Source organism: Falco biarmicus, chromosome 4, assembly GCF_023638135.1.
Source record: "Falco biarmicus isolate bFalBia1 chromosome 4, bFalBia1.pri, whole genome shotgun sequence".
NCBI lineage: Eukaryota > Metazoa > Chordata > Aves > Falconiformes > Falconidae > Falco > Falco biarmicus.
Genome location: NC_079291.1, coordinates 70,871,339 through 70,942,952, shown reverse-complemented (window position 1 = coordinate 70,942,952; position 71,614 = coordinate 70,871,339). Strand labels below are relative to the sequence as shown.

At 46.1% G+C, this 71,614-nt stretch overlaps 1 long non-coding RNA gene across 1 annotated transcript; it reads left to right on the top strand.

Moving 5' to 3' along the window:
• Positions 1-32,152: 32,152 nt before the first annotated feature.
• LOC130148774 (uncharacterized) lies at positions 32,153-57,622 on the top strand. Its single transcript, XR_008821664.1, has 3 exons — positions 32,153-33,357; positions 41,520-41,585; positions 41,930-57,622. It is a non-coding gene; the product is annotated as an uncharacterized LOC130148774 (long non-coding RNA).
• The last annotated feature ends 13,992 nt before the right edge of the window (positions 57,623-71,614 follow it).

The following is a 71,614-nucleotide window of genomic DNA, read 5'->3' as shown; positions in this document are numbered from 1 at the left end:
GCCGGGTGAGGCTCAGGCTGGTGCCTTGGTCCCTGCAGGGGATGGAGTGATGCCCTGTGCTTTCCTGCTTCTGCAACATTTATCTCATTCTCAGTTTTGCATTTGTAGACATATTGTTTCCTTGATCTGCCAGAGTGACACTTAAACCTGGATTTTACCGCATGGATTAGCACTTTACATAATGAAACTGATAATACATGGCAAATTAAATGGCATTATCTGCTCTCTCTTCTGTTCTCTGAAGTTTGTTTCCCTACAGGATGTGATCAAGAAACGCAAGATAGAAAAAAGTCAATATTAATTGGTGATAAAATATTAATGCTCCTTCAGAATGAGGGGTGGAATAGAGTGCTTGCTGTTCTTCGGTGTGGCCACAGTCCAGGGAAATGTGCTCCCAGGAATTTGTGGAAGCCGTGATGGTGATAGCTGGGTGGTGGGGGGTCTGCAGGTGAAGCTGGGGAGCAGAGGGCAGTGCGAGCAGGGCGAGGAGAAATGTCTGTGGGTTTGCAGGCATGGTCTTCCTCCCTGTTCGAGGAAAGGGTTGAGACGAGCGGAGCTTGGAGTGCTGCTCCCTGTGACCTGCCTGGTTTTGTGGGAGATCCTTGTCCTGTATGGGAAGAGCCTCCTTGTCTGGGAGGTAGGAGAAGCTGGCACAGTGCGGGGTGTCGCTGTATACCAGCTCGCGCTGTGCATGTCCACAGGACACTGGGGTGCCCCTGGCAGCCTTACCCCTGCCTGTGCCTCTTCGGGTGGGTAGGCTGGGCCTGTCCAGCCCTGCATTCATTCTTGGGACCCTCACCATGCCCACAGCGTTGGCTGGTGTTGCTGCCTGGCAGGAGCCTGACCCTGGCAGCAAATGCACGGAACCACTTCGGTGCTGGTGTCCCCACCCTGTGCTGGGGTTTGCTGACTTCCCCGGCTGGTTGAAGCTCTGACAAAGCTTGTGGAGCGAAGCAGGTGCCCGTGTGGTGCTGGTCCAGCATGCCAGCCTTGGAACAGTGCCCAGCATCGCCTGCTGCCCTCCGGGTCCTGGAGAAATCCTGGCAGGGTGTGCGCTGCTGGTGGGTGGCTTAACAGGAATGTCTCCACAGCTTCTGCTGGCCAGCCCCGTCCCCCCACCGCCATCTCCCCATGCACACCCCGTGCCGGTGCCTGTTCCACGCTCCTTGGCTGTGGCTTTTGGAGAAGGAATCAGCGGAGCTGGACAAGGGGTGTGCCAGGACTGAAACACATCAATTATTTTAAGGTATGGCAATGACTTAGAAATGATTACACAGGGAAATGGCCCAAGAGTTCCCCCAGGCTGACGCTGTCAGCTTTACTGGTGGTTCAGCCCTCCCAGTTATGGGAAGGTGGTACCTTAACGGTGCTAAATGTGCTGTAATTGTGCCAGAAGAGCGTGTTGGTGACAGAAGGATGCAGGCTGTCCCTGTGCTCTTCGCAAGCTGCCCTGGCACAGCTAGCTCCCACCGATATGAGGGCAGCAGCATCCCTGCGCTGACAGCATGCCCCTCGTTTCCCAAGTGTCGAGAGATGCCTTGATGCTCACAGCATGCACCTTCTATTCATGCTTCTAGAATATATACATATATTTTTTTTTTTCTTTGATGGAGGCCTTCAGATAGGGTTGGGGTGAGGGTAAGGAGCGGTTTCCCCGGGCAGGCGGTGGCAGGGAGGTTTCCCAGCCCATTCTCTGGACGGTGCTGCCATCTAGGGTGCGAGCAGGCGCGGCCCTGGCTGCGGGCCGGGCACCCACCTCCCGCACGTGCTGTCACGGTGTCCCCGCGATATTCACTCTCCGAGTGTCACCGGGGAAGGGCACAGACAGCCAGGCCAGGGGGAGCAGCGCCTGGGGGTTAAGCCACAGCTAGCATGCTGCTATGAGACAGTATTCCAAGGACAAAGCTGCATAAAATATTGCAGAGGAGCGCTGGTTTGTGCGTGGGGAGATGGGGAACAGGCCTGCAGCGCTGCTGGGAGCTCCCCCCGTGCTGGGAGCTCCGTGGCCGGAGATGGGGAATGGGTCTGCAGCGCTGCTGGGAGCTGCGTGGCCGGCTCCGCTGCGGGCACCGGTGCCCACCGAGCGCGGCGTGCCGAGGCTGACCCCAGACCAACCCGTCACGTTTCTTTTCTTTCTTTGTTGACAAGTACCTGTGCAGCTTCTCAGGGTTTGTGGAAGAGGCTGGACATCGCTGGCAGTGACTCGATTCGGCCACGGACCGAGGGCTCTCTGTGAGCAAACCTTCCTCATGGCACATCTGCCGCCTTACCGTGTTCTTTGCTTTTGTGCTAAACAGCCCTTTTCCGTAGACCCAAGGAGTTTTTGCACATGCTTAGAGAAAGCATGAGCCAAAGCTGGGCTTGGGCCGGTTTCTGCCTGGGCTGCGGGGCATGGTGAGGGAGCAGATGTTTGATTTGGACCAAAATCAGTCCTGACCCCGCATCATGGACTTCAAAGAAAAGGGATTTTTTAAAATATTTTTTTTTGTAGTTCCAGCTCAGGTGTAATTGAAATTCCGTTTTACAGAGTACTTTCCACAGGCTTCATATGTGTAAAGCCCAGCAAATGGGTCTCCCAGTTTTGGCTGCATTATGCTTAAGCCTGGCTGCACGTACTGAAGCCGTGTGAGTTTGCTTTTGGCTTGCTGTGGTGTATGAGTTAGACCTCAGCAAATCCAGCTGGTCTTCTACCCTGAGCTCAAATTCCTGGTTAAATAAATTTACATACAGCCTTAAATCCCTCCTGGCTGTCTGTCTCAGTTGGACAAGGTGAAGAGGGGCAGCTGGGGCTGTTCCGCTGCCTGTTGGTGTAGGTGAGCTGAGCACTAACTAGTCCAGGTTGATCCCTGCTACAGTTCTTGCACAGCTGCGCTGCTGTGACCTTCCTGGTTGAAGGAATGGCTCTGCAAAAGCACGTGGACTTTGCAACAGGAGATATGGCAGCCATAAAGAAGGAAGTATGTTTTTTTTTACTGGCCTTTTATTTTTAGCCATTTATGGCAGTAAAACTAATGCAGTACAGTTCATGGATCTGCATGTTATTCCTGCAAATGCCTGCCTCATGCCTTCCCGGCGGTACCTCCAGCTCTGCCCCTGCTCAGCCATACCTCACATTTCTGTCATGCTTCCCTTTCCTCACATCTTCTAATGTTTGCGTTGTTTTAAAGTCTGTTGAAGTGCTCTGTGTAGTCTATAGCACATACAGCACTGAGACTAAGTCCACCCAAGGGCCGGCAGGAATTAGGTGTTTCCATCTGGAAGGGAGTTTTACTTGGTTCCCGATTCTCTGTTGTTTCTGATGAATTTCAGCAATTTAGAGCATGGATTCTGACATATTTATAATGTGCTCTGGCTGTAGAACAAACTGTGGATCAGACTTTAAAAGTTATACCACGTTTGAAATGGTTTTACATACTCTTGTGGGAAGCCCTATAAAGTTATTAAGCCATGTGGGTAACTCTCCTCCATTTCCTACAGATCAGTTCTGTATGTAGAGATGACATCCGTCGACGCTCTTAGTATAAGCGCTGTGTTGACCAGTCCTTAAGGCGTGCTTGGTAGCGGAGGCATGGCTTAAATCCTGCGAGATGCTGGAGTGAACGCGACTGCCACTTGTGATGCTGTGGGCAGTGGGTTGGGTTGAGAGCTACGTGGCTTTACACCAAGACTTTGTCTCACTCTTTACTTAAAATAAAAAAAAAATCAGAGAAAAGATGAGTATTTACTGATATGACTTGCTACACCAATGTGTTCTTTCAGATTTTTAGAATTATGTGAAGTTGAGAGGAAATATTCTCCCTTCTGAAAGAAAGCCGAAGAGCCTGCACAGTGTGCAGCCCCTCAGGCGGTAGCTCCCCACATCTCCTCAGGTACCCCCCCTTTCCCCTTGCCCGTACCCAGCGGGACTTTCTGCAGCGTTGCTGCCCTGAGGGCCACTTCCATTTCTGAAGGCTTCTTGTTGGACATCTTCCCTCTCTCTGCAACACTTTCTGGAGTCCTGTTGTGCTGATAGGTAGGTGATTGCGTTCCTAGAATAATGTCTAGTTGGCACTTCTTAATGTGGGTTTTTCAGATTCATCTCAAATGAGTACACTTAAAGCTGTATTGATTTCAGCGTGCTTTGACCTTGACCTTTTTTCCTTATCGTTAACGTGGATGTAGCTACTGCAGGTAGCTATTAAGTTTAAGTATTACAGATCGACTGAAATCCATCCAAATTTAATTGCTCATTGCAATTAAACACTTCCTACTTTTAGTTACTTTAGAGACATCAGAGACTGTGAGGCAGTAGTGCTGGTACGGATGCATTTTTAGTTATCATGACTAAGTATTATACATTGTATCCTTTTACAATTTACAGAGTTATGTTGTACCTTGAAGTGACGCTTTTTCGTTGTGAACAAGAGAAAAAAGTGCTTTGCTGAGGAGGCTGGCTGAAAGAGGGACACGAAGGATGGTGGTGCCCCTGTGGTGGTGGTGCTGTACCGCAGCAGGTCCTTCTACTGAGCTAAGTGTGGGTGCCATTTCTCAGGGCTAATTAGTGCCTAAAGTTGCCTTGAGCACGTGGCCCTCAAAAGTGGCTGGAAATCATGTTCCTTACAGAGGAGGTGGAGGGAAAATGCTGAGTGTCAGCAGTGACATCGTGGAGAAAAGGAGCTTGTTTGGCCCAGGCATCAGCTGTAACTAGAAATGTCATTAAATAATGTTTGTGCTCTACAGAGAACGAAAGCCCTGGCAGCCTCGCTTGGCACCTGTGCTGACTTGGAGGAGAGCAGTGGGGTGGGTTGCAGGAGACCTTGGCAGCAGCGCTCTGAATGTGCTTTTCGCTGGTAGATGTGGAGCTGCAGCGGGAGCCTCCACTGCGGAGGACATGCCCAACTTCAGTGTCTGTTTTCAGGGTCCATGTTGCCTCCTGGATGGGTGGCTCCATCCTTGCCTGGGTTACAGCCTGGCTGGCACCCTGTGGGGGATGCTCACACTTACAGCGCATGAACCAGCTCAAGGAAACTCCCAGTTCACCTGCTACTGTTTCAGGCCAGAAGACCCCAAACCTGGTGGTTTTAATATGAAGCAGCTGCTTTCTCTGACTGATCTGACAAAGATGCTCTTCCACACAGGTAGGCTCCTGGATGTATGCCTTTCCCTTCGCATTTTACTTTGGGACTGGTTTTTCTCAGAAAGATAGAGCATTTCCTGCTTGCACATCTGTCTGGCACCCACAGGCGATGAAGATGGAAGTGCATTGGTGGGCTTTTCCAAAAAGTGTTCTTGTAGGGCTGCTGGGAGTTTGGAGTTACAGCCACAAGTTATTGCATGTGACCACTTTGACTTATGGTATAGAAACACCTTTTGTACCTTCTAAACTTGTTTATTTTGGTGCAACATTCTCCTTGTTTCCCAAGAGCTCCAAAACTTGTTCTTGGATGAACCTCCCTATTTCCCAACTGGCTTTCAGCGAGTTCCAGACCTGGTCATAATTAGCGCTGTGTTAACATGTAGTATTATGTGAAGAACTGATGGAAAGCAAAATTTGTCATTGGAAAATGCCTGATGTACTGATGTTTTTTATGTGAGCATCCAAACTGGGACAAAGTAGTTTTCTTTCATGGATAAAAATTAGAGATGCCAAAATCTACATGTGAGGAGCTGTGGGTCACTCTGGGATGGTACCACCCGAGGCCATTGCATCCTTGCTCTGTGCCATGAACTTTTGCTTTTTAGCTGGACCAGGGCTCCTCGGTGTTACCCCTGTGACAGTGGCTCTGGTGTGGCCTTGCTTCTCCATGATCTGTAGTAACATCCCTGCTGGAGTGTGTGACCCCTGTGAGCCCCGTGCCAGGTCTCTGCTCCCAGAAGGAGCTGCCAGCACAGAAGTTTATAGAATGATAGCGGCAGGAAACTTGGCAGCTGATAACAGAGCAGCTGTATTTGTTGTTTCTAACTGGTGGAACACAAAGCAGAATTAATTTAAGCTACTATGCAGGTTACTACAACTTTTAGAGCGAGGGAGACTATATAAATATATTGCTACCAACATACTAGGTAATATTTTAGTATGCAGTTTTGGCTGACCCGGCTAATTTTATTTGGAGAACAATACAGGAAAAATATAAGGAATAACACGTCATGTCAGGCAGCCCATCAGTAATCACAGAGGCTCCGTGCTTGTCACCCATTCCTTGTTGCTGCTGCTGATGGTGAGAATAACTCTGAAACGGTGAGCGTAGCACAAGAGCCATTTCGCAGGGTGAACTGCATCTGCCAGCTGGTCTGAGCCCTGGGTTTCAGCTGGACAAACTGGTACTGCTCCAGTTGGAGCAACTGAAGTTTCAGAAGGCACAGCATCCCCAGGAGCAAAGCCTGGCTCTGCCAGGAGGCACTGCCCACCCGGGTCCCCGTGGGATGGTTTTCCTTGGTGCTGCTAGCAGCGGTGTCACCGCAGCCCTGCTCTGCCCAGCAGTGTCTCACGGAGCTCCCCGTTCGGGCACAAGTCTGCTTGCAGCCTTTCTGAAGCTGGAATGTGCTAAACATGTCCATATGCTGCTTAACACTTGTGTTTTTTGCTCTACATGTCTTCAGCTTATTAGGGCTACCTTCATTAGCCTGGCTAAACGAGTTGCCTGTAGAGATGCAACAGTCTCTGCGTTTCTGCCTTCAGCTGAACAGCTGATGGTTGGGCAGCAGTTTGATATGTCACCTCGCTCCTTCCTGAGCTGTGGGGTGGCCCCAGCCACTGGACATGGGCAGTGTGGCGCTGAGGTGATGCGGGAGAAGCGGTAACTACTGGGGATGCAAGCACAGGTCGGGAACTAGAAAACCCTCTTTGATGAAGTGGTCTTCACTGCCCAGTGTGCCGTGAGCTCGCCAGAGCACCTGCTCAGCTGAGTCCAGTTTGGGGAGCTACAGGTTCTCTTTATCTTAGTTTGAGCGTCGCGGTTTCAAGCAGTTCTCTCCAAACCCGGGAGCCAGGACCTTCGTTGCACTAGCGTGGTGGCTCGAATTGCCTTGTTGCAGCATGACTCCAGGTGATTCAGAAGTAGGAAGCAAATAGTTTTTGCCCATCTATTTTTGCCCTCTACTTTGCCCAGCCTGAGGCATCTGAAGGACCTTGTTCTTGGGAATATTCCCATCCTGTGACAGGGGAAAGTTTCACTGCTTATTCTTTTGATTCCTTCAGCTGCTCTAGGACGGGTGATAATATTAGACCAGAAAGCAACCTCATCAGAGCTCCCCTGCAGAAATCCTTGAAATAACTGAAAAAAGAGTTGCTAGAAAATACTTTGTAGCGTGGCCACTGCTTTTGGTACTGTGGCAACACCAGGATGAGTCTGTGCTGTGGTAATTTAAGGGATGGTGTCAAAGTCTGGAAAACGGTACAGGTGTAATGGGAGCATAAACTTCCCCCCCTTCAGACCTGCTTTTGACTCCCCTTTGGCTTCAGCGTCCTCCTCTGTGACTTGGTGAATACATTTGGCAGCGGCTGGAGTTCGAGTTACAGGCACAGAAGGCAGAACGAAATGTCACTGAAGCACAGGTGTGCTCTGGGAGGAACATCCAAGCCTGCTGTACTTAATGCAATGAGGTAGTTTGAGGATTACTTCTTCCTAAATAGCCCAATGCAAGCGATAACTTTTCTGGAGCGCAGTGAGGAGGATGCGGTGTCCAAGTCAGTTCTGCAGTGTTTTCACGTCTCCCTTAACCTTACACGTACCGTTTGTTATTAGTTGGTAGCAGGGTGTCAGGCTGTGTCTGGGAACACGTCCAGCAGCATCTGAAGGCGTGCAGGCTGTGGAGCGAGCAGGGGAGCCGAGTGTGCCGAACAGGAGAGGGCACTGGCACTCCAGCAGCTGCGCTGGGTGCCGGCGGGCTGGGTACCGCACCCCAGCGCGCACCGCTCAGCTGCTTCTGACGGGAGACAGGAGCCTATGAGGAGCGAGCGAGCTGTGTTAATTGTCTGCCTCTCGCTGGAGGTAGGGACGCTAAAGGGTTGGGGCTACATTGCTGTGCACACACTTGTGCCGGCTGGGAACCTGCCCCTTTCCATTTCATACGGGCAAGTTCGTCTGCTGGTGTCCGGTACAGCTCGTGTGTGTGGTGCTGGCTTTGAACACTAATTTTGTGTACTTTTTTTGCACCCGCTTTAGGTATTCAATACAAAAACTGAGGTGACATTCATGTTGCCCGAGGGAAGCTCAGGCTGTCGCAGTCTCTCCTGCAGCTGTAGAAGTGTGGACCCTCCACCCTGAGAGCCAGCGTGCGCCGCCTCTCCTCCTGCCTCTGCCTCTCAGCCGTCAAACTATGAAATGCCAAATTTCTCTCCTGCTTCGCATCACTAACGGTGTGCTGCAGTGCAATTAGCAAGTGGCCCCTAACCAGTGAGGGAGGAGCTGGGTCAGCCTCCATCCCTCCAGCCACCATCTCACCGTCTCCGAAGGTGATGCTGGTGAAGGGCTCCCTGTTCCAAGTCAGAATGCTGGGTACAAAACTCTTTTTCTGAATTTCCATCCTTTTGTTTTAATCTTTTTGCTTTGCAAATGTAAAAGCTCTATTGTGTCAGAAAGAACCAAGTTCTGTTTGTTTTCAACTCTACTTTGGGTCTAATTAAGACTTATTAAAGCTCTTGTGAAGCTGTTGGCATAATTACAGGCTGGGAGTGCCTGCCTGCCGGATCTGAATCCAGCCCCCGGCTTCCTGGTCCTGTCGGAGTGTGGCGGAGTGAAGGGGGACGAGGCAGGTGTGGCAGCAGCCCCCCGCTTCCCTGCCTGGTCCCCTGGCAATCTGTGCTCCACAGGGAGGTTTGTGAAAGGCAAAGCAGAAGGGGCCTGACTGCAACGGAAAGGAACGTATTTAAAACATGAAAAGTAGGAAGGCAAAACGTTTTATTTGCATTGTTCACCAGGTTCTGTTATTTATTACATTGCCGCGCTAGTGTGTCGGTTTATAACTCACAAAGAAAGCATTGTGCTTCTGGAGGGTGGCTCTGTGCTGCTGCAAGCCTGACTTTTAAATACGGGCTCTTGACGTGAGACATTGTTTGGCTTTTTCAGTGCTGCTTAGGTTAAACGATGAATTTGTCAGGTTGGGTTTTGACATGGGTCCAGGAGAAAGGTGATTCACATCTGTGCTTCTTGCTGTCTCCCTGCTCTGCCTTCTGCTGAATTTTTCCTTACACCAGAGCTGTCTTCCCACTCTGAGCAGGTCAGTGGGAATTTCATCCTCCCCAATGACCTTTGCAGCATCACCTCATCCTCCCTAGGCTCATCTAAATGAGAAGGAACCTCCCAGGCAGCGAAGGCACGTTTGGGTCTTCTCCATCTGGGTCTCACACGAGTGTGTTTAGGTGGTTGCTGCATTTCAGTGTGGCTCTTGAAGGGCTCTGGGGCTGCTGGTATTTCTACAGGGTGGTCGGTATCTTCAGCAATCTGCACTCACACACAACTTGGTGTAAGGCAAGTGTAACAGGTTAGGAAAGACTTTCCTGCATTTTTTTTCAACTACTTTTTACAGAAATGAAGGTGCTTAGTCTGTAAGTACGTGGTGGCTTCCTCTGTTCAGGAGAACAGAAGATGGGTGTGTAAGTTGTTTGGTTCCTTGTTGCTGCTTGGCAGGTTTGTGGGAACGTTGTCTCCAGGAGCAGTCATCTTCTGCTGCAGCAGCTGCTGCCCACCGTGTCTCTCTAGTTATCTTGCATGAATCTTTTTCCACTCATGATAAAGGCAAGTTTTTTAGCCTGTCATAAACAGGTCATAGAGCCTATACCTTCCAATACTTCCCACAGGCAAATATTTGCACATATGTAAATATTTTATTCATTTGTGTGCAGGACCTTGTTCAGGTCCAGTTGTACCTGTCCGCATAGGCTTTTTAATGAGGGTCTGCCTGGAAACCCACCTCAAAGCGGTCCAGATTGTGTTCCTCTGAACCAGGTGAACCCTTAAAAAGCCTGGAAAAAATAAGGACATAAGATGTTTCTCTACGAGGATGCATAAATATTCAAATGTTAAACTGAAAGGGCTCTCATCTCATCCCACAAGCCGTTTAAGAGCATTGCTCACTCAGCCACAGGAGGATTTTAGCAGTTTAAAAAAACTGCCACAAAACATCTGCAGTCTGCAAAGCATCTTGCAGGCATTCTGTGGTGTGTCCCTGAAGGATTTATTCCTCCAGCTGGCTGATGCGCAGCACGGCCTCCTTCCTTTGCCTGGGCGGCACTCCGCAGTCTGGGAAAGCCTTGTGCAAACTAAGTGGGGAGCGAAGTTTTGGAATCGCAGCGGGAGACTGGGTCTCTAGTAATTTTGTCAGGCTCTGGTTACGTGAATGGACAGCAAAAGGAAGAGAGGGGGAAAAAGAAACAACACCGATGGAATTGCTTAGGGTTTATGAGTGCTGAGACCTTTAGAAAAAATAGTTCCTTCTCCTGGAGTAGGTGCTGGTGCTTGATTAATGCCTCGCTTCCTTGATAAATACCTGCTGTGTGTTTTGGGAAGCTGCAGCAGCTGGACCTCCTGATCTTGGCCTTACCCAGCTCCACTGCTCGCCCACCTGTGCCTGGTCTGTGTGGCCATGCTGCTCTGAGCCTTCCCAGCGCTGGGCCCCCCCAGGCTCGTCCGCTCCTTCTGCCCCCCAGGTCACTACGTGTTGTACAGCCCAGCTTTCAAAGGCTTGCAAGTAAGGAAAGGGGTTAGAAAAATAAGGAAAGATGCTTATTATTTAGATACTGACACATTGCAGAAGATAGAGCTGTCCCAGGGCAGTACTTTCTTACTTTTAAAGGCAAATTTATTGCCTTCCGTGAGCTTATTTTCCTGGCTGTTCTCAGGCAGGAAGGGAAGTGTCTGGGGGCACCAGATACGAAGCAGGACCCCAATAAAGGCAGTTTGGGGAGGCTGAGAAAGGGGTATATGGGGAGGTACTAAAATGACCAGAGGGAAATGCAGTGAGGTGGAAGAGTGAGGGAGGAGCTGGGAACAGCAATGTGTTATTTTAAACTGCCTTAAAATGCCAGCATCCCCACTGGAAGCAAAACACCACTGGTGCTGTCTTTCTGAGGATCTGAGCTCATGGCATGGACTTCAGGCTGTGAGGAAAATCAGGGACCTTCATCTTTGGCCAAGCAGATGTCCAGGGATGCCCAGGGTGCAGATGTAACACATGTATGTGATTCCCTATATAGCTTACTGTAAAATTGTGGATTTTTTTGGCCCAAATGGGATGAAAGGTGATGAATGCATTGTATGACTTCCTGGTGGTCTCCTTGCCTCAGCATGTGTTGGTGAAGGGACATTTTTGTCTATCCATGTGGCCATTGCCTGCAAGGGGGGCCATGGCTGGGTATCGAAATAGTAATTTGCTAAATCTGGAGCAGCTCTGTTGGTGGCCTTTGCTTGGAGTGAGACTCCTTTTCAGGGAAGGCATCAGTGCTGGCAATGGTGTCTGGGAAGATACTTGAGATATGTCTGTCTTGTGGGCTGCTCTAGTTGAGCCCTCTCTGCCGGTGACTCGTTTAGCTTCCACGTGGCAGCCAGAGCACACCCCAAGCTGCTGTGGGGACCCACCTTGCCCTGTGCTGGGGCACTTGGCCGTGGCCTTGGCCCAGTACAAATCCCCAGGACGCAGTGCTTGGGTGTTTTCAGCCAGCAGCTTCGTGCTGGGCGGCAATCGTCAGAGAAACAGTGGGCTTGTCAATGCAGCGTGCATTTTCACCGGTGTGTGACTCTGCCCTGGCCGCCCGCGTGCGCTGCCCGGGGCGGTGGTGTGAGCATGGCTCACCCGCTCCTCCTCCAGCTCCCACTGGTTCCCTTCCTTTGCTATTACTCATCTCTGGCGTGATTGCCTGCCTGTCTGGATGCATTTCCTGAAGCCCTCCTTCCCTTTAATTTCTGCGCCTCTAGCGTAGGCGGCATCATGTGTATGGCTATTTCTTGCCAATTTGCACTGGTTCAGCTTGCAAAACCAGTGTGCTGTGTTTGTTGTCTTGCGTTCACCTGGCAGTTGTTGCCTGTGCGGGGCTAATGAGAGCTCTGGGAAATGGTTTTGTAAAGCTGCTGCCCTGTCCTTCAGATCCCTGCCCTCAAGGTCTGCTGCTTCTAAGACAAGGTAGAGAAGGATGAAGTGTGTGCAAGTGGGAAGATTTAGTTTAAAAACTCTTCCTACTTCTGGCATCCATCAGCCAAGGATGTGTCAAAAGAAGACCTACTAATCTACGTACCTGTACCCACCCCCTCTCTCCATCCCTGTCCTGCCACTCCTTGCCCGTTGGTCCCTTCCACAGTGCGTTGCCTTGCAGGTAACACTTTGACTTGCGGCTCAAACCCTCAGCTGCATTGCTCGATGCTCCTAATATTAATACTCTGAAAAACACAGTTCATGGTGGGTTCATGTAAACCCACTCTTTCTTCAGAGCTGCTTGAACCCAGTTTGGACACTTTTAGAATCTGTTGCCTCTGGCCTCTAACCCCATCTCCTCCAGGGCTGCTTGCCCCACAGAGATGGAGGCAGAAGTGATGGAGATGGTCCCAGTGGGTTGTCACTCATCATGCCGGCTGGGAGGTGTGACTGGATGGACCAAGGGTTGCTCACGCAGGATGTAAGTAACCCAAAAGGGCTGTTGTGGCCTCACATGGAGCAAGCAGGGAGTAGTGAGTGAGACGTGGCTTGGGCATGCCGTGGTGGAGCACCAGAAACAGCTTCAGGCTCCCTAGAGGAGCTGCTGACATGGGGAGAAGAGGAATTTCAGGATTCTGGCAATATGTAAGGAGGTGGCAGAGCTCCAGATGGGATTCTCCATATTATGAGCTGGTGCAGGCTTTGAACCTGTGTGGCTTTTACAGCAGAAGTAGGTTTTCACGTCTGTCTGCTGTCCCAGCAACACCCTTGCTGCGCCATGGGAGCATCTGACTGCAATCTGCCGCACCAAAAGCCTGCCCGAGCCCTGCAGCAAGATTAATGCTTGTGGGATTTTCCTGGTGGGACTTTGTGGTATTTACCAGAAGTCCCTTGAAGGCAGAAATTATTGCATTAGAAGATTAAGGCATCACTAATCATGTTTTTTGTCTCCCAACCCCTACACCTTTTCTTCTCGCAGGCTGGCTTGGTATTACTGACGAGATCTTTTTAATTTTTCTGCATTCAGAAGAATAAGTTTATTGTAGTCTTTTCTATGACTGTACCATCCTCAGGTGAGAGGGAACCTCGAGGAAAATTTTAGGCAGCCAAGTGGGATTGCTTATTACTTTGAACACAGACACATTTTGACCTCTTGTCTTCTAGGTTCCTTCGGAGCAGTGTATTTAATTTATGGTTCTTCACAAATTAATGGAAATAATTGTAAAAAATAATTATATGTATGATGTTGTCATCATCCAAAGATCCTGCCTTGGTATGAGGGAGGCAATGCGGGACAGAGGGGAGTTGCAGATGTACTAGTTTCTCCTGATGTGGTGGCACTTGCTGTTGGGATTGAGGGGTTCACCTGAGCGTAGTGCTCCATGTTGATTCCCAGCTATGGTCTGGCCCCAGAAGTAGTGTGGTTGAAAATTAGGTTAAGTGCCCATTTGGGAAATTTTCAGAAAATACATCCCAACTTTTGAAGTAGAAAAAAATTAATCAAGGAAGCAAGAGATGCTAAGATAGAAACGGTAAATTTTCTAATTTGCTTTGGTTGTTGAGGCTGGCTGTACTGTGGGCCACGGGTATGGCAGAGTTGTGCCCTCGCTCCTTGGTCCTTTATTCATTTTCCATCCCTTTCTTCTGGGCTGTGTCAAGGAAGGACAGGCAGTTGTGCCTTGTACTACAGAGTGCAAAACATTTCTTAATTTATGTGCTAATTAATCTGCCAGAACGGCTTGATTGTTAGGAGTTTGGTCTCCTGGCAAGCCTGTCTCTGCAGACAGTGATCCTTCCCTTTCATTTTAACTAGAGCAAGGAGTGCCAGGCTGGAGCCAGGGGGTTCAGGATGCAGTATGGGCGAGTACTATGGAGGCTGCAGTAGCTTCGGAAATACCTGCCTCCCCTTTTAATGGATGTTGTATTTTAGAAAGTTTTAGTTAATGTCATTCTGAAGTTTATTTCAGTTTTGTTTTTTATACGAAGAAGCTATAAAGCTCCTGGCTGGGTTCTTTATTTTGCTGGCTAGGAAAAAAGGTGAATGGGCTGCTCGTCTCCTGCGGGGATGCTTTTGGGGCTGCTCAGCATGCAGTGCCTGGCAGCCTGACCTACCTACAGCTGTGACTCATCTGCCGTAGGGGCAGGTGAGGATATCAGATGTGCTTCTGCAGCCTCCTGAGCTGTATCCACACCCTGCGATGCTGCATACATTGCATGCAAGACATGCTTTTGCCAGCGTGTCCTGGGGCCACTTGGGTGTCCTTTGTTTCCTTGCTGCTTGCTGCTGCTGCCCCGACCTGAGCACTATGCCTTGCCAGAACCGCTGTTAATAAGGGAGAGGTGAAGCTCTGTGGCCCTTGCGGGGCCGGGGCAGCTGTGGCAGCCTTGGGTTGGGTGTAGAAGTCTTTGCCCTGGCCTCTGGCACAGGGACGGGGGGCCTGGCTGGCAGCTCATGCAGGGGGCTGGGGGCTGCCCCATGCTTCACCCAGCCAGAGGAGCCCACCCGGCTGTGTTGCCGGCTGGCAGCTCGCGCACCCATCACCCAGGTTATTGCAAAACTAGTTATAACTGCGTGAAAATGAATGGCTAGTCTTCCTGTGCTTTTCCTTAACTCCTTTTTTCCTACATGGCTGTAAAGCACAAGCTAATTGTAAGTAAATTCATATAAAATTAAAGTCTTGTAGTGAAGCTTTTCCTGAAGAAGCCACTTTTGTCATGAGTGGGAGAATAGCAATGGCCAGTTCCAAAGCTGGACTTGGGCTGCTCAGGGTTAACTCGCTGCACTGCCACAGGCTCCTCTCCTGCCCCCAGGGGTGACTGAACTGTGGGCTTTTGGTGGAAATCCCAGAGACCGGAGTGCCCAAATCCCTCAGATAAAGGAATTACCTGTATTCCCATATCTGCTTCAGTTGCGTGTCTGTAAAATGGGTGAAAACGCAGCATTTGGCGCTCAGGTGTGAAGAACACAGGAACGATAGGAGGTGTCTGTGTCTGGTGTTTACAGGGTCTTTCCTCTCCCTTACATCTGGCCCCTCTTGGCTGGACCAGTCACCCCTGGGAAGGTGTCAGCGTACAGCTAACGTCTGAGCACGCTTTGTTATTGAGGAGCTGTGCTGGTGGTGCCAAGCTTGTGGCGTTTGAGTTGCGGGTGGGGAGTGTCACCCCGGCCGGTGGAAGAGCAGGCTCCCGCTGCCGGGAAAGTCACGGTTTGCCTGTCCCTGCCCTTGGCACCTGCTTGGCTCCAGCATCCTCACGCACTCCTGCTGCATCGGCACTGCTGGCTGTGCTGTGAGCTGATTCAACCTAAAAAAGGTTGAATGCGGAAGGTGGTGATTTCTTGGTGGACAGCTCTGTTCAGGCGTGGTGCTGAGCAAGGGGAGCAGCAGTGGGTGGGAAGAGCTACTGCGAAGCCACATCTGTGATGCTAAGCTGAGTTTGTGGGGCTGGAAGGTGGGGAGAGGGAGTTTTTCCCCTTTTCAGGCTGATAACAAACAGAAAGCATTAAAGTGCCACTTTTTTATTTCTTGAATGTTTCAACAGAGGCATGCCTGATTGCATCAGCCCACATCGCCTGCTGCATCACTAAAGATACACCAAGGAGGCACAGTGCTCCTTGAAATTTGCAGTTTTAGAAACGTCTTTCCCTCTACAGTTCCTCTTTTGATGAGTAATATTTCTTTAGTTTACAATATTTTCATATTTCTTAGTAATTTTGAAAAAGCAAGGCTTGTTGAGGGAGGTCATGTGTGCAGAGGTGTGGGCTGCATGTGAGAAAGCTGATTCTGCAATCATGCTGGGTCGGTGTGTAACTGTCCAAAAGCTCAGAAGGAAACCAAAATGGCATCGCAGTCTCATGTATTTCAAATTGTCCCCATAAAATTGCTGGTTAATGTGCTTAATCAATTCAGGAACCAGACTTCTGCTGTGTTCCTTACTTTCCAGCTGGGAAGGTGGCAGAAATTTGGGAAGACTGTTTCTAATTCCGTGTGTTCTGTGTATGGGTTTCTTTTTTATGTGAAGAGGGTGGAAAATTTGCCTAGTCTAACAAACCCAAATAATCAAAAATAAAATTTGTAGGGCAGCGTGAGCACAGGACAGGTCTTGATTTATGAGCTTTTGTGTAAACGGTGAATGAGGGTCCTTAGGCTAAGGCTAGCACCGATGTTAGGATGTCTGGATTAATCCGTTGTGTGGGCTGGAGTCAGGCTTGCTGGCTTTGGTTTCCTCATCTGGAATAAGGGAAATGTTTAGAGTTTGGAGCATATGCATAAAGCTAAATCAAAATGATAAAGCATTGCATTCCAGACTGAGGGAATCTGCACAAGAATAACTGTTCCAGAATAACTTACCACATAGACAAACTAAGGAAAAAAAAAAAAAAAAAAAAGCCTCCCAAAAATCTCCCCCAACCTATTTTAACCAGGCAAATGAAGGAGGTATAGAGCTCTGGGTGACAAGCAGAGCTCCTGCAAACACATGAATCACAGATCACAATAGGCTGCTAAAAGAGCTACAGAAATCATAGCGCTGTTTTGGTAATGGCACATCATGATCCCATCTATATGTGCATATACTATATTTATACTACATACATGTATATATTCCAATTATCTGTCTCTCTAAAAATCCTACTTACTGTTGTACGCTTTCATTAAGAAGAACTCTGACTTGTAATTTTTAGTAAAATAATACGATAGGAATGTAATTTGTCAAAGAAGCACTGCTGAATTTATGACGAGAACAGGGAGATAATGGGATTTCTGAGGCTGTGCGAATGCTTTTCGCAGTGATTTGAGAGGGCAGAATATGGGGGAACTTAACTGAAAATGGGTTCTCTTTTTTTCTGAGGTTGTTTTTAACCTAGTCTATTTGCAACTTTTATGGATGCACACAGATTTTTGTACGAATACTGAATTTTTTTATATCATTTATTGTGACGAGTAGTTTTTGCCTGAAAAAGATCTGATGCTGAAGACCTCCATTATTAACAGTCTGTTCTTTCGCAGTGCCAGCCTTTATTTCTTTTTAGTCAGAGCTTTCTATCAAATTCCAAACTTGAATTGGAACTGCTGTTCTGACACGTGAAACATTGCCTCATCACTCTGGAGGTTTGTCACATTTATTTTCTTTCTTTTAATTAGACCATGTGTAGAGTCCCCCCAGCTAACGCCTGCGCGGGTTTTGATGTCAGCACTCATGGTAGCTTGGAAAGCGCGACAGACACGTGACTGGAGAGAGTGGCTCGTTTGTGTGTAATTAGGCATAAAGGCTTGATGAGTCCCCGCCGTGCTCGTGCACGATAACCTGACCTCAGCAGACTTGCTAATGAGCAGAAATGAGTATTTCTGCTTTCAGCCCAGGGCGGCGTTAGGATCTGCACCTTTTGCAGCTGCAGGGTGAGGTGGGGGAGTCCCGGGTGATACGGCAGTGGGGAGGGGGTCTGTCCTGCTGCTGGGTTTGCTGAGGCTTGCGGGGGCGTCAACTCTTGGGCAAACTGCGTGGTCCCTGGGAGAAGCTGCGAAGCTGCTGGGTGCTGTGTGACTGGAGCCGGGTGGCACCAACGCCCCGCCAGCGAGCAAGGCTGAATTCGGCTGCATTTCATAGGAGCCTGAGCTGAGGTTGCGTGCACCTATGTGCTCACGTGCGTGACTGATGCGCATTGTCTGGGGCTGCGTTACTGTCTGTGCTGATGGAGTTTGCAGCGTGCCAGCTCTGTAACTGTGTCCCCTATGCAGGGAGTCTCAGGCTTGCTGTCACCTCGCTACCTTGGCTAAAGCCATCTACAGTGACCCAGTAGTGTTTTCTACTGCTACAGGAAGATTCTGTATTTTTTTTTTTTTTTTTGGCCCTTTTCCAGCTGCAGAGCTCAGTTACTTTGCCTGATGTTTTTCAGTTGGAGGCAGTGTCCTGTATATAAGCTGTCATTTTTTTTAATCCTTTGCATGCCTCAATGGTCTCAGTGGGAAGGTACAGCAACAGCCTTAAAATGTCATCACGTTGTTCATGCGTCCCCTTAGAGGAATAAACCCCAAAAGACCTCAGCCATCCTTGGTGCATGTGCCTGCAGCAGGCAGTCAGAGCAGTCAGCTCCGCAGGTACTTGCCATGAAGCATCCTTTTCTTTTATTCATTTGGAAGTTTTCCCAATGCCATTAACCTCATTTTCAGTACTGTTAAGGGACACCATTGGCCATGGGTCAGAGATGGGGCAGCTGGGGAGAGCATTTAAGCAGGGCTGGGAGGGGTTTCTCACCTACATGACCTCCAGTGCTTGCCTCGCTCAGGTGTCCAAGCCAGAAGTTGCCACTTTGCACACCCAGACACCACCTGCACCTTCTGCTTTGGGCTCCTAACTTCAGCCTGAGCCCATTTTCTTAGCACATCAGCCATGCTTCTTGCTGAGCCAAGCACATCCCAGGGCTGTGCTTCCAGTGACTGCTTGCCCTCTGCTTTAAAATATTTACTTCATTTACTGCTTCTGCAAAGCATCCGTTTCAGCTGGGCTAGGAGCTGCACCCTATCTCAGTTTCTTCCTCTTGGAGGTGGCTGCAGCCTGTGGCTGGCTTATCCCTGCCACCTCTTGGGAAAACGGCACAGCCGGAGCTGTGGAAGCCTCTTAGGGTCAGGCAACTTTTCCAGAGCCGATACAACCTCAGAGTCTTGTCTGAATCCTTCATACGTTTTCAAGACTATCCTTGAAATATGGTTACCAGAGCTGCTCGCAGCATTTAGCAATGGTATCTTGGATACTAGATGCCAAAATAACACAATTTTCCTGCACTTGCTTGTTAATCTCCTATTTTTGTTGCCCTGGACTGCTTCTCCCCTCTCAGTAACAGCATCACATGAGGAGTTCACGTGTGGCTGGTTCCGTACAAACTTCTCCATTTCCTTTTTTCAGTTGATGTTACCAAAAACTGTTGTCCACATCATTAGCGTGACCTGTGTTCTTGTCCTTCGACAGGCAATGTGCCATTTGCATATCCAGAGCACTTTGCTCAAATAAGCTGATAGTACCCACCTTTCCAGATCTGTTCCCGTCATTAATGTTGTTCCTGGCACCAAATGCTGCTGCGCACAATCTGGATCAGCAATGGCTCTGTGTATTTCCCAGATAATTGAGTAATGTACTGAGTAGGATTGGATCAAGGACAGAAACTATTTGGCTTTGTGTTTATCACGTAGTACCTATCAGTTGACTAGTTTTAAAATAACTTGGGTGCCTTTATTTTGTATAAAATAGTATTAGACTGAAAAATCTACTGCTCATGGAAGTATGCTTCAGGCTCAGGTCTCTGCCAAAGTACTGATGCAACCAAAATACCTGGCTTATTTAACATTTTATTTTCCATGGTGGATGACGATATGCAAATCAGCTGACCTTTAGTTTCCAGACACCCCATTTATTTCTAAGTATTGGCTTATACTGAGCTTTATCCACAGTCCCCAGATGTATCTTGTATTTTTTTGAATATATTAACAGCTGGCATGTGCTGCTCAGGGCTTTCCTCAGGCAACTTGGCTTCTCATGTTTGCTAAGAAGTAATACAAACCTGCTTGTTTAGGAGGCTGTTTAATGAGAGGTTTTTTGTAAAAAAGAAGGGATTCTGGCCAGAGGTCTGGGTCCCAGCACTGCTGTGAGGTACCTTGTGAGTTAAAATACAACAGTCCTGCTGGGGACAGCTGGCAGCCTTAACCGGCCCTGGCTCTGCAGGTGCTTCTGGATGGGTGCAATTTGCCTGGCTTCGGCTCTGCTGGCCTGTGCTCGCCCTGACTGCCCCCTGCGCCCCAGTGTGCCTTGCCACGGGGAGAGCAGCGAGTGGCACCGACCCCACTGGGGGTCCCTGCCCCGGGGGGTGGCCTGGTGGGGGCAGCGGGGGGCTCCGGCCAGCCCTGCACCCGCGAGCTCATCCCGGCTCCATAAGAGGAGAAACGGCCTGGCTGCTCCTTGCGGTCACTGATGGGCACGACCGAGGTGGTGGCTGAAAGTTCTACTGCAAATCACCAGACCCGGGTTGCTCTGTAACTGGATTCCGATCTGAAATGAGGTTATTTCACATGTGGTCTGTTCTGTATTCACTTCAGCATTATTGCTTCTACAAATGGGATGGACTAAAGTGGCCTGATTTGGGGTTTCTATATCAATACTAACGAGCTCCTCTTTGCAGCTCCCTCAGCGAGAGCACAAATAATATTGCCTTTCCCTCTGCTCTGGGGTGTGCATGTCTCGGTTGCAGTGGTGGAGCAAGCCTCAGTGGGAGCCCAGCAAGCGGCTCGCCAGCTCCTGGGGCACTGCATTCAAGCAGCTTCTGCCTGAAAAATAAAGATCCCGTTGGCTGTAGATGCAACAGCATTGTTGCCCCCGGCTAAGACTGAAGCCATGCCTGGCAGCGGCAAAGCCGCAGGCTGGGTCGCCGCGCTGGTACATAGTACTGTGCGTAGGCAGCGCTGCTGGCATAAAGCCCGGCCTCTCTGGCACCACAGGCCCCCGAGACAACAGGCAGACACTGCTTGTCCTCCGGGCATGGCCCAAATGCAGGGAATATTTAGCTCTATTTCTGTAGCACGTGCCGTTGCTCCTATTTCTGTAGCTGGTTGCTTCAAAGGAGAGCACACGATGTCGCTCGTGGGGTCTGCGGAGCAGTACCCCGCTCTTTCGGGAGGGATTTGGCTACCTGTCCCTGCTGGGCATCTTCCCCATGATGATGGTTAGTATTGCCTTCGAACCACGCGGTACCTGCCAGGGCTGTCCTCTGGCATCTCTTACAGCCGTGTCCTCCGATGGAAGAGGTTTATTCCCGTCAGCAGAAAAACAAACCAGGAAGAATGAAACCAAGAGATACCGGTGAGAAGGAAAAGGTGGGTTTTAGAGTCCTGCAGCTGTCGTAGAGCACGCTGTGGATGTGCCAGTCCCCTGCGATGCACAGCATACGTCGAGGCGGCTGTCTTTAAGGGTTTAACTGCAAATGATCTGCAAGGCTGTCTCCTTGTGTTCTTATCTCATCCCAATCTCATTACAGGATTTCCTTCAGGTTTTTCAGTAGTCTCCTGGGTAATGGTTTATTGCAGCAATGGTGTGGAGCTCTAGTTTGTAATAACAAGATCTATATAAATAATACTGATTCTGCTGCCTCTTGTAATGCTTCCTGCCTGGCAACACTCAAAAGCCTTTTGCAGACATTTATATCCTAGTATTTGGGGTAGGGAAGGACCTCCAGGTCCTGCACAAAGCATTGCAGTGAGTGGTGTGCTGGGCAGCCGCCTGTAAAAGCCATACCTTTGATTCATGGGCTTAAAAAAATTGAGGGTCTTTTTGCACCCAGATCATTAAAATAATGGCTTTTTTTCAGTTGGTTGGTGTTTTCCTTTGTCATTCTGAGGTTTTAAAACGGATGCCAGATAGTATGAGACTAACTTAGGACAGCTGAAGATGCTGGAGGGGAGCTTCAGCCTTGGAGAAGAGACAGAGAAGGCTGGGAGAATAGGGTTGTTATGGTATTTCACCATTATAACTTGAGGTGCAAAGAGGTGAAAGATGCTGTGACCCAGCAGACTGCAGTGCTGGGCTGAGGACAGGGGCTTTGGCTCAGAGCAGCATCCTTGGTGCCACAATACAGCTTTCTATAGGGTGTTGCCCTGCGCTGGGTGGATCTGTAGTCAGATCTGCTGGCACTGGGTAAGGCCCCCAGGTATCCAGGCTGAACGCAGGCAACAAACTCCCAGTGCTTGGTCAGGAGGAGGAGGATGAGCTGAGACACTGGGACTGCATCCTGCCTCTCCCCATGGAGCTGGGCTGTGCCGTTACCTGGTGGGAAGGGTGATGCTGTGCTGAGTGTGCAGTAGAGCTGGCGGCAGAGCCTCACGGCATGTGTGTCGCTAGCAAGAGAAAAGAGCAACAGCGACGAATGGAGTAAAGGTTTAATGGATTTCCTAGAACCATGCTTTGTAAGGGCCTGGTTGTCAGGATTTGCGCTGTAATGACATGGGTTTTCAAAGAAATGAGCACTGGGTTGTATAGCAACGGTTGCCACTTCACTTGGCTGACCTGCCATGCTCTCTCCTTTCAGGGTTACATTAAAATGAATATTGTACAGCCGAGAGTACGGCATAATTGGCTGGAGACAACGTATGTGCTGTGCTGTTCTGTACAATATTGATTGCTCCTTGTCCAAATATATGTATCTAAGCCCCGTCTATTAGGCGGCAGCCCCGCTGGGCGGATGCCAATCTTTTCACGCTGCAGTGGCTTTTGCTTTTTCTTGGCTGCGCTACAAACCCTGGCCGTGATCTGCCGGTGCAGCACGGTGCTCGGGGCACGCGGTCATGGGGGGTCGGGCCCTCATGGTGCCCCAGCTGCTGCCTTTGTGGGTGAATCTGCTTCCTCTGCAGGGGGTCTTGCTCCTTCCACTGGTGGCATCAAACTCGCGGTGATGTGTGGCATTAGTGCCGGGTGCCGCGTGCTCTTCAGGGCTTGTGTGAGGCTGCAGCTAAATCCCAGAGGAAAACTCTGGTCTTTTTTTTAGGCAGCTGAATTAAGGGGAAAGCCCATCGTGGTTGGCAGCCCAGCCAGCAGACATGCTAATGCAGAGATGAGTCCTAGAGGCTGGCAACAAGAGCAGGAGTGGCACAGATGCTGTCGGGGCACGTCTACATCACAGCGTGCTGCACAGCCACCTCACCCGGCCTGAGACGGTAAAACCAGTTGTGCAGCTGCCGGGCAGGGCTCAGGCTGGAGCTGTGTCACTGGGACGCTGTGGTGGCCTGTGTGCTGCCACCCAGCCAAGCACGGCCACATGCTGTCGGCTGCCCTCCTAAGCTCCCTGCTGAGCCCATGGCATTAACAGCAGAGCAGCTCAAGCAGGCTCCTTGGTGGCCATGGAAGTGCCCTATTCTGGGTTTTGTTTTTTTTTTTTCATTACCTTTTACCACTTACAGGGTCTGCATTTGTTGCAGAGCAGTGCTGCTTTTCCACACGTGCAGAAGGGCTGCAAAAGGAGGAAGGTCTATGCTGCTTTTCTCCAGCCTAACTTAAATCCCTGCTGCTTACTCCGAAGGCTGAAGCACATTGCAGCCAGCCCTATCGCAAGTTTTCAGGCGGAGCACAGAACACATTGCCAGCCCAGTACGCGCAGTGTGCACCAGCAGGCGTGCTGGGTGGATGTGGCCTGGGGCTGCTTGTGCTGCTGCAGGTCGGAGGGGCTCAGCTGCAGGGCTTGCTGTGCCCGGTGGCACTGGCCTTATGCTGTAATGCAAAGCCATTCGATTCTACCTGCTGCAGCTGTATGGAACTGAGGCCATATATCCCTACATCTTATTATATGTATGTTCACATATATGAATGGGAATCATTCCTCTGCTAAATCTAAGTAAACAGTTTATTTTCTCCTGCAAACAATTAGTGTCCTACAAGATCCTGTAATAAATTAATCTTCCTTATCATCCAGTAAATTGGTTCCACAAAACCAGTGAGCAGTGAAATCTTCTGACCTATTGATTGATGTATAATGTTGTATTTGCAGATAGCAATTACAAAAAACACTGTGTGCATTGGTACTGCTGCTGAGTTTGTGCTATAGGGAGCTCTTTCAGGGTTAATGTCTTAGCCTGTGCGTTGTGCGTAAGAGTAGTGTAAAGGTCAGGGGGAGAAGGACCTCTTCTGTGGAGTTCAAGGGCAAACAGAGAAGGAAAAGATGCCTGCTGTTTTCCTGGCCCCACACCATCCATTTTAGACAGAGAAAAGCAATGTGCTGTGATGTGACAGACCTGCTAGAATCAACAGCTGAACCTCTAAATAACAGAAATGATGGAGAGGTTCAGTTGTTGGTTCTTGCAGAGCTGTTGGTGGTGGTCATGGGTGTTGGGATGGGGCGCTGGGCTCATCTCACCTGGAGTTTGGCATTTATTCCGTGAGCTTGGGCGGGCCAGTGCCCTTGGGCTTGTGAGGTGCACATCTGGGGGGTGACTCAGCCCACCTCAGATGTTCCTCCCTCTGTAGTCTGAAGGATGCTGTGTGTGGGCTGTGGGTATTTAACACTTCACATTCATGTTTGATGTTTAGGTGGGATGCATCAATCCCCTGCCTGTGATCTGCTGATGTGAAAGGCTTAGGGAGAAACTGTGCTTGTTTTGGCTACGAATAATGCTTTGGGGCTACCCCAAATTCTATTGTTTTAATATAGTGGTTGGTAATAGCTGAAACTGCTCTAGCTACTCTTTCAAGAGACAGTGTGAGGAAGGAGAAAAATCAGCAAAAGGAACAGACGGAATGAAATATTCCTGTGGTATTTTTTTCTGTTAAAAACCTACCAAAATTTGCAGTGGTATGTTGAGACAAAGGGGTGAGCCCTTGATGTGCAAGGGAATCAGCACAGAAAACTCTGTTAATCCCTCCATATTGCATTGACCATTTATTCGCTCCCATCTTTTCCCTTGTTTCCGTGGTGCTGCGCCAGCCCCAGGGCTGCGGGAAGGGCGGGTGGCACGACTCCCAGCTCTTGATTTCACTTTAGATGTTTGAGACACACAAGTAACACATGCAGAGAAACCATCAGGATAAATGGAAATCTTGTCTTTCTGCTGGGGTCCTCCACAACACCAAAACGTTGGTGTTCCACTTTTGGCTTGCTCCTTGGAGGAGCCAATACACCCTTAACCTCCATCTTCTGGCTCCTCGATCCTCCACTGCAAGATGCTGTTTTCTTGTGCCCCCTTTTCTTTGCTGCGTGCTGCGCATCAGGGAACTCAGAGCTTGTCGAAGCTGCTGGTGGAGGAAGAGAAACAGCTCTCCAGCCTGGTTTTTCTCACCCCCTTTGCTATGGAGCAGACCTCGGCAGGGAAGCAGTGCCTTTCTGTGCTGCTCATACCACTGTTGCAGCAGGAGCAGAGTGCGCCCCTTTGGCTCCACGTCTGTCCTTTGGCTCGGGCTGGAGGGACTTTCCTTGAGGGGAGGTAGGGGCAGCTCGTTCACCAGGCACATCCCAGCCTCAATCCCTCCTCTCCTTCCTTCCCCCGGCACTGAGCCATTACATCTCTCCCCACCAGGAGGAGGACTGAGACCGACAAATCCTATGGACTGCAGCTGAGCATAAGTCTCAACTAGAAATAATGTCTGGGAAGGGTTTACCTGGGCTTCACCAGATCAAATTTGGAGTTTCGCTGGGGGTTAGGGTGCGCGCCTAACGTGTCTGCCTGCGAACTGGTGGTGGAGGACAAATGAAAAGCCTGATGGGTCCTGAAAACTCTCTGCAGCTGGGGGGCTGAGGGCCCAGCACCCCCCCTGCACCTGGCTGGGTGGGCAGCGGTGGGATAGGAGGCTGTGTGACCTTGTCAGAGGTGGAAGGTAGGGAAGAAAATATTTGCTTTTTGAAGTGGGGAAGAACAACAATTTTAATTCTTGCTTTCACACGGTAAGTAATGGATGGAGAAGGTCCTCAGGCACAACATTTTGTGGGTGTTGAGACAAGTCGCAACATGTAGAAACTTCTGCAGACTGTGGCCCAGTGCAAGGCTGAAAGGTCCAAAGGGGTTTGGGGAGCAGGTAAACCACCACCGCTGCGGGGCCAGTGCACTGTATCGCTGCCGAGATGGGCATGGCGCCGTGAGCCGAGCTTCCCAGGAGCTACCGAATGTCCCTCAAAGCAGGGTGGCAAGGGGAAAGGTAAGCTGGAAAATGTTAATTCCTTCGACTGTTGTGAGTTTTTGTTAAGGCTGTTTTTGGCTGAGGGTCTTAATTCACCACGTTGCTCTGCAGAAGGAATCCTCACACACTGGAGTAATTTGTGTAGACAAAGTGCCTTCTTCCTAATGCTACCCAAGAACTTCCACAAAAAAATAAGGCCTGGTTTTTAAAGGCTTACAATGCAGAGAGCACCAAATAGCAATTCAAATGAGACGTAAATGATGTAATCTAATGAGAAATTACAGAGAATGGAGCTGGACTCTTCAAAGCCGCACAGCCAAGGGCAAGGGGCTGTGAGCGGTTTGCAGCCAGTGAAATTCTGGCTAGACAGGAAAAATGTTCTCCCCGTGAGGGTGGTCAGACACTGCCACAGGGGCCCGGAGAGGTGGTGCAACATCTGTCCTTGGAGACACTCAAAACTTAACCAGCTGCAGACCTGAGCAGCCTGAGCAGGGGTCGGGGTGGGGACCTGCCAGCCTCAGCTGTTCTCTGCTTCTGTGATTTACAGGGGCAAATTGTTATTATTAAGTTATCATTGTGCAGATCTATTTTTATAACAAAATAGCATGGCTTCATGAGCAGTGGTATCTCTGAGCATTCATTATTCAGAAAAAGTTTGTCTTCCAATTACACAAGATCATAAGAGGAAAAGTGACTGGTTTGTCAGAACTGCAGAGCTAAAATAAGCTGCAGCAAGCACATTTCCTTGGCATGGAGCTGGTGTCTCTAATTAGAAAAGCTCTGGAGAGTTAATCTACTTGGGTAGTGAGACCTATTCCTTCCTCCTGCAGCATGCGGGATGGCTGGAGCTGAGCATCTCAGAAAAAGGCCTGGAGGCTGGGCTTCAGATAATATCCCTTACTGGGAGACTTTTTTAATATATGTGTGTATATATATATATATGAATTTCTGAAACATGAGTTTTGGCGTGCTCCTGTCGAATGGCTGAACTGCAGCAGAGCTAGGAATTAACTTAAAGATGTAAATTCTTTTACTTAAAAAAAGAAGGGCTGAAAGTCCTAATCTCTGGCAAGCAGATGCTGCAGGGAGTGCAGTAAGCTACCGTACCATCTAGCTGGGTGAAAGCAGCATCCTCAGCAGGCATGAAGAACAACAGCTGCTCTGCAGTGCCCAAGACTGGACCGGTTTCTTGTTTGGGGAAAACGTGCCTCCACAGATACCCTTACAGATGTATCGGCAGTAGGAGGGGAAGAGGTTGTGATAATTAGCTGAAACAAGCTCTTCTGGGCTGATAACCTCACCCACGTTGCTAAACAGAGAGCTTAAATATTTACTGAAATACCAAGGTTATCTTCTGCTCTCATGCTAATACTCTCCAGAGCAGGGGAATAACTAATCACAGCCACAGCAATCAGTCAGCTTTTCCTTGACACATGATGATTTTAATTATTTTGTAGTTCACTCCACGCTCTTGTTAGCCGCGGTGATGTTTATTGTGGGAGGCTTTTCTGCCTGAGGTGGTACAAGGGGTTTAATTTCAGGCAGGAGCTTACCAGGTTGGGTGTTTGGCCTGGACTCCAAATTTCAAGTTTCTGTGAAGCCCTGGTTGGCTTTATCAGTCCCGTTCCTCTTCTAGAGACATCTACCGCATATGACAGTTGTGATGAGGATACTGATTGTACTGGAGTTGACTGATGAATGCTATTGGACAAAAACAGCTTCCATTTGCTAGTGATTTGAACTAAACTGCCTGATTTAAAAGCAAAAGCTTTATTTGACTTGGCCAGCATGCTGCACTTTATCTCCTCTCCAGCAAAACTTCTAAACCTCACTCCAGCTGAGCAGTTCATGACCTGAAGATAATATATATGAAGGCGTTGTTAAGGGAGATGGCTGGTGAAGGGGCTGCGTGCCTTGTGGCTGCTGTGGCTCTCATTCAGGCTCTGGGAAAGCTCGGGCTTTGCCATGCCGTGTTCAACACGCGCTGATGTAGCTCCGCTGGCACAACGGTGTTTGCTGCCCGCTGGGACTCCAAACACCCTCCTGGTGTGATGGGCAAACACTCAACACCCATTTAGCAGGTCAGCATTGGCTTAGACCTCACGCTTACTAAGAAGCACTTACTGAGTTATTAGTTAGCGAGAAGCTTGCAAGGGCTCTCCCAGGCTTCAGGCAGCTGAGAGCTTGCTCTCCAATGGATGCTTTTCTGCCCAGGTGCACCTGGATAGAGCCAACATTGACCTCTTTCATTTTAATATTTGCAGGTACTTATGCGTATCTTCTTCTTAATAGATTCTCACATCTGGATTGCCAAAAATTTGCACCTTGCCCCTCTCAAGCTCTGCAAATAATATAAAAAGTGATGCTGTAGAGTTTTTTTGTCTCTCCTGTCAATCTACCTGTTCCTTGTGAAAGCTACAAGAAATATTTTTATTATTGCAGGCAAACTCTCTGGGAATGTGCAATTGATTATTCATACCTCGTGGTGCTGCTGCAGAGATTTATGTGGCTGTGGCTGACTTTGATTCCCTGATAGCCTGTCTTATGCTTCTGTCCCCTAATGCAGCTGATAGCATTAAGTCACGCAGTTAATCAAGCAAAAGAAATTGCTTCTCTTTATCCAGAGACCTGATGACTTTATCTGACAGGGAGGGTCTCTAACAGAATGAGGCAAGGAGAAGTAGATGAGATAAGAAACATCCCTGGGATTCAATATGCAGTGGAGTAGGAGCCCTTTTAAAGGCTGCAAGTCTGGAGTAGAAAAATTTACTTGAATAATCTACTGACAAAAACAGCCCTCTGGCTGGCACTTTATTATTGCATTTTTCTGTATTAAGAAGCCAAAGATTAAGAATAAATTAAGTCCAGGTAATGACAGACAAAATTGTATGCTCAGCTCATCGGCAGGCTGGTCGGGTGCTTGAGTACAGCAAGGAGCGCTCCACAGAGGAGGCAGCTGACACAGACGGGCGCACAGTCCCATATTATCTATGCGTGCATGGGCTTCCACATATTATTTCCATCAGTGATAATGAGAAATTAAACCATAATTCACTAATGCATGAGAAGAAAGGTCTTCACAGGGCTGGGTACACCCAGGTAATGGTTATCCTGATAAAATTAACTTAATTACAGGAGACTCAGGAGGGAGCATAATTCCTCCTCCTTTTCTGGCTACCCCATTATAACAATGGTCTGTGCAAAACCACTTTGACTGTTGCATCATTCCTGCTGAAATAAACCAAAACCATTTAAAAGTATCATCCTAGGACTTGCTTCAAGTGGATGCTATAGTGCTGTGTGGCTTCTAGTGATGTTGGATTTAATTTGCACCCTCCTCATTACCTACCTGCCCTGCTACGTGGGGCTATTCTCTCTGATACGTGGTATTGCTGCATTACTGGAGAATGGCAGCAGGTAGAACAGGCATGCTCTCTCCGAGGCGGCAATGGCTTTTCTTACCCTTACCCTTTGAGAGGTGGTCCATTAAGAAGCCTTACATGGTGGCATGCAAAACTGTGCCGTATGAGACAGGCTCCAGCCTGACCTCTGCTGTGCTCTCATGAATTTATAACAACTCCGCTACAGCAAAATTGTTCTAAGGTTTTGCTGGCGAGGCTGCCATAGGAATCTCTCCCACCGGGAGCAGAAGTGCTGCACAGGAGCTCGCCTCCTGCGCTGGCGCTGTTTGAAGTTTGGCTGTCAGGCAAAGGTCTGTTGGTTTTGCTCTCAGAGTTACAGATGAATAAAAAAGGCAAGGAATAAGGTATTCTCAACAGACGGCGGTGTTATTTGGAGCAGTAAGTCCCCCAGGGAAGCAGAGAAACAGAAACCATGTTCCTTTTATGCATGCTGCACCACAGAAGGTATAAAACTGTACAAGTGTTTTATGTGCCCAGGTTCATCTTTTGCTTTAGACTTCGGTAAACAGTAAAGTTAGTACTAAAAGTTAATGAAGATTGTGTGAAGTAAGGGGCTGCAGGCTAAACATCGACTAAGATATTGACAAACGAGAGTTTTATGGGAAACTGCATCTTTCTCTCTGTTTAGACAAGATCTTACTTGCAATCAGCTAGTAAAGCCATTGTATACCAGCCTAGAGTAACCAGCAGAGCAATTGTAAAATAAGCCAGCATTTTAGGGGTCATCTACTTAGTTTTAATTAATTGTATAACTCCCTTGTGTTGAGGAAAGACAAGCTTTTACTTTTTGAAAAGAATATAACCTGCTAGACAAAAGAAGTGCAGAAAATGTTTGATTGTTGGTAGGATGCTAGTGAAATTATTAGGTTTTAATGTCTGGAGCCTTGAACTGCAAGTAGAGTTGTCTGCTGAAGAGGTGGGAAGAAGAGCCAGGAATGCGTTCAGCAGCACAGGGTCACACTGGCACACGCTGGGTCTTCAGCTTTGCTGTGCGTGTGAACGTCTGGCAAAGCTGATAGAGGCCACGAGAAATCCCCAAATTTAGAGTCGGAGGGGTCCTTGGTCGCATCCTTGCCTTAGTCCTGGCCAGGATGGTTTAGAGCATCTCAGCAAGTTGCTGTTTGGTTGTCAAACACTTCTTAAAGCAAAAAGAAGTGAGTCTGACTCTATCATCATGTGTGACACTGACAGCAGCTGGAGCTGCCCAGTGCTGTGGGTGTGATGCAGGATGTTACACCGGCATCCTGGAATTTACTGCCCATGTTTTGTCATGTTAGAAGCCAACCAAAGATGAGCTGGCACCATGTGAAACAGTGTCTTGGCCAGGTGATCTATTTAGCATGTACTTAAGCTGTTGTGGGATCTTTCTTGGTCTGGGCTGAACACCATACTCTGACTCTACACCAGGTCCAGTTCATTTAGCAAGAAATTGAGCATCTGCACTCTGTAGCATGTCATGTCCTCCTCGAAGGACTACCAGGGCCATCATCTGCACTATTTGACAACCTGCATTCTGTTTTGTTGCATTTGTTTTCTAAGAAATTTCTTTTGTTTTGCTCAAGATAAGTCCACGCTAAAAAGGATTGATTTGGAGCTCCGTGAACTGGAGTGCTACTTGCATCCCTTGATGTTTCAGGCTCATCTCTCTCGCCTGCTGTAATTACTACATTACAGGGTGTAATAATGGTTAATGTTAAGATTAATAAAAAAACCCAACCAAACACAAAAGGACGTTGCAGCAGGCTTTGGCTAGAAATGTGACAGGTCCTTATGAACAAGTTCCCTGTGAATTTGTCAATGCTGACTTTCTTCTTTCTTCTTGCAGTTTCTCACTCTGTGTTCCCAGTGGCTTTGCATCCCCTGGCAATGAGCCCAGGCACAGGCAACCCAGCTAGCCGCTGTGTCCCCCCGTCCCTCCCCACGCCATTCCCCCAGGCAGGCTGGGAATCACCTTGATGCTGGGATTGTTACTGTTTTCCTGGCGGCTGGGGGCCTTCTGTACCCTTTTGTTGCCAGTTCTGTTCAGCCGCTGAACTGGTAAGATTCAGGTATTTGTGCTGTTACATTTTTTTGGACTCCTCTCTTGCTCCTGGGCTGTTCCTCATGTATTTGGACTGTATTCAACTCTCAAGGTGAGTGTCGTCTTTGCCCTGAATGCAGTGGTTTGAGATGTTCTGTGGGCTCTGCTCATTCCTGCCCTGTTGGACTCATCAAAGACTTTAGTTTCCTGGTATGAGTCCAATACTGTCAACCACAAGTGCTCTGACCACGGAGAACATAGAAGCGGCTGTAGGAATAACTGACTCTATGCTGTGACCACGACCCACTGCGTCACCCCGCTCTTGCTGGTTTTCTGCAGCCAAAAAGTCACCCGGCAGAAGTTTGGTGTTTATGTAAAGCACACCCCGCCATCCCAGCGTGACCTCTGCGTAATGGAGGTCATCATTTCTGTGGTATTTGCCATAAACACTGCCACAAGGTTGTATATAAGACATCTGTATAGTCACATTATATAATTGTTGCATAAAGAAAGCAGTCTTTGTCAATGCTGTAGAAAAAAATTAATTTATTCCCAAAAATAGAAGTGTGACACCTCATCACGCACTGACTGGGTCTTGTTCAGGGTGTATTACATTGACTTCCAATGTGGTGCGTATTATTAAGTCATAACCTATTTTTGGCCTTAGAGGAGTTTTGCAAACAGAAGAGCATGTTGCACCATATCCATTTGGTAAATATTTTACTAGTAACATAAACCACGTTGTAATCAATTGGTTAGGGATTTCCTTCAGAGAACATGACTTGATCATCAGATTGCTAAGGACTGTCCCCCCAGTTTGTGGGGATTTAGGAGTAGTTTGAGGAAACTTTCAAAGGTTGTTTTGACATCTAGGTAATTATTTATTTTATTAATGATAATTTAATCTGATCTACTGAAGATAAATACGCTATAAGTGATAATAACTTATCCTATATAACATCACAAATACATCTACTGGCTATTTGGTGACCAACTGGGCTATCTGTCCTCTGTCCAGGGAAAGCCACCACATAACTTCTTTCTCCTGAATCTTCTCTCCAGTGTTCTCCATCCGTTTAATCTATTAATGTAACAACAGTGAAGTTCAGTCTAATCTTCTACAATGGCTACTCATACTCGCAGAGCTTTTACTGATAGCATTGTCATGTTGGTTATAGTATCTTTCTATCTCTAAAGAGTATTTTACAGCATTTCTTGTATTACGTAGTGTACTCCAGCTCTGTAAGACAGATATGATTAAGCCTGTGTGCTAGGCCATTTTTCTGCTGTGGATCGCATGTAACAAGCATGTGGTAACCTGCTAAACCAGCACGAGTCACAAGCAAAATCTAATTTAAGAGAAGAAGGGATAAAGGATGAATGTTTGCAATACAGCTGCAACAGAGAGGAGGGGACCTCGCCAGGTCAACTCCTTGTTCTGTGAGCAAAGCAATGCCTGCTCACCCTGCCAAGCTTGGAGGCTATCTCTTTAAGGAAGGATGCTTTTTCCAAAGTAGTCATCTCTTTTTCTCTGCCTGTGCCTGTCGTTCCAGTCAAACCATTCCTGCTCCTGAGCTCTGTTCCTGGCTTGCTGTTATTGCACTGCTGCTGGGTGGCAGTGGCCCTCCAGGTTAGGAGTAAGGAGAGAGTCTGGATGTAACATTGCTTTTCTGTAACATATACAGGTGCCAGGTACAGAACAGAAATTTTCAAAGGGTTTTCACCAAAACACCAGCCTTGGGACTCTCCTCAGCTCTGATAGTTCTCCTTGTTGAAGGCTGGGTTGCTTGAGGATGATTGCATGGGCGTTGATGTAGAGAAAAGCATCAGGATGAGCGAAGAATTAGTAATAAATTGTTCCAGGAGTGGCAAAATTAGTGAACCCTGTTGCTTCTGGATTAATTTATTTATCTATCCTTGCAGTATTCCTTAGTTAGAAATTAATGTTTCTTCGACCCTTCCACGCAATACCTCTAAGCCCTCTCTATCCCCTCATGTACACTTCCATATCTTCTCTCTCCCCCTGTGCCCAGCTATGCAACTTTTTATATCCATTACCTATATATATATTATATTCTTTAGGTGAACAGGTCTCATACTGCATTGCTACTGCCTTCCGAAGTGGGGGTGCTCGTCCGAGTCCTTCCTGGCCAGAGGTGGTTCACAAAGCAGGTATGATTTTAACATTTCTGACACCACTATGTCTTCATTAATTTGAGTTGAAATTGGCCAGCAGGCTTAAAACTTATCAGAGTGGACAAACAGGCAGGCAGCCCAAGCACATTGACTTCACTGTCTTGGGAAATAAGGCTAACAATAATCGTATATTTATTTCTGGAAGAATTAAATTAGGTTTGATCTACCAATCTCTTTAACTAATAAGGCTAATGGAAATGAGATTACACTGGCTGATTTATTATTCTTGGTGGTTATTAATTATTTGGCTTCTCTTTTGAGTAATTAAAAAAGAGTTTTTCCTGCTTTGACTGCACTAGATGTCATTAATCTGAAGTTTCTAAAATATATTCTTAACCTGCAGACCTCAAGAAAATGCTAGTTTTTCTTATAACTGTTAATTTGCAGTGTAAGACCATGAAGCTAATCATACAGAGACTTCTTTGAAGCTTTCCACATTTCTCTGAGCGTGTAAGTCCTACTTATGCCTTGGCTGATTATTTGCATTTTGGTTCTGCCTTCCTCCAGTTCTATCCTTTACAGACCTGGAGTCCCCAGCAGAATCGGTCATGGCTAATTTTAAGCACAAGGTATAAAACGAAAACCAGATTTATTTATTTTTTTTAACTACAAATTTCAGTTTCCCTAAAAGAGCCCTTAAAAGGGAGGCATAGGTAGCTGTGGCAGTTCTAGGTGGTAGCCCAGCTTCTTGCTCCAAGCAAGTGTTGTGGAGGCAGTGTTCTGCCACGAAGAGCCAGTGGAGCCAGCAAGCTGCTGTGGGTTACTGCTGACATAAGTGCAGTCCGACAGCAGCAGGATGATGGCTTTTAAAAATAGGACTTCTTGCCATTTTGTATTCTTGTCAGTGTGTCACAGATGTCGCAAGGTTGGATTTGTTTTTCCTACCATTTTTTTCTTCCAGTTATTGCCTTCATCAAAAGAATAAATTAATTTTGTTGGTGTGGGATTTCATCCTTGCAGTGACAGGAAAAGAAGGAATAAAACCACTTGGCTTGTTGGCGGTGCCCGTGGCTCCCTCAGGGCAGCAGATTTGCATTCATGCTGCGGTATTTGCAATGTGAATTATGGGGCTGAGGCTGCGCTCTGCAGAGCGCGGTGCTGAGTTTCTAATGCTCCTGTTATGAGGCATTTGACCTTTCCAAGGATAGAAGCGCCAGCTGCCCGCAGCGCTGCAGGAGTGGATGCAGGACTTGTGGCTTCCCACCCTTCCCTTTACGGAGCGCTGGCATCCCGAGCTTGGGCTGCCGAGGTCCTCTTGCCTGTGGGTACCAGCGCAGCAACAAGGAAAAGCAGTGTGTTTAAATGGCTCGTAAAGATTATTTTGACAAAAATACAAAGCCAAAGAAATCCCCTTCCCATGAAACCTGGCCATGCTGTGACGCAACATAAGCAGCAAACAGGGAGTGCACGTCAGAGGGCTCTGGCCAGCCTGTGGGAACGCTGTGGTGAAATCAAGCCAGCCCCACCGGTTTCAGTAGAAGTCAAGGCTGTGCTTGCATTAGGAGTGATGCTCATTGCCCATAGGACACATACAGTGAGGGGCTGTGCTCGTTGCCAGTGATTTGGGCTCCATCCATTGGGCTGGCTGCGTCCCCTAATGTCCCGTCAGCAGGAGCAGTGGGCAGGATGGGTGCTGGGGGCAACACCTTCCTCGCCCAGGTCACTGAGAGCAGGTGGGATCCCCCATGTCTCCTCCCCAAGTCAAACTTTATTCAGCTGCAAAATTGGAATAGTAAAAACCTTAATCTTTGGGCCAAACCACCATCTGAGCCCAAAGTGGGCATTTTATTGCTTGTAGTAAACAATAAACTTGTTCCCATGGCTTTGTAAAAATTGATTTCATCTTTCCAGAAGTCATCTTGCAGAACTTCTGCATAATGCTTGCATTCGGTCTTGGACGAGATAACATTTATTGTCCTGTAATAAATCCTGTGGAGACTCTTCTAGGGCTGGCAGCAGGAGTGTCCCGTTCTGAGCAAGCACCTGCAGGCGCCATTTCCATGGTGATTTACCTTTGGACTTAGAAAATCCTCAAAAAAGGAGCAACTGCCCACTTCAGAAATGGGAAGTGCAGTTTAGGTATATTCTTTTTTGGTTCATGAAAGCAAAAAAAACCCCAAAGGCAGGTTTCCAGGGAAAAAAATACTTCTCCTGACTTCACCAGCTGAGAGGGCAATATTTTTTGAAGCAATCAAATGCACTCAGACCCAACACCATCCTCTAATTACTAATGCCAGGATGCGGCTGATGTTAATCAGCACTGTTGAAGTATGCGATAGAGAATCCAGGAAATACAGAAATGTCAGCAATTTGACCTCCCAGCAGAAAATTTTGTGGAAAAACATGTTCTCAATTATATTTATACTTTCCAGACAAATAAACAACATTCTTCGAAGGTAATCTAACAAGCACGTCTGTAGCAAAGAAGATCAAACGGTAATTACTCTACATGCTGTCAGGCTGCCAAGATTAATAGGTTTTTCTAAGGAAAACTGAAAAGTCAATGTAAAAGAAGGAACAGGATAAGTTTTAATAGAGAAAAACAAATAAGGTTTTCTCACATGTCCATAATTTTATACTATTTTTCCCCAAGGGTTTGCAGAGCCAGGTGTTCTGCCAGCATCTGAATAGCTGGTAAATGCAGGGGAGCACGATGATGCTCGCTGCGGTCCAGTGCAGCACCAGGAGGGGTCATGCTTGCGCAGTGGTGTTGGTGGGGGATGGGCTAGCAGGTGTAAACCTGATCTTGTGCCGTGTGGAAACTCTTTGAAAGTTCAGGGTTTGGAAAATTCCCACTTTGTTTTAAATTAAAAGAAAAGCTAATTATATCTTGGTAATAATTTTGCCAAGATGATGATATGTTTTTAAAAGGCTGCCTTTTTTCTGGAATGGGAGTGTTGAAAGTGTCAAGTGTGATACAAGAAGCCTTGTTGTTAATAAAACTGTTCTTACTGGAAAAAACCCCACCCCTTTGTTTTAATACTTTGACCAGTTCTAGGCAGGATACCAGAATTATGGCACTGACTTAAAAATTCCCAAATGTAGAAATAAAATCTGTGCTCTGATCTTAATACCCAGTTGCTGCCCTGATATGGGACATTTTCAAGGTTATCTTTGCAGTCACAGGTGGGACGGAATACTTCTCCCAGTGCTGAGACATGGCAGTGATATTGAATATTGTGTAGTATCCGATACGGTCCTGGGAGCTGACGTTTTCGGTTCTATCTGTGTTTTTGATTGAATTTACAAATAAGTTGGGAGCTGTACTCTGCACTCATTTGGGTTTATATACCATATGCTTATGAATAATCAATATCGTCCAAATGACTTCCTAATAATAAAACCACACGTAACTGTCGGTTTTAAGTCCCAATGTTACACTATAAAGTAACTGAGACATTCACTATTGGTTTAAATAAAAATCACATTTTCACAAACCAAGCTACAATCGATGAGAATTATTGATTTTCAACACTTTTAAAACGGGGCCAATGAAACAGTGTGTGTATTACCTGATCTACTCCTTCAGCAGCAAAAAGTACTGACATCTCTCAAACAGAACTGTTGTTTTTTAAAAAACAGTGAGATAATGTAATCCTGCAAATTTAGTGTTTTGCAAAGACTGGTTTCTTGAATAAGGGTATTGTAAAACCGATCAAAGAGAAGAATGCTGCTAGGAGGATGATGTTGCATAAGGTGCCGGAGATAAAGATTTTACTGTTTTTAATGTTCTCATAAAATTTTACTGAAACAGAAGATATTTTTTTTTTTAAATCTCCTTTTGTTATGAATATGCTTTGCACAGAGATAATAGCTACCTTTGCCTAATCCTCATGGTCTGATTTGAATGTAGAGTTGGTATCGCTCTGCAGTTTCTTTGAACCTGGGGGAAGAATATCAGAGTTTTATTCCAGCAGAGCGGATGAGTATTCAAGTTCCTCCAGACATCAGAGACCTCTAATAATTGTAGCCCCTGACTGAAATAAATTGAAAAATTTATTTATCTGCTTTAATTTTTAAATATCTTCCAGTATCAGGACCCAGAAACTGAATCACTTTTCAAAGAAATTTGAATCTTTCAAACTCAATTTTTAATTTTTTTTTTCAAATGCAGGGTTTTGTTTTTTGGTTTGTTGGGGTTTTTTTGTTTGTTTGGGTTTTTTTTGCATGTGTAAGCACCTTTTGAAGTGAATGGGAGTTCTGTGAAAGTTTATTTTTTCAAGGCTGATTCCTGCAATAACACATTCTTCTGTGACCAAGAACTTCATGTGTTGGCTTCAGGGGGTTATAGAGCCCAGCAAGCTGGTGGTGTGAGGATGCACCTTACAGGAGTTTTATCACATTATGGATGTCAGGGTTTTAGTCCTTGTATTGAACAAATATTTTGATTATCTTAAACTGAATGGCAACAAGGTCCAGTTCTTCAGCAAAACTGGTGGTCCACAGACAATTCTGCCTTTTGTTCTACTGCTCCGTGTGAAGGTCGTGCTCCCAGCCTTTCGCTTGAGCAATCATAAGCTTTTTCTGAACTGTAAGAATTATCTTTAAAAAAATGCAGTTACTTCAGAGTCTTCTACAGAGCCATCCTTGAACCTGAGTACCACCTGCAATGAATGGCTGATGCAGATCCCTGTCTTGAAACTGAGTCAAAGAAATTAAGTCATTGTAACAGAGAATGTTTATTTTTTCCTGTGAGTCACCGAAGATAATATAAATATTAGTCTCCAGCCTACAGATATGTCATTCCCTTTACGAAGGTAGCAGCTGTCTTCAGGTTAATGAAGTGAGTGATAGGAACCAAACAGGCTCCTGAAGAGGCATTTGCAGGATTCTGCAAAGATTTGGGCTGGAACCGGGTACCCCCAAAATGAGCCGTGCAAGCAGGTCTTGGCAGCGGTGGGCTTGATGTCATTGCCCGTGCTGCTGCTTCCCTTGGGCACTCAGACCCCTGTTCAGAAAAATAAGTGTTTATTTAAGTCCAGCCTAATTGGCAAACCCCTGATGTCTGTATTTAGCTTTAAGGACATGTTTAAAAGGCATTCATTTTAATGGGGCTGAAATATGTGCTTATATTTAAATGTACTTATAAATTCTTTCTGAAACAGGGAAACCTTACTGTTTTAAAGCTTTTTTCCGGTGAGCTCAAGGCCACTTTATTGCAGCATTGCAGAAACAGTCACATTTATGCTTGGAAACATGGGCTTCCTTTGCTTCCATTGCTGCATGATCCTTAGTTGAAAATTGTGTTTGTGGGTCACTGGATGAGTACTTAATTTTAGCCTTGACCAAATCTTGCTGATTACATAGTAACTTGTAATTTATTAATTAAAAGTATTGGGGGCCCTCATATTTTGATTAACTTAATAGCTTTCACAGCAAGAACTGAATTCAACCAGAGACATCATTACAACTTTTAATATAATGATCTGGAGGGCTATTGAGTGCATCCCTTGAAAAGCTTTTACTTATTAGGCAGCTGACCTGTGTGAGTAACTACCTGGCAGCTGAACATAAGCCACTGCGGAAAACATCCTGCCACTGATTTTGTGGAATTATCTTAAATCTAGTAATGATGGGAAGCTCCATCAGTCATCTGTTGGCTTTAACTAGATATGTTTTCAGTGAGAGAAGAGGCAAAGGACAAGGGGCTTTGACCTCCAAGAAACCCGTGAACAAAGTGACAGGCAGTGAGATATAAACCTCAGGACTGAAGCCAAGATGCAGTTTGATTACAGATGCGCTGAGTGATTTGGAAAGATAAACTTTGCGTGACCCTAGGCAGAGGGCTGTGGCTGAATACTCCGTTTTTCAAGTGAAGCCACTGGAGCGTTCAGTACTTCAAACAAGAAGTTGTCTTTTTAGGGCTAAAATGCAAATTTCTATCCCTTGTGTGAAGTCTGAAGAGACAGGTGAGTTGTCTGCACCTCCTTTTTGGAGGCACCTGGGTGTATAATTAAGAAGTACGCCGTGACTGGTGTATTATTGCTGATTATGGCAGTGAGGGGGAATTGTGTTTGGGTACTTTTAAACCTTTCAGAAAGGGTTTTCCTTGCTGAAACAGCTTGCTGTGGCTGCACCTGAACTGGGGTAAATATTTGGGCAGCTGCAGCCGAAAGCCCATGGTTAGCGTGCCGGGCAGGGTCAGCTGAAGAAAACTCCAAAGAACAGCAGTGGGAAGAGCCCTGAATAATGTCACATTTTCCTTCTGCATCTCCGTGTCTCCTTTCCATTCACCATCCACCTTCTTTGGAGAAATGTGAGTCCATGTTCTGGGAATGCTGCAAGTGCAGTACAGTCTTTTATCTCTTATAATTGTTTTACCTTAAAAAGTAGAAAGAATAGGGAAGCAGGTTACAGGTGTTCATTGCTTTCATATTTTGACTTCTTGTATGTTTCTCTAGAGTAAGTGATGACATTTTTTGTTTTTCCTTTGTACAAACCTGGGAATTTTGTCTCATCTCAGATTAACCCTTCCCAGCACAATTTATCTTTGTGGTTCCCAACACTGTTACATTGTATTACGTTAAAAATAGCTTTAGAAAAAAAGACATCAAATCAATTTTGATATGGTATTTCTGTTTGTAAGTGAGCTTTTATGTGGATAATAGCCCGAAAGTGCACCCATGTAATTTTACTCAAATTTTTGAATGTCTGAAATCCAACTGGAATTTTAAGAATTTTAAGAAGCTTGGTTTTATAAGATTTGGACTGCAGCAAAACTTTTTTTCCTAAAAATACAGGTACTAAGGTTTCAGCATACCCAGAAGTGTTGTTAAAAACTGATCCAAACAGTCCTACATATTGTATTTACCTCTGGAACCTGAGGAAAATGTCTTTTTACACCCTCTGGAAAGACAACACATGCTTTGTTTTTTCCCAAACAGGTCACGTACCTTCACTCAATTGTACGCTTGCTGCGAACTCAAGCTGTGCCCGAGTATTTTTTCACAGCAAACTCGCACCTGGATTGCTTCGTGTGAATTAAAGACTTTAGAGTTTGGCTGGTTTTGAAGGTTCAGACTTACTATATTGATCCCTCCTGTGCAGTGAGGCAGAAATGTGGTTTCCAGTCTCTGGGGCCACTGGGCAATATTCAGAATATCCCTGCACAGAAGAGCTGCTGTTCCATGAAATAGGAAGACTTCATTTTCAGCTCTTCAGTTCTTATTTCACACAGGTGTAATTGCACTGGTGTCAAGGTAATTGCTTCTGACTTGTCCCAAGGTGCTTGAGAAATCCAGCCTTTCAGTTTTGTTAGAGCAGACAAAGAGAAAATCTAATGCTGGATACCTTTGCTGTACTGCTGCTTTTAATGTTGGATGATGGAAGTGTCCTCTGTGGGGATTCAGCAGGTGAGTAGGGACTCCAGAGCAGAAGGCAGAATATCTCTGAGTCACTTGTGTCTGTTTTTGTCTCCTGACCAGTGACATGGTAAGCCAGCCCTGGCTGTTTGCCTGCTTGCTGGACTGATGGAAAGGTATGCCCGTGTTGTGGTCATGGCTGTGGCTGCCTCATGGTCGTCCCATGACTGGGATGAGACATAGCTCTGCTGGGCTCAGCAGACACTTCGACATGTCCAAGAAAGGCATGGGTGAGGGTAGAGAGCCTGCACTAACCGTTATGATATTGAATCATACTGGAAGGGAGCTACTTTAGGGTAGGTGCACTGTAAGCTCAGCAGTGAGTACATTATAACAGTACTGTGAGCTCTCCTTGCTGTCCTGGATTTGCTTGACTATAGTTTCTGTCAGCTTTGAATGTGTCAGCTGAGTTGCTCTTGTTTCCCCCCTCCTACCCCCCTAATCTTTTTCAGACAGTGAAAGAGATTTCCCATGTGGCTGGGGTAAACACCAAGCTGTAGGTAGCAATGGTTTATAATCCTTTCAAGAACATTGGCACCAGTATTTAAAATATCTGTAAGTTATGTCAAGAGCCTTTTTTTGGAATCGGAGACAATCCCTACACAGTGCTTAAGCAGATTACACACCCCGTGTACTGATGTTGCTGTCGCAGCTCTTCTATTTTCAGTTAAGAAGGTCCCTGAGGTTGTATGTATGGGTTTTCCTCTCTTTATCAGTTTCAGGAGAAAGTATGACCTGTTATTCTTTTGTTTGCATTGATCAAAGGGTCTTTTACAGAGGTGTGATTCCAGATCATGTATGCGGAGTTTCATCAAGGCTGCTGCTCTGCCGGCCCACGTAAAGGTAACTACTTAACGTATCCGCTTATGTTCCACCACCTCAGAGATAATGCAATAATAAAAATAACCAACACAAATAACCAAAGATGGTTATGGCTTTTCCCTTGTTTCAGGATATGACACGCTTTAGGTGATATTTGTGCATGTCTACAAGGGATGAACACAGCGAGCTACCACCATCTGCTTTTGCAGATGAGCTCTAGGGCTTATATGTGTGTTTGTGGTTAATGCTGATGTTTCTGCTAAGTCCCAGCAACTTTCTAATAAATATTTCCTTATCAGTATTAAAATTACTTTTATAGACTAAAGTATGAACACAGATGTAATTTTTATGTTAAAATTCTTAAGGTCACTGGGATCTTTAAGAAGAAGAGAAGTCAGCTCCAAAGTCACTGCTGAAAATTATGTCCTGGGAACAAGTGCTGGAAGCTGGTCACCGCCCGGGCTGTTGCAGGGGATATACAGTAGGAAGTCCTTTAAAGCACAAACACTTTACCTGTGAAATTAATGATCTGGTTTAAACTAGAAATTAATTCCTATGTATCGGTTGTTCCTATGCATTGGTTCCCTATTTAACTGCAAAGTTTTGCTTGCTTCTGTTCAGTCTGCAATTGATTTGTCTGTCTTCATAGAGAGGATTATGCCAGGAACCTGCAGCTTCTGGTGTCAGAATGGTAATCCATGGAGGACAAGGTCTCTTAGGTACTCAGAATGTGTTCCAAAAACGTCCTTAAAATCTAATGTCTTTCTCCCTTAGGAGCTTTAGGAATCACCTGTTGTGAACAGGAATAAGGTACGCAAGTGTGAACCTGTTTCACCAGCAACTGTTGCAGTATTTGCAATGCATAAGTCACAGTAAGAAAACATTATTGAGCATTTGGGAGAGGTGAACGTTTTTTCAATAATTTTCCTTAATGACTGTGCCCTTTTCTGACTAATGCTCTCTGGATTTTAATGAAATAGCATGGGTTTGCTATAGGCGCTTTTCCTAGGCAGTAAACAAAAGAGCATTGATGGAAACAAATTACCAGTGTGTTGACCTCAGAGGAAAATCTCTGCAAACAGGAGGTAGGACACGGGCTGCTACTCTGCACTGTCAGATCACTGCAGGAAGCAGATATGCAGATGACGATGTCTCAGAAAGCATTAGAAAACAGGAGGCAGAGGTATCCTAGAGGATTAAGAACAATTGTCATAGCTATATCAGGGCATACAACATAGCTGCGAGTCTCAAGAGAGTCCAGCCTGCCTGTTGTAAATGTGCAACAGTCAGGAAGATGATAGGTAGTGTATGAACCAGACCTTGCAATATGTCCCTGTAGATGTTAATGACAAATCAATCCAAATCTCTTGGGCTTCAGGACGTTTTTTCTTTTGCCTCATTTCAAGTGGAAAAGGTAATTCTCATGTAAAAGTATGTGTTCTAAAATTTTAATTGTTAAGTAAGTCCTGATAGGAAACATTTACTTGCAGTATTTTTCTTTGTTAATAAGGTGTCCTGCCCAGTCAAGCCTGTGATTCTGCAGCTTAGGGCACTGGTATCTCAACACGCTGTGCGAGACAGATCCATTCCCAAGGGATCTTTCACCTGAAAAACAAAACAGTAGAGCAGAAAAAGAAAAATTACTTACCCAAGGTCATGAAGGTCTGCAGTAAAGCCAGGAGTGGAGTTCAGATGTCTTAATTCATGGCATAGCTTCCAGCCACAGGACATAACAACCTCCGGTAGCATTTACAAGTGCGGGTCTTTTAATCTCTCAGATGTACAGAGTTTAATTTTTTGGGAACTTTTCTTGTAGCTGGGGCGTGGGAAGACCTGGCATGTTGTGAGCAGTTGGTAAGAGCAGCTAAAGCACGAAGATGGGCTCAGATTATTGTGACTGCTCTCTTCTTCTGGAAGCCAACGGAAAGGTGCTGCAAACATTTGCATATTGAGACAAGATACATGGTATCAGCTGTGCTCTTCTAGCCGTAAGATGGAAGTTAGAAGATGGTAAGTTTTCCCTTTGTAGGAGCACAAGACCTCACCGAGAATGCCACTGACGTTTTGAGCTCTGCAGGAGGTAAAGTATATGGCGGTGTGTAAAGGCGTTCTGGGCCGGGAGGCGTTCTGGGACTGTTTTGTGAACAAAGGGCACGATGAGGCCCTTCTGCAAGAGGGACAAGCAAACTAACAGAGTAAATCCCGCTGATCAATTCAGATAGAATCTAGACATAGATCTGGGGACACTGCATGTTGTTTTCATAAGGCACAAAGTGGCCAAGTCCGGAGAGGGAGTCAAGAAGTGAAGAGACTGAGAACCTGGAACCGATGCTGGGAGGCATGTTGTGGCCGTTGAAACGAATGTGTGAATGAGCTGAAAGTGCAAGGCCAGTAAAGTAAAGCCAGTAAAGCCAAACAGAGGTTAATCCCTTGGGAAGAGTGTAGCAACATGAGGGGAGGAAATACCTCTTCACTGATTCTCACAAATGTGTCCATGTTGTTATAAATTTATACCAGCACATCTTTCCTGTGAAAGGAAAACCAGGCTCTGTGGAAATAAGACTACAGTTGTTATGTGTATGACAGTGGTGCTGGGAGGTCCTGATTCCTGCTGAGCCTACACCATTGCCAGATGTGGGCATGGAGGGGGCTGGGAAGGATTTCATGCCACATGCTTGGCAAGGTCTCCATGGGCTCAAAGAAAAGAAGTAGCTGCTTGTGAAAGGACAGGAATGGCAATTCATAGTATCCAATTTTGGCTAAGTTTTGGCCAAAGCAGGTGCTTGAATAAGTCTAAAGTATCTTAGCTAGGGACCTCTGCAGCCCCTGAAAATAACTATTTATCTTTCTGGGTGGTAAATCCATTTGTTTTCATGCCATTTTTTCTTTTATTGTGCCAATTGTTGAGGCTCCAGTAAGGATGGGAGCACCGGGCAGGGAATGCTGTTAAAGGTTTAAAGATTTTAAAACCAGAGTCCTGTCTTGTCTGATCTGAATAATAGACCACAAGTTCCAGCCAGTGTTTCCTATGTGAAGTCTAAAAACCTGTGGCTGAGCACCGTGCTTGGTAATTTAGAGACTCAATTGCTGATAAACCCACAGTACCCGTGAGTGGTCTGCCTGGCGCTCAGTTGCACAAAGGTCAGATTCTATTTTCAGTGTGGATGTGGCCGACAACTTTTTATACATGGCATCTAGTTTTAGTTTTCTTTTTTTGCTCCATTTTCTAGTCTCAGAGATCCCTCTCTAGGCTGGTGATTATAGCTCATGAACAAGGTGCCTTCCTTTTGAATATCTTGCTAGACCGAACTCTTTCAGTTTCTCATAAGAATAATGGATCAAAGAAACTAAGGAGTGTATGTATAATTAGCTGTGAGATGACTAAACAGTAGGAGTTACAGCACGTCAGGAGGTACTAGTACTGGCCCCAGCAAGAAGGAACAAAAGTGAGTGGGCCACATTGCTTGCACCATATTCCGTTTTTTTAAATTTTATTATTTGTCTGTACTGGGGAAACTCTCAACTGTTCACCTTACTTCAGTTCTCGTAACTCAGCTGGTGCACTGGTTGCAAATGGATGATGTTTCTGTCCTACTACAGTGAGCACTGGCATTGTACAAGGAATCTCTGAGGGATGTGTATAAGAGGTGAAGAAATATAGGCAGATGGGAGTATAAAACATGTTGAAGTGTTTGCATTGTGTGTGTCGTATTTATTTGGCACAGAACCGTACCAGGGACACCATCCATGTCAGCAGCAGTAATTAGTAATCCCTCATAATTCAACAGAAAGGGGGAGAGAGCTGTGACAACAAAATGGATTCTGGCCCAACCACCCCATGCAACTGTTTTGTTTGAGGATATTTTCAATTTAACCTTTAGGTGAATCTCTTTTCTGTACACAGTTATGTACGTTTTCTTTGTTGTCTGGATTCCTCTCATTTACATGTCAATGGTGTATCTTTACATGCCTGTTGGCCCAATTAACCATTGCTATTCATCTTCCTGCATTTCAGTCACCTCAGGTGCCCGTAGCTAGCATCCAAGTACAAGGAGGAATGGGTAAAAGCACTTTAGATAGATCACCAGCAAAGCAGTATGTTGCACAGATAAAGCCAGAGCCCCTAGACCTTTGTGTTTTGAAAATCAGATAAGTCAAAAGAAGACAACGGGACCATATCTGGTAGGGACATTTGTCTCTGTGTGATGGCGTCTGGGGAGGCCAAACCAGAAGATGTTTTACTTAGAGCAAGTGCTTCAGGAACAGTTCCCTTCTTGCCTGGAAAGGGAAACTGGAGCCCCTGGGCTCTTTGTGAGCTGAGCCTAGAGCCAGGGGCTGCGGCACGTGCTGGTGGCTCATCCGTGGCAGAGCTGGTGGTGCCAGCAACCCTGCTCCATGGGACCAGCAGCAGCTCCTTCACATCTGCAATAAGTAGGTTTGGCTTTGAAATAAGCCGCACTTAGGCAACAATTTTCTCTTCTGTTTGGTGTGGTGGGGAAGCACTTTTCAGCTGCCAGGTCTGCCCCTGCTGAGGCGCCACCTGATGAATAAGCAATGAGCCCTTGCACGCCTGTGTGGGAGTGAGGACTGGAAGGGTTCTAGTTTGATCAGTGAGGCACAGCCTAGATCCTCTTGGCCTTTCAGCCCCTCCTTTGCCCTGCGCTCATGCCAAGGCACGGTATGTGCTCAAGGGGCTCTGCAAAGGTGGATGGAGTGGGAGGAGGTTGATAGTTACAGCTGTCACTGGCTGCCAACTAGGATTGCCTTTCTTTCCCCCCCTTCTACATCTATAAAGCAACTTCTGTAAGAGCAATCATGGACTTGGAATTTCATTACTGTCGATACATTTTGTAATAGCTCCCGACACTACTTTCTCAACTGATAATTTAGTTAAGCTCTCTGCTGCACATGCACATGCTTTGGTGTGGAGGCAGTGGAAAATTATTTAATAAAACTTAACGCTGCTTTCATTTCATGGCTGTTATTACTCAATATTAGTCATTGCTGAGAATCATTCCTTGAACAGCTCTGTCTTATCATCTATATGCATTTGGCTATCACCTCTTTGAAATGTAGCAGCATCCTGGGCGGTAAATGAAGGCAGCTTTCATTTTATTCAGCTGTGCATCTTGGAAGTGGGTGTGATCTTAACAAACAGAGTTATTGTAATTTCTGTGTCTTCTGTGATAGTTCAGCATAAAAGATGACGTTTTAGTTGAAGTCTCATGGATGAACATCAGGACTAAAAAATTTACAAGTGATTCTGTTACCCGTGAAGCTTGTTTCTCACCCAAAATATATGTGCTTGATTCAGTCAAAATTAAGAAAGGTTTTTTTTCCTTTTTTTCTGTTGGGTCAGAAATACCCTCTGCTACCTAATATGTATGAATTTATAAAAGCTGGGAAGAATAGACCCAGATCTTCAAGCTCTGTATACAAGTGTGAATATACAGATACTGACTCTGGTGGTTCTTGTGCCTGTACATATGAATGAAACTATGTATAAATATTCAAAAGACTTTAAAGACCAATAATGTTTTTATTGTGGCTTGAAAAGTCTGAATCATGTTTGTTTCCTTCTTATATTCATTGTGTAGTGAAGATATGTACTATTGATGTTTTTTTGGTGAAAATGAATGCATTCCTTTTTCTGATGTTCTATTGGAAAGGACATGCCTGTCTTGTGCAGCCATGGTGCGCTCTCAGGGTAGAAAAACATCGTGTTTTGCGTTAGAGTGGAGATCTATGAAAATAACAAGCCTCAAACATCAAAATAATTCTAGGGAGATGTTTCGTGATATACCCTGCTTTGCTATGTTTTTTTTTTTTTTTTATAATCTTCCATTCTGAAGGCTACATTTTCCAGTCAGACAAAATCAAATTGCTATATGCTTGATGTTGCTGTGTGTTCCACCCAAAGCGCAGCTGTCAGGCAGCACTACTTGTGTTATTTCTGCTGTGCAGCTTGGATAATTTCTAAGCTGGTTGGAACCTGCTATGGCCCGATCTGTGTGATGGTGCTATCAACTGCATCGTGCGTGGCTTTGACCGACTGGCGCAGGGCTAGGAGTGGTCAGGAGTGCTGAAACGTGTGGAGCATCAGGAATATGCATGTTCGGGTTGAGTGGGTTGGATGGGGCCGTGCCTGCAGTCTGATGGATCGCAATGTTGGTCCTGAAGAAGGAAGTGCCATTCGCCATTCCTTTGTATGGTTTCATATTCAGGTCTTCATGAAGGTGAATTCCATTTGTCCGTGCTGCGTGGGGCTTCCTAAGGATGTGTTTATTGGCAGTGCTCTGCCACTGCAGAAAGCCACCGAGCCTGCCTCTATCGGAGCCTTGCGTTACGCTTTCCCTCGGATGTGCTACCGATGTACACATGGAAACCCTTCTCTTGTTTTCTATTGCGTGGGTGCCTGGAGTAAACTCTCGCGTGGGTGACTGGGGAAGGTGTTGTCTTACCTTACAGGAACTATTGTGCATGAAGGCGAATGTCTTCTGTGTAAATGAGGTGTCTCTGGGTGTTCGGTGGGCTTTCTGGGAAGGTAACAAATGTAACTAAGAATGAGAAGAGATCTTCTCTTGTCATTTCCAAGGTCATCCCCACTCAAACTTTATTTAAACATGAATTACTTTGTAAATGATGAAAGGTCTTCCACAGAAACATCACTGAATTTTCTCTGTCTGACAGAAACTAGTTCTCTCCAGACTTTTTATCCAAGATGTATTGCCATTTCATAAGTCAGGTGGTGAACTTGACGTTGTAAGAAAACCAAATTTCCTGTCACTCAGTTTCAGTTAATTTCTATTTGGAGCAAGATGTGTGGGAAGAAGTAATGTATTTTATTGTCACATTTAAAAAGAAGAGGCAAACTTCTGGGTGCACAAGAGTTTCTCAGGGGACAGCCTAACTGGTAGGATAGCTGTGTCTACCTGCCAAGCTGATTTCTTTCTTTTTTTCCCCTTGCAGCTCTTTGGAGAGCTCCAATGCAGTTGTTTTCCTCTAGTGTGCCCAACCCTGGCTTTCACCTTGTAGAGGAATTACAGAGGACTGTATGAAAAGTTTATTTGTGAAAAGGTTGTAATGATTGTTGAATACATAAGGCAAGGCACGGGAGCTACTTACTGAAATTAACCTGATACTGGATGGTAAAAGCCCTGTTGCAGCCAACTAGTTTTGATTGTGCTGGGACATCACCTCTTCTATTTTATCTCCACCCCCTTTGTGCGTCACAGAGATGAGTTCAATGGAAGTTACTCAATGAAACCTTGAGAAATTAATTTCTGCTCAGACTCAATCAAAGGTTCAGAGGCAGCTTTTGGGTTGTGCTGGTTTCCATGCCCAAGATCTTGCTTCTCCCTCGTGCTGTGCAGGGCGCTGCATGCCCGTTAGCTGCACATTGGAGATCCTGGCTCCCTGGCAGGCAGCTGGCATAGCTTGTGGTGCTGTGGGATCCCTCGGGATAAGTAGAGATCTATAAATGTATAATGTGATTACTGCAGCATTATTTTAAAGGTCAGCCTCCCGTATTTGCACAAGCGTTGATGAGAGTGACTGTCTGCCACAGATGATTTGTGTGGACCAGGATTGTGTCCAGGTATTAATAGTGCTGATTAAATAAGGATGGGGAAAGTATTCTATCTCTGCAAATATCGAACCTCCTATTATGTTTATAATCCTATAATAAAAGGAAAATTTAATAGTAAAAATGGATGCATCTTCAATGTTACAGGTTTGTGGGAGTTTTTAACAGTTTCAGAGCAGAAACCCACCCTCATGGAGTCAGACATCTGTGGCAGTAAGGCCAGCCTGCCTTTTCTGACCAGTGTAGCACAAACACAAATAATGGAAAGATTTAAAATTCAGGCAGTTGAACTGTAACCCAAAGTGAATCAACAGCAAAGCCATTAGAAGGATTTGGTTTCTTCAAATGCCAAAAACATTCACAGTTTCTTTGGGAGGGAGAGAAGGTGGAAGGATCTTCATAGAGGGTTAAAAAATTAAAAGGGTTAAAAAGCACCATGTGGGATTTTTGAAGGGGCTGTGCACACTTACCTGCCTCAGAAATATGTATTCAGCAAGGAGTATCAGGGTCAGTTGATTTATACAGGCCCCAAATCCCATTAATGCAGACATTACACATTACAAAATTCTCTTTGTAGATATAGATCAGCAAACTACAAGAACACCAGTAAATAATCAACAGACCTTAGAAAAAGGGCAAGGACTACACTCATCCATCACTAACAAGGCACAGCTGTAGCAAATCTACAGAAAGAAAAAAAAGATGGGGGGAAGATAAACATTTTTATCATCTTGTACTTGTTCCTCATTTATTACTGAGCGTGTGAAGGGCGAGTATCAGTATCACAGCTGGAAGTAGAGAGAAACGACAACGCGAAGGGCAACCTTTTCCTCTTGTTGAAATGGATCTGAGGCTTGTCAGGGAAGCCGAGATGTGCCTGGTGGTGTAGCCTGTGCCAGGCAGCCCCAGGTGCTGCAGCAGGAGCCGGTGAGTCCAATTCTACCCGTTCCCGTGTGTTCACAAGGTCTCTGCTCTATTTGAGGTCTGTTGTGTCATGGCAGAGGATTTAATCTTCTCTGAATTATTTTGTACCATGCATCCTCAGCAGCACCCATCCCTCAGAAGCAGATGGTGCTTCTGGCAGCTCTTTAGGTCTGTTATCCATACCGTGCACCAGCATGGCACGGCGGCTGTAACTGCCGCGGGGTGAACCATGATGGAGTACCTCCTCTTGATCCAGATTGCCTCCCGATGAAAGCCTCACTCCTGCCGTTGGCTCCATGGAGGTGCTGCCATCATCTGAGCTTAATGGTCTTTTCCAGCACCCGCTGTTATATTTGCTGCTAGACCCAAGCTGTCCAGGTCCAAACAGCAAGAAATCAAAGGCTGTCAGGACTGGAAGGGAAGAAGGGTGCTAATGGACTGCAGGAGGACGAGAGTGGCTGCCGGAAAAGGCTCCTTGCTCATGCAGGCAAGTACTGCAGGGGCTTGAGCTCTGCCTCGTGCCACCTGTACATGGAGGTGGTGGCTTCCCTGAGACAGAGAGGACTAAGTGAGGATTTGTGCACCAGTCCAAATGCCATTTCATTAATCTGCCCTCTTCTAACATCCAGTACAACTCATTTGGCTGTGGGTATTTCTTCATAGACAAGAACTTAACCTCGTTATAATGTTGCTCTTCTTGCTTACAGTGAAACCTCTCTTTATTAGGACTTCATCATCTGTTCCTTTCCTTCACTAAACAACCCCTCATAAGTGTGGCAGCATATTGCAAAGTGTTCTTTTAAATAACCAGACCTATACCCATCCCAGGTAATGAAATAGGAAAGCTTTATTTTGCAAATTCTTGTTTTTATTGTGTTTTTCCAATTACTTTGTAATTCACAAGATTCAGTAGCTCACAATGGGTCTTCCAGCCATTACTGCAAATCTGCACAGTTGTGCTGCAGGTAAAATTACAAACTCCAGCAGGACAAGTAGTTACTTCACTTTCTTCCAAGCCTTGCTTCCCCTCGACTTTCTCCTGCCTCTCTGAAAGGTCTATGCACTCTTTGTTCTGCTTTGGCTACGGGGAACAAGCTTTTGCATACTGCTGCTGGATGCTTCAGAGATCTTGATGGAAAATCAAAGCGAGGTAGGACTTGAAATGCCTCCTTTCTGATCGCTGAGGCTCCTTTTCAGCTACCAGGAGGAACAGCCCTGCAGCTTCCTATGGATCTTCAAGAAAGAGCTGCCTTTAGCACCGCTGTCTCCAGTGGGAGAGGAGCCTTGTCCCTGCATCTGTACTGCGCTGTATTTATCAGAGGGAAGCTGGCATAACACACTTTAATCCTTTCTGGGAAACTGTGATTACCTAGGAGAAGCGAGAAGGCTGCTCATCTTTTTTCTTCGCTTCTTTCTTCTCTGTGCTGTCTGCTGCCTCTGCCTCCCTCCCGCTGCCTCCTCCGTTCCCAGCCTCTGAGCGGAGCAGGTTGTGGGAACAGCCCTTCCGCTGCTCCTGCGTGGACTGACACAACGAGTAGCCCTGCGGTGAGACTGTCAGGAGCCACTTTATGTGCCAGAGGTACATTACCAGGGTGTAGCAAGGAAGCAGAAGTTTATTTGGAGGAGCAAACAGTAAACAACAGCTTTCACCAACCGGCTCAGGCTTGATGATTCCTGAAGAGAAAGAGGTGAACCCCCATGAGACCTCTTTCTGTACCCCAAACAGAGCAAACAAGAGTTCAGGTCTAAAGTACAGATTTGACCTTTGCTCCTCTAGACTCCGTGTGTGCCTCTCCATGCCTCCTGATAGTTTCTGACACTGTCAGCCAATTTCAGCAATATTTGATGGAAGGATAGAGGCTCAGAGACATGGTTCCTATGAGATTCACAGCAGCAGATGAACAGCGAGATCCCCCCTCCTGCCTAAGGTGAGGAAAAGGTGGTGCAGAGCCAGTTCTCATTTGGTGCTGGAGGATCTGGGTGGACTTGGCCAGTGCCGCAGGCATGGGGAAAGCTTCCACCGAGGTTCATACCTTCCCAGACCTCAGGGAGTTTGGTGGAGCTCCAGCCATGGATGACAGGGCTGCTTCTTGTTCTGGTTGTTGTGCAGATTTCAAAACCACTGTGCAATGCCTGTGTGCGATCTGTCCAACTTGCTGGGAGCCTTCCCTGGCCCCTGCAGGTTCATGGAAGTGATGGATGGGAAAAGAGGGGGCGGGCTCACCAGTAAGAAGAGAGACTTCAGATGGGAGTGAGGGCAGCAGCAAGGGAATCACTGGAATATGGCATGAAACATTTAAAGTTGATAAATGAGAACACTTGTGAACAGGGTCAAAGCGAAACCGGCTCAGCGCAGGGGGCTGGGGTGGAGTGGCACATTTGTGTTGCGGTGCAAACTGATGCTGAGAGCGTGGCTGAGAAGGGAATGGCAAAGTTTTCTCAAGGTGCAGAGGTAATTACATCCAAGGCAATGGCCAGGCAATAGCATTTTAATCTGTGGGAAATGCTGACGTTTATTCCCACCCTGAGCTGGGAGGAACTGGCCCAAAAGTGAAATGCAGGAAAGCCCCTGCCAAGCTTCCCTGTGGACATAGCAGACTGCATGCATCCTGCTGGAAACAGTGCCCTGGTGGCCAAGGAGGAGATGCCAGAAGAGAATGGGAAAGTGTTTACTTTTTTGTTTCATCACCGCATTTTCCAGGAAGAACCAGGGGGAAAGGCACTGCAGAAAACCCTCGGAGGAAGCTGGAAAAACATTTAATGTTTCCAAAACTCAGGGGGGAAAAAAAAAAAAGCATGATGTGAAAACTGACCTATTCCACTACTTAGATCTTATCATGTCTAGATTTTACAAAATTTTATCTGAAAGAGTTGTTCTAACTTGAGTATTTCTAGTCCTGTTCACTAAAAAAGAATAAACATTTTCAGAGTTGGTCTGGAAACTTGTCCAGAAATTGCTGATGAACCAGAATAAAAAAGGGGAAATTGAGTAAACATAAACCAACTGTGTTAAGTGTCTGGCTCTGAAGGGCCATAAAATCTATTTTGGAAGGTTCAGCTGTAAGTTTAAGCGTCAGGGTGGCTTTAAGTAACTCAGCTTATTTTACAGGTGTTTTGAAGCAGCCTTGAAGAGAACAGGAGGATTGCTCAAATTGCTAAAAATCTCTAGGACATAGTGCACTATCTCCTGTGCCAATTTACAGACTTTCTATTAGCCTTACGGCACCGAGCTGCCTGCCAGCTAAAGAAGGTCCTGGGTCACCTGTGGCTGATGGGTGACGCAGAGCAAGCTGGGTGCTGGTCTCTGGCGAAGTTCACGTGAGGTGCAGGGTAAGGGCTCTGTAGCCTCGGTCTGTAATACATAGAGACATGAAACTGTGAGCAAAGCATGAAGCTTCGTGATAACCCTTTCTTCTTCTCTCTTAGATTTTCAGTTCTCATTCATTCTTCACTCCTTAGGGAGGGATATGTGCAGTTACTGGGAAAACTATGGCCCTTAATCGGAACAGCTCAGCTGGTGATAGTAAATGTGATAGCTGTGCTCATGGGCTATCACGATGGCTTATTACAGGATCACTGGTAATGAAATGTGTGTGTAACAGGCACTGAATCCCTTTTTGTTGCAGTAACCATGAAGAGGGGCATGGTAGAGGATATGAACAATTGTTCATACTACGTGGAGTGGAGTTGGAATACCTTTTTTGGTGAAACACATATTTTCTTAAAATACAGGTTTTCACTCAGTAATTCCACTGATTATCTTAAAGATATACCACACACTGCCATCCCAAAGGGGTAAATCCTAGCTCTGACTTATTCTTCCTTCAGGGGGTGTCGGTGCTGAGGTGTGATGTGTCATTAGAGCCGGTTCCTGAGCAAGCTGTTTAAATCCCTCTGCATACGTGGAACTGTAGCGATGGAGGGAAGACACAGTCACTCAATATGAGTGATCAGCAGACTTCATTTATTGTGCCTTACAGTCACCTTTTATGCCTTGTTATAATTAGCTCATACATATTACAAAAGTTAAGCTCATTATTGGTTAGTTGCCTAAATACCAAGCCCGCCCCTAGTTTCTCTTCTGTAGTTATCTGTTCCCACCTGTAACATTATTTTCCCACTGCGATCTTGCTGTTACTGTGTTACAAGAACAGCCAAGGATAGTGTATTTTTGCTTTACTTCAGATAAGCTGAGAGCGATGTGCATTTTTGTCCAGCCAGCTGGACTATGTCTATGTGACCCTTTTCAGCTAGCCAGTTATCCACATGGAATGTGTACTGTTGTTACAGGTCTCCAAAGACCAGATCCTGAAATGTGAGGGTGTTCCTAGGGTTAGGCTTGTCTGAAAGGAAGCAGCTACCCTCGCTGGGTGGCACCCCAGTCCCCACCTCTCTGTGACCTGCTTTAACAGGGGGTTGGACTGGATGATCTCCAGGGGTCCCTTATGACCCTGACCGTTCTGTGATTCTGTGCTAACACATTGCAAGCAGAATTTTCAGGGCTTCCTAAAGAAATTGAACTACCTGCTAATTATAAGTCTAATTGATTTGAACAGCTTCCCTGACAGGTTCAAGCACTGTACACATCAGATAACTCACACGTACATGTGCAGGGCTGCATGTGATGTCCAAGCGGGTGCCGTGGCCCAGCAGGAATCGGGACGCATCCCGTTGGCAGCACAGCCCACCTCAGGAGGGTGCAGTCTGCAGGCTCGAGACAGCACGTGGCGGAGAAGAGGTTGCGTAAACATGTGTTAAGTGATTACATCCACCTGCTGAAAAGGAATTTAAGAGTGGTGGTAGTGCCTCCAAGATGAGGGTGAAACCACTATTGAAGAGAGAGTTCAGTCATCATCAGTGTGTTGGCTGTAGCAGTATTTGGTTACAAAGAAATCAAAAGATGCTGTATCTTGAACATAATCCTGTATCTAGTCTTATTACAAATATTTTTTAAATTAAGACTTTCAGATATGGTGCTATCTTCCTGTTTTCTTCCTAAATTAAAGTCCTAAGATAAAAATATCCTTATGTGGCAAATGTACCATGCTGTTCAACACATTCCTTACTCTTTCAGTAAAAGGTAATTTACAGAACGTACCATATTCTTTCTGTTCTTCATTTTATCACTGACAGCCAGATAATAGAAATGTTCTGGGACAGTCATGGTGCTTCTGGAGATGACATATGAGAGAGCGAGTGAACAGCTCGGCACTTTCACCACAGTATCTACTCTGCAGGACCAAGAAGCAGAAATAAACTGCCTGGTGAAGGGTACTGGCCAGAAAGGGTATTTGAAAGTATCTACTGCTCAGTGTTAAGTATATCATCCAAAAATGGGTGTTTTCTATTTGCCTTGGAAGAGGGACAGTGACTACTCCACGCTGCCCTGACTTTGCAGGTTTGTATCTGTTCAGGGCCAAAGTGACATGAGCACAAACCATGCCAGGTTTGGTTTTGTGAGTTATCTGGGCACAGGTGAAATAGCTCTTTGGCTACTTGTCTTGTGTCTAATTGTCAAAATGTGCCTGTTCTTCCAGGAAATCACTGCTGGACTGCATATGAGGAGGGTCTAGCTTCTAGCTATGGGCTAGCCTGTAACAGCTTAGATTAAAAAGGCCTTGCATGTGCTCTCTTTTAAGCATTAAAGGTACCAAATCTAGAGCTGGCAGTGGAAGGTAGGGAGGACATGGGGCATCTTAACTCTGTAACATCAAGGCAGATGATGTAGTGCTGGAAAAGTGTTCCCACGTGTCTGTCCAGGGAACAAAACTTAATAGCGTGGCTGTTCCCTGCTCCTGGAAAGGCTCGCTGTGCAGTCCTTGATTTGTTAAATGGCCACAGATTATCAAGGTGAGATTCCCAGACAGCTCTGTGTTTCAAGATTGTGATCAGGTCTAGAAACACACTAATCTGAAAAACCCCAGTCCCACATGGTTAAACGTGGCTCAGGAAGCTCCTTCACCTGATGGTAGGATGCCCTGGGCAGCAATCTGGACCACACTGTGCTCCTGCCCAGTGCACAGGGCGAGAGCTGCCAGCTGGGTGCAGGATGGTTCCCTTGCTGGGCCAGGCTCTGCTCTTTAGCTCTGCATAACACCGCTGAGACCCATAGGGCAGCATTAGTTGTTCTAAGAAAAACATTTGAATTAGTATAAGCTGAGAAAAGCAGAGAATACATTTACACCAGCTCCCGTTAGAATTGGGAAAAGAGTTTTATTCTTGCAGGACTCTGTGGATGGATGTGCTCAGCTGCTTCTTGGCAATTTCTACATTGCTCTCTGCCTCTGTCTCCCTGGTGGTAAATAGGTCTGGTCTCCTCTGTGATCTCTGGGTGAGCCTCGATTATCCTCGGGCCCCACCTGGTTGCTCTGAAGCTGGGTTTGCAGCCTCGGGGGGCTGGTGCTCTGGAGGGGGCCGTTCAGGCAGGCTGTGAGCGATGCTGCCCTGCCTGGCGGTGCCCCCCAGCCAGGCATGCTCTCGGAAAGCAAGGTCAGCTGCCACCAGGGACACTGCAGCTGGTTTGCTGCTTAGATTCACTTATTGTCTGGTGGGTACATCCAGCTTGGAGCGATAACAGATCTATTGAATGCTGAGGTGCTACGTAAGGCAGGAGGACAGTTGTGTTCTGTGCCTGTCTGCCTGAGCGGGTGGGTGTACAGCGGAGGGGCTGCAGGCTGCTTCGGTGAGCGGCAGGTGTGCGGATGCAACCTGTACTCCTGGAAATTTCTGAGCTTTAAATCAACATACTGTTGCTGTATATGGCATTGAGTACTCTGTCATAATGTACGTGGCCTCACAGCTATTGTCGCCCAGGTACGTGCATTCTTTGATTAAGTTTGATTCATGTTTACCTCCACACCAATTAATGCTGCTCTGACAGCATATGTGGGTATGTAAGAAATAAGGGAGCATAAAGAGGGTTAGGGCCCAGGTACTGGACTGTACAGTTACGTACTGGTTTCTCAGGTTACAAACTCCAGGAGTGCTCAGGAATTTGTTCAGCTAGTGTAAACTGCCATCCTTCCTTTGGCTTTTGTGGAGCTAGGAGAAATTCTGTGGTAAACTGTCTGCCCAGGTAATGTTGCGTCACAGTTTAATTCTTTTATATTGAGCCTAATTAAACTGACTGATGTTCAAAACCACCAAAATGATTGACAAACCCAGGTTTGTTGCAGAGTGGTTGGGAAGAGGCATTTTGGCACCTGGGCCCATTGAGCCCTGGGGCAGGTGGAGGCGTGGGTGGGTGGTTAACCCCGGTCTTTCACCAGGTGCCCTGCCTGCTGTTAACCCCCCCTGACAAGCCTCTGTGGTTTTTACTCAGTTCCATAATTTTGTAGCTTTCACTCTAGGTTATTCTGGAAAATGGCTGCTGCATATTTTCAGTTGCTTTGAAAACTGTGCTTAAGCCAGCCAAATGCACTGCTCTGAGACGGGCTGTTTATAGAAGAGCTAGGATTAGAGGGGGATGTAAGTGTTGTCCCTGGGAAGGGCACTGGGAAGCGTAAGGCGGTGGTGGGAGCGGTTTTGAGAGGTTGCAGTGCTAGGCAGGGAAGCGGAGGGCACCAGCACACACCCCCCCCACCCCCCCCCCCCCCGGTGCTGCTCCCTGCCTAGCGGGTGGTGGTCTGTGCCTGCAGGCAGCTGCCCCCGCGCCCCCAGCCCACGCCTGCTCCCACCACGCCGCTGGCACACGGCGAAACCAGGCCGCCCTGGCAGCACGTGTGCACCTTGTGTGCCCGAGTACGGGGCGTTTCACTGGGGCTTGAGCATGGCTGGCACATCATGCCACAGTTGTGGTTATTGCTAGTTCTGTTGGGAAAGCGAAACCCTTGTGAGTCAGTTTGGGTAATGCCTTGTAAGCCTCAAATAGTACATCAAATCCATAGGGAAAAGCTGTTCAAAATTCTGTGCTTGTATATATTCTGTGTCCTAGAAACTTTTAAACCTCCTTTATGTAGTGACGGGAGGTTAGCATATCTGCAGAGAGAGAGAAATTGCTGGTGGTTTAGAAATAGATTGGTTGATGCAAAAAGCTAAAGGTCTATCTCTATGTTTTCACCTCCTAAAGCAAGTTGGAAGTTAAGAAATCTAATCAAAAAAAGGCTGGAACAACTGTTTAATAGCCTCAAGGCAAGGGCCAAAATTCAAAAGCTTCAGCGTTATGAAAGTTCCAAAGAACATGAGGAAAAAACAGATTCCCCAGTGCCAGCAAAGGTGGACAACGGCACTGGCTGGGCGGGAGAGCAGGTGCCACACTCGACTGATGTGGCCAAGAAAGAGAAAAGAGGACACTTTCAGGTTTTAGATCTAGCAAGTGCTACGGAAATGTGTTTGGCTAGGGCATGTCTGTTACAAAGACATCCATGATGCTGATTTTGTCTGCAGTGGTTACAATGAGTAGTGCACAATTATGATCTGTTAAAATAAGATCCAAAGCAGGATCTTTAATGTTTTCTGATCTGCCTTGAGCTGTCTTCCTGAGCTTCCCACCCTACTTATGATTAGGTATAGAATTCCAGTAATTTGTCAAGTTTTCAATTCACCCACTCTATAGATTTCAGATATTCAGTAAATCCCGACTCTTTTGGGCTTTTTTAAAATTTTGGGTTTATTTTTTATTTGGAGAGTTCCCACACAATCAAATCTCTGTCAGGACCTGGGAAGGGAATGAGAACCCTTCTGATGGCCTACATTTCGTGTGGCACCTGACATTTGGTGCCACCCAAGGTTTCCCTCAAAACTGTAAACTGGGTTAGTGTTGTACCTCCTGAGCAATCAGTGTCTCTTAATACAGTAAATGAAGCCCAGACTTGTTATATTTGATAAGACCTGAGCCTATTGCAATATGAACTAAAAATTCATGAGAAGGGTGTGGGGCTTTTTCCTGCTGAACTGGGTCACTTTTCCCTTGCCATGCATAATCCTTTATTATACCAGCAGAATTATTATACAGAGTGCATTTAATTTTCCACACATAATGAAGACAAGCACTCACAACAACTCGTGATGGCTCTTTGGAAAGTAAATATTTAATTTTTGAATGCATACATTTGTTCTTCATTAGAAGATACAGAACTAATTATTCCCTGAGTATTATAATAAAATTAAAGCAGCACAGCCATGGTGTACTTGTAAAATGCATATGTAATTGCAACAAGGGAGGAGAAAAATGGAAATTTCATTAGGGAGAGGCAATGTTTTACAAAACTCCTTGATAAAGGAGATCCCTCATATAGGATGAGTTCTTGGAAGTATCTAGGCACAGGAGGTTATGCTTTGTGAACACCCACCCCATGGCTTAGAACAGCCTTTCCAAGTGCTGCAAGGAATATTACCACTTGGATACAAATAAATTATCAAGGATGCAGTAGACTTTCATTGAGATATTCTATACAGTCATCACAATACACGCAAGTTTTGAAGTGAGTAGATGTCTAGTTGCTATATAAGCAGAATACAGTGATATAGCTCACTGCATCTACAGAAGTGTCTCATGAAATGCATAATGAATGGCTGAAAGAAATGCTCTTAGGAGAGGAAAAATGGGACTCAGTGTGTGTCATAAATTTTGGTAACAGAATTTTAAACAGGGATACCGGTTATAGATTTCAAGCCCCTCCCCCCCCCCTTGAGCAGCAACTAAATCTTCCTTTCTTTTCAGTAAAGTCATGTTAAAACAACTCCATTCCAGCACTAATGCTGACATCCTGATCCCTGCTGTTGCACTGATACGACTGGAGTATTTTCAAGGTCATTGCAGTCAGTAAAAACTCTTCTTGATGTCAGTTGGGATTTGGGTTTTCCTTGTCCTTTATGAGTGTTGTAAAAAATGTAGAGTATTGGTGTAAAACAGCATGACACCTGGGAGCCTGCATATATATACAGAAACCTTATGAGACAGTTACTCCTTTTCCCGTGCAGGCACACAGAAGATGTTATCAATACTTCTAGCATCTGTTTTCAAAGATAGACAAAGACCTTGACAAGCCTGGGGAACAGGTTAACAAGAGCCTCATGACATTCCGTGAGGACAAACACAGCAAGTCCTGCCTCTGGGATGCATCGGCAGCATTGGCTGGGGACTGGCAGGCTGGGGGGAGCTCTGCGGACAGGACCTGGGGGTCCTGGTGGGCCATAAGCTGAATGTGAGCAGTGGGTTTAAGATGCTGAAGCCTGACTGTGTGTCAGGCTATTTGGTTAAGACTGTAGCCAACAGATCAACCATTCCCCTTGACTCAGCGCTTGTGAGGTTCCATCTCACAGTTGGAAAACTGTTTTTGGTGTACCCCGGTGCTAGAGAGAGGTCAACAAGTGGGAGTGAGTCCAGCAGAGGGTCAATGGGATGTTCAGGAGGCTGGAGCACGTGGTATGTCAGGAGAGTCTAAGAGTGCTGAGTTTATTTAGCCTGGAGAAGGTAAGCTAAGGGGACATCTGATTGCTATCTTCCACTAATGGAAGGGGATTGTATAGAAGATGGAGTCAGAGTCTCTGCAGCAGCGTGCTGCAGAATGATGAGGTAATGGTCATGTGTTGGAGCAAGGGGAAGCCCAGAGCAGCTGTGGGTGCCCCATCCCCGGCATGTCCAAGGCCAGGCTGGACGGGGCTGGGAGCCACCTGGGTGGGTGGGAGGTGTCCCTGCCTGTGGCAGGGGGCTGGGACTGGGTGATCTTTAAGGTCCCTTCCAACCCAAGCCAGTCTGTGATTCTATGAAATTTTGTCCTTTGATATATGGAAAAAAATAATTAGAATAAGGGTTATGCAGCACAGAAACAGATTCCCTGGAGAGGCTGTGGGCTCTCCATCCTTGAAATTTGTCTGAACTGAGCTGGGCAAGGCCCTCTGCAACCTCCCTTAGCAGCAAAGTTGTCCTTGCTTTGATCAGGAGGCTGGACTGGAGGCATTCAGAGGTCCCTTCTCACCTCAATTATTCTCTGACTTCATGTCAGAAAGTTGCTAGTACCTGTGATATATGGCGAGACCATAAAAAAAAAAAAAAAAAAAAAAAGCTGTTAGTATGGCACTCAATCCTTCAGTAAATATGTTCCATGTGGATATTTATAGTCCTGCCTGCTAACCTTCAGTGAGAACAGAAAGTTTTTACTCCCATAAGCTCCATGCAGCTGCCAGCAGAGATAGTGAAAGCCTTTCCCTCCTTCCCTCACCTACAGCATCGCTCTGTGGATGCTCGTTGGCTCCAGCTCGGCAGGCCCTGTGATATCTATGGATTTGTGTGAGTGTCTGAAAGGATCTAATTTAAAAAGAAAACTGTCTCTTCCAGGCAGTGCTGGTATCTGTGGGTGAGTTTGGTTGGCTCTTAGATCATGTGTTGATTTCAGGGACAAGACTAAAAAGAGGAGAGAAAAAAGAAAGTTCCCCATCTGCTCCTTCTGTCCTTGAGGATGCATGTGTGTGCCTTGCTGGAGGCTCTCCAGAAGCACCGTCGGGGTGGTTCCTGGGGCTCTGACCGTGGGTGGGGGTGAACTTACCCCCCTCCCTCCCAGCTGCCCCTTCCCCATGATTCCTGGCTGGAGTAGGCGCCCTGACCACCCGAGGCAGCTTGCACTTGGGGAGCTGCTTCAGCCCGGTGTACCCTGGTAGCCTTTGGGGTAAAATAAAAGGGAATTGGGTGGACACCGAAGGCTCCCTACAGATCTACCTGGTGTTTGTGAGACCTCTTCCCTCATTATGCTTCTGGGTACAGAGCAGCAAGAAATTCTCAGGACAGTTTGATTTCCATGGGGATGCCTTTCTTTCCCTGCCAGCATTTCTCTCTTAGCTGTATCATCTCTAATGAAATTGCCCGATCCATGTTAGGTTTGTAATCTAAACGGAGTGCTATAGATTAACAGTTGCTGCTGCTTTATCATTGAAATGAGAGTCATGGGATCAATTTAACTGTTCCTTGCTTCATTATTTGCTTAAGACAATAGAGTCATCTCTGCAAATTCTATTGCTTTGTGGGTATTTTTAGCTTAATTATCATAGATATTAGCTACAATCAACAACGATTTCCTAGGTGCCTGCACTTGCTCCCTGGAACACTAGGTTTTATAGGCTTTGTACTTTTAACTTGCCTTCCTTTTTGTATTCAATCCAGTCAGGGCTCAGAAAAAAGCAACCAAATGACCAAAAAAACCCCCAATCCAACTTATTTTGCAAAAACATTAATTCTTTCCTAGTAGTTTATTTTAAGAATTAAAGGCATAGTGATGATTGTGCCTTCTGTTATATGCGTTGCTAAATATTCTGGCAGTTGAGCCTGTGTAGGGATGATGGGGACTTCAGCTTTTTTAGGGGGGCTATTTAAAATACTTCAGAATAAATAAAAAACTTGCTTTGAAGTGAGCTGTCAGCAAGGCCTGGCTGATCACAGGTTTATCCTTTTTTGCAAGGTATGAAAAGCTAAAGAGAGACATGTTGCACAGATGCCCGCACCCAGCCGCAGCGGGTTTGTTCCTGCCTGTCCAGGCAGTGACCACAGGGCCTGATCTAGAGGTCAGCGCCTCCAATGAAGGAGTTAGTTAGGTTCATACGACCTGAATTGAGATAAAAATCTAGCCTACAGTATTGCCACCATAGGTTTTAGGTGTTTTTTCTTTTAATCCTTCCATATAATTTACTAGACTCCTAAATCATAAGCTCACCTATTGCTGATATTTGGACTAGCATCCCCCAGCTGGCTCAGCGAAGGGGAAAGGGGCAGGGGAAAGCTCCCCCTGTCCATCGAGTACACTGCATTTTGGGTCCTGGCATGAGTTCATTTGAAGTTTGCTGGACAACTTTATGCAGAATATGTAAACAAAAACCTCTCTGATCAGTTGGAGTGTAGCTGGACATCCCAGCACAATAAAGAAATCAGTCTGCAGTTTTGCTTATACTGCCTATCTTCCTTTTAAAACATAGCAGGAAAAAGGCCTTTTAACATTTCTTATGAGTGCCGGTAAAAGCACTAGGCAGTTTCTTGCATTTGAAGTGCTGAAAAAGCAATTCTAATATTTAGTTTAATGTAACATAAACATGTTTAGCTTCCAGTCAATATTTTCCCAACCATTTAGATTACTTCCATGTACATTAAACATAACCACTGGAAACCTCTTAAATTCCTTTCAAATTGCATCCCCCACAAGATAATATTTTAAGAAAAAAAATTAAAGTTCTTAAGATAGGCATAATTACCCTTATGTCATGGTCCTTTGTCTTGTACCTTATCTTCTCCTTTCCTGCTTTTCCCCTTCCTCTCAAAGCAGGTAAGAGCAGGAAAACAGGACTAATTTTATATCCATTTTAACAGATGGAAAACTAGTAAAAGTGGTAGCAAGAGCAATGAGGCTCTATTTTAGCACTGCACCTCAGATCTTGTAGGATTTACATGTGTTACTTAGGTGGTTGGATGCTCTGCTGTATGCAGGCATAAGGATTTTGCCCAAGGATGCAAAGAATAATTAAAAATGAATACATGAATTCAGGTTCAATGCCACTTCCATTGGAGTGTACTCTTTATTGCTTTACTTTCAATTTAGCCGTTCAAATTGTGGACACTTTTCTGTAAAGGTGAGCTTTGGCAAGTGTCCTTAGTCAGCGAAGCCTGCCTGAATGAATTTTTGCTGTCCAAACAGATGTCAACCATATGCAGGAGGAAGAAGTATGAGTGGCGTTTGTTGTTTGTATACAAATGTCAAATACTGGAGTTGCTAGCTACAATATATTAAACCAGGGCCAACGCTGGTCCCACCTAGTCCCATCAGAGGGGCAGCAGCAATGCTCCCAGGCAGGGACCTTGGTGGTGCCGTGGTGGGAGCGGTGCCGTTCTCTGCTGCTCTGCATGCATCCCCCCTGCAGTCCTTCACCATGCCGCCCATCTGCACACTTCTCCATAATTTTGCCTGCAGTAGAGAGGCTTTCTTCTTGAAAATAAAAACAACGAAGATTTAATAAGGAGATTTATCTTTTCTTTGATAAGACTGTGGCTGTAATAGAGCTTGCCTGCCTGCATAGTCCCAGTGGAGCAGACAGAAACTCCAATATATTTGCTCCTTTAGTATTATTTGACCAGCTAAAAATTCAAGCCAAAGATTGCTTGTATTGCAAGAATGCAAATACCTTTTTTCACAATATTAGAACAAAAAACTATACACATATCTGTAGGTGGGATGGAAATGAGTGCTTGCTAGTGTATAGCTGTGGGAAATAAATTGCTACCACATGATTTTTTTTTTTTTCAGTGCCAGTCTAACATATCACAATTCTGAGAGATGCTAAAGAAGGCTTTTCAAGTAGAAGCTTCCAGTGAGACAGTGGTGTCTGCACAAACAAACTACAGACTAGAAAACTGAAAAAATATTTATGTTGGTAAATACTGCCTCACCTAACAAGTGCCTCAGTAACTTAATATTCACCCTACCTGAGGTAGCTGTGCAATTCTCACCACCCGTGTGCAGAATGATTCTGTATCTCCCAGATCTTCTACTGTCGAAATCTACAGGCTCTTCATAGCTGGTGAAAGGCTGTTCCTTCGCTGTGCTGGCCATGGACGGTGCCCTTCAGTCTTGCCCTGGAGCAGATCAGCAAAAACATTTAGTGTGTCTCCACTGTGTGTCTCTCCTTCCTTCAGTCTTTTTGTTGTAGCTATGACTGTCCTTCTTAAAATAAATGCTCTGCAAGTTATTAACCTGTTTTCCATCACCTCAAGACAGATTTCTCACCTAGGTTCTGTGAGGCTAACAGGAGCTCCAAAGGCTGTGTGTGCTGGGGCAGGGTGCTCTCTGCACGTCGCAGGCTGCTGGAGGGGCTGCGTTTTGCCTTCTAGGACTGAGCACTACAGCGGTGAGAATTTTGGGGAACAATGCTAATTCCTTTATACCTTGGTTGAATTAGTATTGATTAGGGAGGTGATAGAAACCAGACTTTCTCTTACAGCCATAATTTGAACTATTACACTCACTGATTTGGTTTAAAATCTTTGCTTTTTTAGTAAAGGCTCTCGTGTAAGAACCTGTCGTTCAACCAGGAAATCACTGCTTTAGAGCTCTAACGTCAACCCATGGTCTGAGCCTAAACCAGATGTTTTCTGTACTACCAATTTGATTTTACCTGCCACAGGTACAGACGCCTCCAGAGTCCTCGCTACAGATTCTTGTCACCTTCTCTCTTACAATGCCTGCCTGTAAAGTCAACAGTTTCCTCATGGTGGTGTTTGAATACCAGATTTTTATACAGTACATAGGTTAGGACTGTACCATGTGATACTTTGATGCCACTATGATAATATTTGATCCATATGGATTTTTTTCCTTTCATGGTAGAGCTCTGTCCATGGATGGTGTGAAACAAGAAGGAGCCTGCAGCAAGAACCTGACATGCAGTCACTGTCCCATGTGGCCAGAAATAACAACCAGGGGTGGCTGTGCTGTTCTCACCCGGCAGAAGCCACGCTCCCAGAGGGAACACGCAAGCAGAGTGCTATCACAACCAGCACCACTGGAGGAATGGGCTAACTGCGAGAAAAAATAGAGCTTGCCTCTTGTTAGCAATGCTGTACTGCAGACTCTCCTCCATTCTTACCTACAGTCTTCTCCAGTTGTGGTGGGATGGCAGATTTGATATTTAAGTAGTTGATGAAGTAGGGGAAGATGACCCCTTCTGATGATCTGGTGCAGGTATGGGGTTAATAGTGCGGGGCAGCTGGGGTGGGAAGCCAGGTACCGTTACCGTCTATTAGCCAAGCACACCTCGTCCCTGATGAGAGGGGCTCTTGTGTGGCTCCTACCAAAACCAAGGAAAATATGTCCGTCCCCTTAGTCCAGGGAGTTTGTAACGTGCTTTGGGATTCTCTGAGGTGAAATGAGTGTTTGTCACTGCTGTTCATCTGAGGAATGTTTTGGGAAGCAATTACCATCTGCCTACTGCCTGAAGAGGGAGAAACCCAGCAAGTTCTGATAATAACATAATGACTGCAATTCCAGGTCACAAGTTCTCAACCAAACCTCGATTCAGATAAGGAAGCCATTAGGGATTATTTAACATGGCAGTAACTCTAATTTACAGCATCTTCATTATTCGACTGAAGCCAGTGACTGTCCTACTTTTCTACTGTAGCAGTGTCATCACCTAGATGATCTCTGCTCTCGCAGCTTTCCTGCAGCAGGTACCCCTGTGTCCTCAGCAATTCGTGGGTGGATCTGTGTCCTATGGGATGGAAGTTTTGCTCCTGTGATTTATCCAGCCTAGACCATTGCCAATCAACTACAGTCTCAAGGCTCCTTCTGCAAGGACAAGTGACTTGGCCTTTGGTCTCATAAATAAAGTTTCTCACTGGAACTAGTTTATTATCCCATAAAACCTTTCAACCCATTAATGAGGAGAGCATGAAGCATATCAAATGGGCAGTAATTGCTATAAGAAAGCTGGATACTGCGGCCTGGCCTGATAGGGAATGTTCCAGCCTAATTTATTTTCAGAACTATAATCTTAACAAATATTTGTGGATAGGTGGGATTTTCCTACTGTTTCTAAGGCTGAGGAGTAAGTGGCTGGTGCAATCCTACCCGTTTGTTTTCAAGTAGCTATACAGCATAGGCAGAGTGGGGTGGCTTTCTCAAAGGGGTATGGAAACATCTTGGGACTGCAGAGAAAGCCAAGAAAACAATGGCTTTGGTTTTGCCTGGATCATTTATTGCTTACAGTTCAACTGTGCTTTTATGAAGGCAAGGTGAATTTAAATGTAAAGCAGTAGAGAAATCCACTGGGAGAAAGATAAAAGAGTCTGAAGCCATTACAGGCAAGTGGACTAATTCATGGTATGAATCTGAAGAGCAAGTACATGTGAGGCTTAACAATGTCTTGTCTTATTTTTGGGATTATCATTTTCAATTGTCGACACTTGAGCGGGGGTGGAGAGGATACAACCGCGCAGCTGGCTGCGTCTTCCAAAGGAAGGTGAGGAGTCCTTGGGAGGGATGGGAGCAGACCCAGCTGCCCCAGTGCCTGCTGCTCGGTTCTGACCTTGCAGGCTGGTTTTTGCTGAGATCTAGTCCGTGGAGAAAGGCTCGGTTCTCCTCGGAGTGGTGTGTGCTCATTCAAACTTCTTCCATGCATTCAAAACCCAAAGAAAATTTTCTTGACAAGGGCATGAGAAAAGCCAAATAATTCTCTAAGTTCTAATTAGAGCCCTAGGCCAGTACCAACTGCCAGCGTCCCAGTGCTCGTCTTCCCTCCTACCCACAGCTGCTTCACGCACACCAGTGACCTTTGTGCGTGCTCTGCCTGCCACCCCCCAGCACGCAGGCTAGCCGGCGTCCATCAGGAGACATTTACACATTGCGGGAAAGTTACTCGTACAAGTATCACCATGAGATCAGAGCGGGAAGCTGGATGTATTAAAAAAATTGGTGTAGATATAGTACTTTACTACTGCAGAAGGTCTGGTGCGCTGACCTGAGCCCTTTAGATGTTTCAAGGGTAATACCAGTGGTTTCGCTGTAATAAAGCAACAATATTAGAACTATTCCAAGTGACAAAGAACTGTGGTTCATTCCAAAATTTTCTGTTGCAGATCATAAAACACAAGTGAAGAAATTCTTCCTCCAGTGATTGTTCACTTCTTGCTATTTATTTTTAAATATTAAGAATCTTTTTGGCCACTCTTAAAAATGCTGAATGATGTGCTATTCCACGCAATGGGATAAGCCACAACAGATTCAAGGACTTAGCATGAGCTGAAAAATGAAGGAAAAAGAGCTGAGCCAACTGGTACTTTGCAAGTCCACCTTATGATAATTAATACCTGGCTCTCTTGCTTCTCAGAGGAATCAGTCCAATTTTTCCACCCTGAGGGACAAAGAAAACTCCAGTCCAAATGGCTGTTAGTGTGGATTGGCCAAAACTGCAAAGAAAGAAAAATTGTGTAAGTGTCCATGAGAGAGGAAAAGCAGCTCTCTTTCTGCATCTTAATGGCAGCATAAAATGACCAGCACTTCTGCAGCGGCTTACGGGGTCACATTTCCCATTACCGTGGAGAGAGCAGAAGGCAGAATGCATAACTACAGATACCACAGTGCTGTCTTCTCTGCTTCTCAAAATGCTTCTCCTGTGGTTAAATAAAACTCTGAGGTGCTTTGGTTGTGCTATTCCCATCTGCTTTCATTGCCCTTTTTTTTTTTTTTTTTTTTTTTTTTAAATAGCAATGGAATATGCTGAGCTGCAAATGCTGTTACTCGCTGCATTCTTCCTCATCCCTGGAGCTATATGTTCATTTCCAGCTTGTAAAAATAACCTGTTTATTCCATTTCTAAGTCCTGTGTGAGACGGTTCTGACTTTCCCTGTGCTGGCTCCCTGTAGTTTGATCACATCTGGCTGCCCACCGATGTGCTTTGCCTCAGCTATGGAGATTTCCTTCTCCAGGCAGTTGCAGAGCAATTCTCTCCGGCAGCAGAGAACGATGGCTGGTGCAAAAATCTCTGTGTTGGATTAATTGCAAGCCTCGCTATTAACTTCAGAGAAAGCAGTACAATGCCTTAACTGATCCTGGAGGATTTTGGGGATCCTTTCTTTTTCTGATTGTCTCTAGTCGGTCCAAATAGATGACCGTGTGCTCTGTACCCCACCTCTGAAGCCCTGTCCTGCCTCTGTTCCCCACGCTGCTCCCTGCGGGCTCTGCCAGGCCAGCCCAGCGGCTGGGGGGCTGCGCCTACCACGTGGCCGGGTCTTGCTGCAGCAGGAACGTCAACCAGTGCCGACACCATTACCACAGGGGAGAGACAGCCAGTGGTGGACTTCAGCTGTAACACAGCAGACTGAGTACGGGTGTGCAGAGAAACACACCTTCCAGCCCCAAAGGTATATTGTTAAGGGGTGATGGAATTTTTTATAGGTTGGGCAAGCATCTCTCAGGCCCACTGTGGCCACAGGGATGCTGTCTGGGAGCTGGACAGTGGGCTGGCTGCCCCCACTTGGCCAGCTCCCTGCTTTTCCATGCCTGTACAGCTGCCTGGTCTCCGAAGAGACTGTTATACCAGTAGCCTTATTATCGTTGCTGTATTATTTTCCATTCAGCAACTGCAATATAGAATTACTAAGCACCCCCTAACTCCACCGCTCTTCACACAGCTCTGGTCTCTTCTGAACTCGTCCAGAACCATCTACTCTGTCAGATGTGTGCAGATGGATGCCCAGAGCATCTGTAGGACACATTTATGAGTAATTACCTATCATCTGGAAGGTTCAGAGCAGCAGCATAAATGTGACCTGCCTTCTGCGTTTATATCTAACACAAGACTAAGAAACATTAGCAGACCAGAAAGCTTTCCTGCCCCGCAAGGCTTCTCTGAGACAGATTATTTGCTATCTGGCACCTATCAGAGAAATGAGAGCTTATCCAACACAGTCTCTTTTATCACTTCCTATCCTTTCTCTTTTAATCCTTAAGGGTCTCAATCAGGATTGATCAAAATACTGAATGAGAAACTGGCCAGCACAGGGGATTTATTTGTGACCTATTTTATGACCTATTTTTTCATTTGTACACTGCTAGAAAATGGCACGCTTGGCTTTGACACCCTGTCTGTGACACATGCAGAAATGTTTCCTGACCAGTGTGTGCCAAAACCTTCCAGCCTGGGCTGTCTCCAACCCCCCCCCCCCCCCCCTCCCCCCCGGCTCACTCTGGTTACTCGCTGTTCACAGCGCAGGACTCGCCCGCATGAGGCAGGCAAGTGGCAGGGTGTCTGACCCGCAGGACAGGCTCAGGAAGGTGACAGTCCTCCCACAGGACCTGGTAGAACCCTCTCCACTGACCTCACCAGGAGCGGCACAGAGGACAGCTGCCACCTAACCCAGCAGGACAGCACACCCACCTTGGCTTGGGCACCTAAAGGCACCAAACGGGTTGTGAGCCTCAGCCTGAACAGAAAGTGAGGACAAAACCAGACATGTAACTCTTTGGATTCCTTTGAAAACCTTGCTTATGTTTAGGAAAACTTATGGAAGTGTTTCTGCTATTCAACAGAAGTATTTTCACGTTTATTCTGTTTGGAAGAACAAGACATTTTTTCCTAACCCGTCACCAAACACAGCCTCTGCCACCCAGGATGCTGCAAGCCTCATCACCATGTGCTGGAGTGCGTCCACTGTCCGAGTGGCACAGGTATAGCTGAGAGAGCTGCAGAGGCAGCGACCCTTTAATCTGGTCTTATATTTCAGCAGTTCATAAATGTATCTAGCAGAAGGAATATCCCATTTCGATTGGTTTTTAGTGGCTACCAAAGTGCAGTGCTGGGGCGTCTATTATGGCAAACTATACTGGATGCATTTTATGTTATAACAACTGTTAGGATAGCTGTTAAATCCACTTATTACAAATGAAACATTTCTTCCTGAGCAATAAATAAATAATAATAATAAAAAAATCTTTTAATTCTTTAGCAAGGAGAAGAAACTTATCTGTGAAAGCCAAATCATAAACAAAGCATTGTCAAGGCCTCCAGCAGGACGAAGGCATTAGGCCCCAGCAATACGCCTTCACAGTGGGCAGCTGCTGTTAATGCAACTCGACGCATTTACTTTTCTGTCTGTGGCACCCGTTCATATGCCACGCTGGCAGAGGCTGAAAATACAAGCTTAGCTCTTCATGGCTTCAGTTGGATACAGCGATTCAATCTGCATGTTTGTCTGAAATGTCTTCTTTAGTGTGGAAAATGCTGATATCATGAGTAGAGAAAATAATGCAATAAGATAAATGAGTTTATGTTGTTTCATGGGACTTCCTCAAGCAGGAGAGGTGTCTGTGGCTCCTGGTGCAGGGCATACATATTGCTTACTACATCTTGCTTCACTCTGAGCTTGCTTTGATCAAGAGCTACACTTCTTCTTGCTCCCTGTTTACTTCTTCCAATTGCAATGAAGTGACGCAGACGGGAATTGCTTGTGTGGCTCTGTCAATGAAACCAAACCCTCTTGGGAAGTTTGCACTTGTCAGACTGTAGACCTGGAGCAAATCTGGAAATACAGAGGAATTTCTTGCACTGTAACTTTCTAACAACCTTTTCCAAAATTCGGAGGTTGAATTTGGCCTGAGCTTTAGAAAACATTCAGGCCAGAGCTCACATACAAACTGTTCTGCTTCCCTTTAAACCAACACAAAAAAAGAAGAAAAAAGCTGAAGTTTCAGTTCTACAAACAGCTCAGCACTTCTGAGCACTAGCTCAGGGGCTCTGTTCCAAGATCTCTGCTGCCTCCTCCCTTCCTACCTGGAATGCCTGGAGACTGCACATCCAGAAAGTGTTTGGGGAAATCTGATGAAGAGCAAAGGTTATGGAAATCTTATCTCATCTTTTTTTTTTTTTTTTTTTTTTTTTTTTTAATCATTTCAACCACAAACTGTGCAAGTATTTGCAACAGCAAAATGAAACATGTTTTAGAGATGGTTGTATTTGTGGGAAGCAAACCATATCGGAAATATATGATCATTCTTCAAAAGTAATCACACTTTTTTCCCCATGTCTCATGAAGTCGTTGATTCTTCAGAACTTCCCCAAATGAATCCAG